At 49.5% G+C, this 61,161-nt stretch overlaps 1 protein-coding gene and 1 non-coding gene across 2 annotated transcripts; one reads left to right on the forward strand and one right to left on the reverse strand.

Annotated features, from left to right (window-relative positions):
- Positions 1-14,992: 14,992 nt before the first annotated feature.
- Positions 14,993-48,036, reverse strand: CD9 (CD9 molecule). The gene is made up of 8 exons (XM_063102471.1): positions 47,844-48,036; positions 26,240-26,345; positions 20,018-20,115; positions 19,257-19,331; positions 17,428-17,526; positions 17,190-17,279; positions 16,456-16,539; positions 14,993-15,476 (listed from the first exon to the last, which is right to left on the reverse strand). Exons 1-8 carry the CDS (start codon positions 47,907-47,909, stop codon positions 15,411-15,413), a joined length of 684 nt encoding a protein of 227 aa, XP_062958541.1. The 5' UTR covers positions 47,910-48,036; the 3' UTR covers positions 14,993-15,410.
- Positions 48,037-48,907: 871 nt separating this feature from the next.
- LOC134365456 (U6 spliceosomal RNA) lies at positions 48,908-49,015 on the forward strand. The gene has a single exon (XR_010022103.1). It is a non-coding gene; the product is annotated as a U6 spliceosomal RNA (small nuclear RNA).
- Positions 49,016-61,161: the final 12,146 nt, after the last annotated feature.

Raw genomic sequence — 61,161 nt, forward strand, 5'->3', positions numbered from 1 at the left:
CATCTGTAAAAATGAACTAGAATAGAACAGACAATAGCAGGGCACATTGCATATAGCAAGGATAAGTACCATGTCGTAAAATGTTCATTTCGTTTATGCATATGGTGTGTGTGTGTACATGTATGATTGGGTCATGAACAATCAAGTCTGAAGGCCACCGGCCATGAGACTGGGGTGAGGAGGTCAAAGGACAGAGAGGCCATGTTATTGGAAGGATTTAATTGGGAATCCTGAAATCACCAAGACTTTACAGGGGTAGTGCTGGAGAGAAAGATATTTTACCAGGGTCAAGAATCTTCAAGAAATGTCCCAGGAATCTGTAGATGATTATAATGATGTGGCCTTTACACCTTTTTCCAGGACTTCTAATTCTTACCCTTTATTGCCCTTCCCCAGACCTGAGCCTGCTGCTGGCTCTCTCCTTACCAGCACATCCCAACCTGCCTCAGTAGCCCTTACAACCTGTCTCCAACCCACTGGGAATGGCCCTGGGGCCACGTTCCCTCATTTACACCTCTCCTTCTCTGCAAGGGTACTTATCAGTGATAGCAGTAGCATACTAACAAGGTCTGCCATCATGCTGAGCCCTTCTTCATGCCCTGTTAGGTTGCACCCTGCAAGGTAGGAATGACCCTTCATTTTATAGAAGGAGGTGGGAGTTCAGAGGGTAAGTGACTTGCCCAACATCATGCAGTAAGTGGTAGAGTCAGGATTTGAACTCAGGTCTGTCTCACTCCCCAGTGAGACCTTTACAATGCACCCCATAGCCTCCCTCCCCAGTGAACTGACTTGTGCTTACAGACCATCCTCACAGCTTGAAGCTCAGATTTCATGCTTCAATTCAGCATTCATGGATGTTGGGCTCTCTCACAGAGTTGAGGTGTGTTAAAGTTCTTGAATGGCTACTGTCCCCACTGAATGTCAACCCTGCACCCGGAGCTGTGGTGGGGATATAGAGAAAAATTGGAGGCCAGCTCCTGGTTTCAGGAGATTACCACCACAGGACTTGAGGTCTTAGAGATTAGACCTGTTACCCATATCTAATAAACAACAAAACTGAGTCGCAATGCACAAAAGATTAGAAGTCTCGGAGCAAGGAGGAGGATTACCTCTTTGTAATCATTTACAGACCCCTAGGCCACTCCCTGTCATTTCTTGAAGTTTTTAGTGCCCAGTAAAATCTCTCTCTCTTCATCACTTCCTCTATGGAATCTTGGTGACTTTAGAATATAGGCCTCCTGCCCAGGACTTTATACCTTCACAGGTAGAGAGGATAAAAGAACAGTATGTGACATATATGAATCTGGCTTGTAGTGTGAGAGCATATACAATCACCATGTCCTCCCCATGCCAATTGTCCAGGTGTCACGTTCCTCGGATGCTGGAGCCCTGGGCCTGGGGGAATGAGTCCTGCTCAGTCTGACCCAGATGTGGTAATTCCACTCCACTTGCCTTGGTTTAAGAGTGGACAAGTTCTCTCTCTGCTCCACCATATTTGCCATGTGATACCCTGAGTTGCTGTAGCCACTGCCAGGATAAGAACCTCACCAGATGTGTTGCCTGGGCTTTGGACTTCCCAGCCTCTGAAACTTTTTGGGCAACCCCCACTGCCCAGAAGCAGGCAAGGAGTATGCCCAGGGTCCAAGGTAGGAGCTGAGGGCACCACTTCCTACCCAGAAGTAGGCAAGGAGCACTCCTAAAACACCATTTCTGCCCAGGTGGCCCACCACAGCCATTGCCACAGCCATGGCTGCTGCAGAAGTAGCTCACTGTCACAGCAGTAGCCACACCCACTATGCAGGTGGTCCACTCAACTGCATTGACACAAGGAGAGTCACCAGAGGAGACCGGAAAAAGAAGAGAAAGTCTCTCTCCTCAAAGCCCACTCTAGAGTAATAGAAGAAGCAACTACCCTACAAGATGACCAGACATCAAGGTAGAGATATTAGAAATACAAAAATCTAAGATAATATGACACCACCAAAAGAGTACAGTAATTCTCAAATACCAGACCCTATAGAGCAGGAAACCCTTGAAATGACTGAAAAAGAATTCTGAGAGACAATCTTAGGGAAACTCACCAAGATATGAGAAGACTCAGTTAGACAACATAATGAAATGAGAAAAAAAAATCCAGAATATGAAGAAGGAAATTTACAAAGAGATTAATACCTTAAAAAGAATGTAGCAGAAGTTATGAAACTGAAAGATTCACTCAATGAAATAAAAAACACAACTGACAGCTAAAGCAGTAGGCTAAAACAAGCAGAATTTCTGATCTTGAAGATAGTCTTTTCAAAATACCCTGGCAGAAGAAAAAAAAAGGAAAAAAAAAAAAGTAAAAAATGAAGAAAATCTAAGCGAGATAGCAGACAACCTTAAGCACACAAACTTTTGAATCATGGGTGTTCCTGATGGGGAGGAAAAAGGAAAAGGCATGGAAAACCTATGCAACAAAATAATAGTGGAAAACTTCCCAGGTATAGGGAGAGACATGGACCTTCAGATCCAAGAGGCTCAAAGATTCCCAAACAGATTCAACCCAAAAACATCCTTTCCAAGACACACTATAGTCAAACTGGCAAAGCTCAAACACAAAGAGAGAATCTTAAAAGAAGCAAGAGAAAAGCGTCAGGTCACCTATAAGGGAGCCCCTATCACACTAACAAACAGACTTCTCAACAAAAACTCTACAGTCTAGAAGAAAATGGGATCACATACTTAAAATACTAAAAGAAAAAAAATTGCCAGTCAAGAATACTATACCCAGCAAGGCTATCCATCAGGAATGAGGGAGAAATAGTGTGTTTTCCAGACAGACAAAACCTGCAGGAGTTCACCACCACACAACGAGCCCTGCAGGAAATCCTCAAGGGAGTCCTGCATCTGGAATCTGAAAAATGATAATCACTACCACGAATACACAAGAAAGAACAAAACCCACTGGTAGAACAAAAATGCAAGCAAGAAAGAGAAAGAAACTAAATCTTACCACCACAAAAAACCCATAATGACAATGAAACAAAAGCAGAGAAATTCTCAGTCTCTTTGGAAGATGACAGGGAAACAATTCATTATTCTAAAACTAGTAAAGAGAAGAATCAAGCATTTATCCTGTCTTTCCTATGTGAATTGTTCCTCAGAGTGACCATAAATAGCCGAGGAGGAAACACTTCTGTCTATCGAAGTATCCCAGCTAGTAAATAAAGAGGGAATAAAATAAGTAGAATATGGTATTTTGCAAACCCCTATTGAAATAACGGATCTAGCAAATGATCATCAATGGCTGCTAACGTCACAGAGAGACGATCAGACATAGTGGGCCTCCTGCAGTAAGAACACACACCTCTGAAGCCAAATCTGACCTGAGTGAGGCCAAGCCTTACAATCCAGCAACCAATCATCAGGAAATACAGGGGACGGTGGCACATGTTAAATGACTCTACTGGGAGGGAGGCAGCAAATCCAGACCTCAGGAAACGTTATGGGGTAAAGGAGGAAAATTAGATGAAGGGGGAAACCTACAGATTAAAAGAAACTTAAGACACAGCTGATATAGCAACCACTGCAACAAGCAGAACTTGTTCGGATCCTGATGTAAACAAATCACCTGTGAGAAAGAGAGAGGGGGAGAGAATTGGAGAATTTTAAACATGTTTAATGTTTGTTTATATTAAGGAATTATTACTGATTTTTAAAAATACTGCCGTTGTGTCTTTTATAAATGAGTTCTTATCTTTTAGAGACACATACTGAAATACATACAGATGAATGCTATGATACTGGGTTTACTCAAAATAATCCAGGGGGAAGGCAGAAAGTGGGTGGGTGGGGGGGTAACAATAAATAAGATAAGATTGGCCGTGAGTTGCTGATTGCTGTAGCCAGACTTATAGTATATGTATTACATTTTTCATAGTAAAAAGTTGAAAAAAAAAAAAAAAGAGTGGGCGTGTGATCAATTCTGGCCAATGAGACGTGAGGGATGTCTTCAGAGCAAATTCTGGAGATGATTTTCATATTCTTAAAAAAGAGACACGAGGAAGGAACTCTTTCTCTTCGGGCCTTTATTTATTTTTGTATTGGCTGGCAGGCACAGGGGTCTGAACCCATGACCTTGGTGTTACAAGGCTGTGCTCTAACCAACTGAGCTACCAGCCAGCCCTCTTCTGGCCTTTAAACATAGACATTGCAGGATGAGATGAAGCTTTGAGTTGCTGCAGCTGCCTTGTGACCATTAAAGGGACAGACTCAGGGCAAAAGCCAATGGCTGTTGCTTTGCATTGCTTCGCCCCCCACGGATTTGTCACCCCACTTCCCCTGGGTGACGTAGATGAAAGGATTACTCAAAGCCCATCTCTTCTGAGCAGTGAGAAACCTGGTTAAATTTCCTTCCTCGGGAAATTAACGCCGAATTGGGGCTCTCTTCCTGCATTTATTTTCCAGACCAGGAAGTTACAGGAAGAGAACATAGGTGGGGTTATAGTTTAACAGTATAGGCTGGTAATTTTCAGTGAAACAAGCCAGATGACGTTCCAGTAAGGCAATTAAGTGGTCCTATCAACAACAGTTTGATCTTAGCAAACATTCCTTCCTATAGCAATTCTCAGTATCTTTACATAACAATCAGTAACTAGTCTGTCTTTGAGCCAGCAGCATGCTGTGCCACAATCCTTTCTCTTACAATAGAGACTTACAGCCTGAGGTAATTTCCTGTCCTTGCAAGGTAAATATTTGAAACTGCAAAACTTTGGAAAACCAGGTCCTGTGAAGTACATATGCTTTATAGTACATTCCTCAAATGGCCAGCCTCGGAACTCCCCTACCTCTGTACTTCGTGTGTAATATAAGTTCCTGATTGCTTAAAAATTTTTGACTTTGGCTTCTAATGCTTGTAGCCCAAAGTGTCCTAACCAAGTAAGGCAAAGTGCAGCATCAGATGTCCCTGTTGGTAAGTGCTGTAGAGGGTCAAGCAAAGCAGCCATGTGTGGCAGCTGGAGCTGTGACGCTAGTTGCTATAACAGATACTCCCAGAAATCTCAGTGTTCGATACAATACAAAATATTTCTCACTGCATCCCCACTACTGCATGGTCAGTCCTGCCAAGGTGGCTTTGTGTGTGGTCATTCAGGGACCCAAGATCCTTTCTTCCTTCCTCTAGGTCCTTGGGTTCCCTCCATCAAGCTGGTGGATGGGGAAGTCACGCCTGCTTCTTAAGCCCTCCGCACTGGAAGTTACACTCATCACATCTACTTCTATTCCACTGGCAAGAAGTGGTCACATATCCTTCGCAGATGTGAGGAGACTGGTGGGGCAGCCACTGCAAGCACCCAGTGCCTCCTCCACAAAGGGGGCAGGGACCAATATAAATTTGGATAGAAAGAGACCAGAATATAGAGGGCTTTGAATGTCTGTGTCAATCTACCTTCATTTTGTGTTAATTTGGAACTCTTGCTCAAGAGGGGTTCTATCTGGGTCATCACTTGTTAACTCCCAGGGTTCAGGATGAATCCCACAATGTCCGGTGGCATGGGTAGAGGAATATGCTTTATTTATTTGGGGGGGAACGATGCAGGGAAGGAAAATTTACAAGCCCAGGATCAGGAAGTCCAAGTTGGTACGTTCCAGGGAAGGGACTCTGGCCCTTTTCATAGGACAAACATGAAAGTGACTTTATTAATGAAAGGACACACAGACTGCTTGGGGCCAGGCTGCCTGGATGTATGTGGGTGCTAACTGTTGACAGCTGTTGGGTAAAGCCCAGCACCTGGAGACCTGGGGCCCAGGGGATGCTGCAGATCCTTGCCAAGCCACTCGCTGTGGGAAGCTGCGCTTGGGGCAGCCCCTCCCACGGGGAGAAGGGGCAATCCTGGATGCCAGAGCACTGTTTGTTCATGCAACCCAGGGAGAGCTCCCAGGTTCACTTTCAGACAGCCCTGCTACTGGAACAACTGGAACCCAAGGATTTTGTAATCTTTCAGCAAGGTGACCCTCCATATTTGTGGGTTCTGCATCTGCAGATTCGACTAACGATTCAACCGTGGATTGAAAATATTACAGAAACAACAATGATAAAAACAATACAAATTTATTTATTTATTTATTTATTTATTTTAAAAAACAATACAAATTTAAAAAATACAGTGTAACAACTATTTACCTACCATTTGCACTGTATTAGGTATTACAGGTAATCTAGAGATGATTTAAAGTTTATGGGAGGATGTGTAGGTTATAGATCAGACCCCTGCCTGTACGGAGGGACGGACTTGTACAGTGTTGTGGGAAGGGTGAGAACCCTGGGGTTCAATAACAATGCCATTTATTGTGTGTCTGCCGTGTGCCAGGCACTTTATATGTGACCCAGTAGGCCGAACAAGCAGGGCCCGTGGGCTGCAATCTGCAAGCCTCTTTCTTTTGTCTCATGCGATTCCTGAACCGTGGCCCATTCTTCCCTCCCCAGGGATACATATGTGGCAGTCCCAGCCTTTCCTGATCACTTTGAGGGTGAAAACCTACAGTGACTTCCAGTTGCAAAACACAGTCTAAATCCCAGAATTACAATGTTCAGTTGCAGGTAATTGCCAGAGCTTCTAATTATATTTGTTATGACTGCTTTCCCTCTGCTGGGAGGGGCTGCCTCTGGGCAGGCGTGTGGCCAGCCTTCCCTTTCTTGCTTGTTAACCTCTGCTTGCCTAACTGCTTTTATGAGCCCTCGGTAGGGGAAGGGTTTGGAATCCAAGGATTCAGAGGCTTAGAATCCGGCACTCAGAATCAGCCTCTCCACGGCCCCAGAGGTACCAGCAATGTCTGGGACATGCCCCCTCCTTAAGGTCTGAGACCCGGCTCTGCAGGGCCCCTCCTGGAGCTTCTAGGAATCTGGTAACCCCAACTCTCCCCTCTGTTCCCCCAGCCTCAGGGCTGGCAGCTGTGTCCTCTGGTTGTTTTTTCCGCATTATCTCTTTCTTTTAGTCATTTTCAATCCTCCATTTTTTAAATGAATTTTCTATATTAAATTCTCTCTGATTAATTACCTCTTTTGGATTCTGTTTTCTTGGCTGGACCCTGAGTATACACTGGCTATTTAACAACTTCCAACTTACCACAATTGAAAAGAGATGTAGATTATACTAAATACAATACCCAACAGTTTATGGAGAAAATGACAAAACATTTGCTCATGTCAGCGGGGGTCTGATAAAATACTACTCTCCCTGGGAGAGAGAGTTTTGTGTTTAACTGAAGAGCTGCTACCTTCCTTCTCTGCCTTTGAAGGTAAACCCAGGTGGCCAATGTGTCATTCATGGACCATCGTACTAATATACCTTCCAATGCTTTGTCCCCATCAGGAGGGCCTGGGGCATGGGAGGTGATGGGGGACTCCATGCTGGTCTAGAAGGAAATGAGGGAGTAGCCTGATAAAAAGGCGGGTGGCTACTGAGTTTGGGTCTATCTGGGGCAGGGGGTGTGGTGGAAGAGAGAGAAGAAGCCCCCAAGTCTCTTTGGACATCTTGGGATTGTGTTTGCTTCCAAGAGATTCAGAGGACTCCTGACTTTGACTTGCTGATTCCCATCTTTGCTTTTCATCTCTGTTCTCCTGTTCATTTTCTTGCTCACTGATAACTTCTTCACAGATGTAGAAAAGTGGATCAGACAGAGTTTATGCCTCTTTATCTCCAAACCAAGACAATGGCAGCCAGGTACATGCAGCTGCCTTCTGCCTGAGCCACAGCCATCGATTGTCCCCTGTTGCCTCTGCTCTCCATGGTTCCAGTGGCATCGTGTGTCCCTCTCCTCATCCTGCTCTTCTTTCTCTAATGCCTCTTAACAGACGTTCTTTCATGTGTTCCGCAGTTTTGATCAGAAGCTTCGGAAACTTCACTATTCTTAGTGCACTCTTAAAGCTGCGACTTTACCATAAGCCCTCATCAACGCCGTATGTCAGAATCGTGACTCTGGCCTGCATCCCACCAAGCAACCCGGCTCCCGTGGGGGTGCACGGCAGCTGCAGCCACCCAGCCGTGCCGTGGCCAGAAGTCCGGAGAGCTGGCAGCCTTGTCTTCAGAAGAACCCGGGCAGTCCACTCTGAGGTGTTATATCTACTGTATCCTCACATCTAAGTTAAAACTTCCGTGTTGCCATCCTGTTACAGACACACATAGTTTTCATACACATATATGTTATATGCTTGTATATGATTTTTAATAAACACTTCTATTTTTAAAATTACCATGTGAGATAGGTTTTATTAGCTCCAACTCCCACAAGGCAACTGAGGACCAAGACCACGCCCGCTGGATGTCAGACGTGAGTTGGATGAGGATCTGTTTCTAGAGTTTCTTTTTTTTTTTTTTTTTTTTCGTCTAGAGTTTCTTTCTGTCATTGTGGTGCCTCTTCTTCAGGCTTGCTTGAGCTCTGGGGTCCTGGGCAAGTCAGTGACTCCTTTCCTTTGGCCCTCGGTTTCTTCATGTGTTAAGAATAGGGAATAATCCAGGTGTCTCCCCACCTCCCAGGGTGGTTCTGAGGGTTAGCTGGACAGCCCAGCTCTGCTGAGATCTGTGCCCACTGGGGCCTGTCCTTGCTGGGTGTGTTAGAACAGCCCCACCAGGTTACTTGCTGCCTTGCTTGGCCAGAAGGTCAGCTCTGGCCCTTGGATCCCTGCAGAGGAGTGGAGACTCTACACGGGGATAAGATCTGACCCTGCCTGCATTTCCACAGGGGAAGCAGATGGTTTGGCAAAATCCAATTTAAAAGGAAAGAAATTGAATTAGCTCTCCAGCGGTCTGACAATTACATCAGATGCTCAGGCCATGTCAAGCCAGCATGAAGACAGAGGGTGGAGTGGGATGGAAGCTACCCTGGGGTCTCTTATCCCTGGGTGGGTTCAAATCATGGCTGATGGGCAGGGGAGAGAACTCAGTGAGGTGGAATAAAGTCCTCAGACTCTGATGATCCCTGGCCTGGGCCCCATGAACCTACAGCTGACTCTGCCACTCGACTTTCTGTAGTTTACAGACTCTCTCTGTAACTTCTCTTTCTCCGAGACCCACATGCATGATCTTACCTCTTTTGGAGTGCGGTCACATTAAGGAGAACACTTAAGAAGGATGCCCTTCAACAGGTGCTGCGTTTGACAAAAATGTCAGCTATATTTACTCCAAGAATTTCATTGCAGATCCCCTTGGGGTGTGAAACCTATGCTGTGGGCTCATCTACGGTGGCTGTCTACGTGGTCCTCGGGCCAGTCAGCTTCTATCAGAAGGTGCCCCAGGGCGTTCTTTCTGCCTACGTTTCTGTGCTCGGAAGGCCACGGGGCATCCTGAACATCAGCACTGCTCTCTTGGACACTGTGACTAGACCAGCGATTGGTGTCCCATCGAGGGTGCCAGCAAGGATGCTTGTTATTGCATGGTATGTTTAAATCCTGTCTGCTAAGGGAGCTTAAATGGGAGATGCAGAGAGAGCAGAGACCCTGAGGGCAGATGCTACATGCTGAGCTGGGATGAGCCACCCTCTCAGGTCTCTGTTAGATCTGGTGCAGAATCCAGGCTAGACCGTGCAGACACTCGGAAGCGGTGGAATGGCTGCTGACATGCTGCACGCCCTCCCTATAGGCCTGTTAGGGAAGGGTGTGGGTGTCCTCCTCCCTGCATCTTAAAGGCCCAACGATGGTACTGAGTATGAAAAATAGGCATCAATTTTAGAGACAAGACACTATTCTTAAATATTTTGGGGTTGCTTATAAAAATATCCACTATTCCTATTACTTAGCCTTTATTAGAGGTCCTTCCCTCACCTCCTCCAGAGAGAGGGATAGCACTAGTTTCCTGAGTATTTGTGCAGAGCCCCCCCCATTGTTACATGCTCTTAGGGATGGAAGGCATGTGGGAATTCCTCAAGTCCCCGTCACCGCAGGAATCAGCAGCATCTGCCTCCTCCTGGAGCCCACTTTGTGTTCTGGGGCCCGCTGCAGCTGGGGAGCCTCTGCTCTGTTGGACAGCCTTGTTTAAAGGCATTTTCTTTGTGTTAAGCCAAAATCTGTTCCCTGTGAGCTCTGCCCATCAGCTCTCATTCTGGCCTCTGGGGCAACATACACCCCTGGTCCACCTAATAGCCCTTTAGATACCAGTCATGCATCATTTAATGATGTTAGGTGATTTTGTTGTGCGAAAGTGTATTATCAAAGTGTACAGCAATGCATTTTCCTCTCGTCCACACTGGCCACTAGTGCATGAGCGAGGGCCCTCTCACTATGCTACGAAGTCTCTCTCTTCCTCGATTTCCTCATCTGTTGAATGGGGATTAGAATAATACCACTCCCACAAAGTCATGAGAATTAAATTTCAGGCAGGGATTGTGGCTGGCACTTAGCAAGCACTCGGTGAGTGTTAGCTAGCTATTACTAACTATTATTTTACTATGGGGATGGGTGGGAATCATTTGAAAAGGCAAGAATTCTAAAGTAAACAGCAACCATTTCACTTGGAATCAGACCTAATGTGTCAAGTGCTTGGGTTTCTGTCTTAAAGGTTGGGTTACCTTTGAAAGGGTCACCCCGTGGGCAAGCTATCACTCCTCCTTGATGTATTTTGCAGTAGGTTTGTTTAGACCGGCATGGCCACAATCACATGAGTAACGTGTTGTGTTACATTGTGACAGCTACAGTGTCACTAAGCAATAGGAATTTTTCAGTTGCATTATAATCTTACGGGACCACTGTCGTATATGTGGTCCGCCATTGACTGAAACATCTTTACGTGCACGAGTGCATTTGAAAACACAGATTGTTGTGTTGTTAGATCTCCCCCTCCCCGAGTTTAGAATCCCCTGGTCCTTCACTCTCCTCTTGGATGACGTGGTTTTTAGGCCCCTTCCCCAAAAAGTCTGCCCCCTCCAGGCCTCTGTAGTTGGTCACCTTCCTTCTTGAGGGGTGGCCCCAGAATGGAGCGTCACACTCCCTCGGGCCTGACTGTCGCGTCCGTCCGTGGCCCTGTTGTGCCCCCCATGTGGACGCCCTCCTCTCTGCATGCAGCCCAAGATAGGCTCGCTTCACAGTTTTGGCTTCCAGTAAGTTTGTGGTGCACTAGATTTCTACGTCTTTTTTTAAACGAAATCGTTTCTCCACCCTGCATTTATGTAATGTGTTCTTCCAATCAAAAGCTATTCCAGTATGTTCCTGTAAAATTTCCTGCCATGACATTAATCCTGGAAGGCAGCACTGTGTCAAAAGATTTGGAAAAAGATAGACCTGGATTCAAGTCTGTATCCAGTGTATTTACTATATGATCTTGGAGCAAATATTTAACTTTTCTGAACCTTAAGTTCTTAAAATGTGAAATGGATAAAACACCCATGACTCACTTGTCCCTTTCCAGCATTCACTATAGGCTGAAAAAATGAAATACTTATAGCTTTGAGCAGCTACATGACAGATTTCTGGCTCATGACGCATGAACGGCAGCTGAGTTCCAGGGAGCTGGGGAAGCATGTGCATTCTAGATGACAGGGTCGTTGTGGCCGGCATCTGTCCTTTTTCCCTACTTCTTGCTGTGAATGTAGAGATGGTGGGAGCTGCAGCAGCTACCTGATGACTATGGGGGTGCCGTGGATTGAACCGTGTCCCCCAAAGCCCATGTACAAGAAAATTAACCCCCACTGTGACAGCATTAGGGGGGTAGGAAGTCTTATTATGGTCACTGAAAGGTGGGGTCTTGAAGAGGTGGTTAGATGGTAGGACTATGCCCTACTGAAGGGATTAGTAACCTGATGGTTTAATGGTGGTCGTGGGCATGGTTCTGAGGCCTTCAGACTTAGACTGAGCCACACGGCTGGCATCCAGTTTGCGGATGGCCTATCGTGGGACTTCTCTTCACAAACGCATGAGCCAATTCCCCTAATGAATCCCCTCTCGTATATTTGTAAACATATCCTACTCGTTCTGTCTCTCTGGAGAACCCTGGCTAATACAAGGGATGAGCCAAGAGAATCCGAGATGCCATCTTTGATAGAGCAGAGCTGCCAAACCAACACCTCTGGTTGCCTCTGGACTTAACAGGTGGGGAAAAACCCTAATCCTAGTATTTAACCAGACAAATATGAGGGTATTTAAAAAAGTTTGTGGAAAAATAGAATTGAAAGATGATACGGATTCTTCCATGAAGTTTGGAAGTACCCTCGTAACTTACGCAGCTAACTTGACCTGTGGTAAGGATCAGACTGTGCTGAACACGTTACATGGATTGCTTGATATCTTGTACTATTATTTATTCCCATGGAAATACATCCTTAGGCTGTCATAGTCCATTATTCCAATCTCTGAGATCTCTGAACTATGATTGTGTTACCCAAATTACTAGATATTCCACAGAGCTTTGTGAAATATATAGTATTTAATAATATTCCAAGTTATTATTTAAAACATTGACCAGGATAGGGCAAAGCAGGGCCTCAAAGCCCACTGGTAGAGACCTCTCCCCTCGTACGGTCGTGTTCACCCAGCTGCGACCGCACAAGCCGTGCTGTAATTCCACACACACTTCTCCATCTGTGCCCAAGAAGCTCATGAGACCCCCTCGCCCAATTTGCAGTGAAACAAAAGTTCACTGTCCTTCTGAGGTGTCCTAGGGAAGGGACAGCATCAGGGCATGAGCTCTGGGGTATCTAGGGCCCCACCCCTGGTCCACTCAACTCCATCCAGAGGATTCGACCAGGGAGTTTATGGATTTTGAAGCACTTTTAAGTCCTTGAAAGATGTTGGGTGCAGTTACAACCTCTCATCCTTTTGCCCCTGGGCTGCTTTTCACAGGTGAGCTGAGAGGCCACCACATCCTCCTGCTTATTCCTCTTATGCTCAAGCAGATTCTTTCTGGACCCAAAGGTGCTGTTGCTGTTGGCAGAGTCTTTTGCCTTTTTGTGACCTTAACCTTCCCAAGGCCTTTGCTCCTGAAGCCCTTCAGGTCCTGAGAGCTGCAGGGCACACTGGTATTCCCTTAACTGCAGAGCCACACCTGGGCCTGTCTGCCAAGACTTGGGGAATCTCCTTTCAGCCAGACTGAGGGAGTGTGGACCAGCTAACTCCTTTTGGGGGTGTCTGCCAGCTCTCCAGGGTCCCTCCTCTCCAGTGCTGGGCCTAGTCTACAGGCCACAGATGGTGGCTGAGTCTTTACTCCATGCACCCCTCCTGCCCACCTGCTGGCGACTGGATGGGGTAGGTATTTGACTGAAACTGGGCCAAATTTTCCTCTCCTGAAACTTCAAGTAGAGCTAATGGAGGTTGTCTCTCTGTGTAAGCTTGGGAGTTGAGGGGCGGCCCTTGCCCCAAGAAAGCTGGTCTCTATGGAGAGCAAAAGCCAGCACATAGAAATGGAGAGCTGTAGGAGTTCCTAGTTCATGGTTCCAGAATCTTCCTAAGACTCAACTGTGTTTCCGTTCTTGGGTTCCACAAGACAAAATCTGTGTTCTTAATAAATTGCTCACTTTTGCTAAAGTTAGCCCATTTGTCTGTTATTTGCAACACACAGGAAGACAGGGCACGACCTGAGGTGTACCTGGACGGCAGCAGCAGCAATCTCTTCTACACTAACCCTACCTGCTCTTTAGCAAAGATGGAGAGTGGAGAGTGTGTGTATGGACCTGCTTCTCCTGGAGGGAGCAGGGAGTTTCAAGCAGGGCTATTAGAGTTTGTCAGGGATGAAGATGCTGCGAGTTCAGAGTCTTAATTCACTCTTAAATAAAAAGAGCAGCCAGCCTGTTATTTCCACAACTGGGACAGTAGGGTTAGCCCTCAGATGCTCGAATTTATATGGGACCTGGGGCCACAGGGCAGCAATGACTAGAAGATTTTTTTTTTTGGTGTGGTAAAATATACATAACATACAACTTACCATGTTAGCTATTTTGAAGTGTACAGTGCACTGGCACTAACTACACTCACAGGTTGTGCAACCAGCACCGCCATCCATCTCCAGACTGACTTCACTATCCCACACAGAAGCCCTGTACTCATTAAACAGCCATTCTCCCCTCCCCTTACCTCTGTTACCTCTACTCTACTTTCTGTCTTTATGAATTTACCTATTCTAGGTACCTCATATAACTGGAATTAAAAAAATGACTTTTTTTGTGTCTGGCTTCTTTCACTTAGCGTAATGCCTTCAAGGTTCACCCACGTTGTGGCATACTTCAGAATGGCATTTCTTTTTAAGGTGGAATAATATTCCACTCTATGGATACACCACATTTTGTTTATCTACTCATCAGATGATGGACATTTCAGTTGTTTCCACTTTTTGGCTATTGTGAATAATGCTGCTGTGACCATTGGTGCTCTAGTTTTTGAATTAATGGCATTTGGGGACATTTTGATTCTTTCTCTCTCTCTCTCTCTCTTTTAATGTTAGGAAAGAACCCACACTAAATCTAGGACTGGAAGACAGACACAGGTTTCCCATCACTCTGCACTTCCCTCTCATGGTGTTTATCTCACACAGTGGTAATTGCCTGCGTAACTCTCTGAACTACCCACTAGATTGCAGACCCTGGGCAGGATCTATGTCTCCCACGTTGTGGTGGCTTTGAGAACTGTCAACCTGGTTAAGCTAAACTACACTTCCCAGAGTTCCCCTTCCTATGTTTGCAGTTAGAGTGGAGGAAAAGGATATCCTTGTGGGTGGTTTGGAGGAAGGAAATAAAAAAGTCCTTGTCATCACGGAGCTCACGTCCACTGTGTATCCCAAGATAAAACACACTGCCAAATGCAAAGTCTGGGGACTAGGTTCTAGTGCTGACTCTTCTATTAACAATGTGTGACCTCGGATCAAAAGCCCTTATCTCCCCACATCTCAGTTTCTTCATTAGTAAAGTGGGGAGACCAACCTTCCAACCTGCTTCTTGTATAAATGCAATTAGAGTAAATAGCACTTGAAAGACATCTGAAAACTAAACAGCTCAAAAAACAAAAACAAAAAACAAAAACCCCAAATCCAGTCCAGGATATTGTCATAATCTTTTATTATGTATCAAATTGTCTTCAATATAAGTTACAATCTGATTAAATTTGATAGACATTTTTATCTATTTAAAGACAAAAAACAAACAAACCCCCAAACAAACTCTCTTTATGTACAATATCTTTTGTCTAGAGTCTAGCAGACATAGTACCTTTCATTGCAGGATTTCTGCTTAACATAACAAGCAAAAAGAACTAAAAAAATATAAATCAAAGCAAACCAAACTAATCCCTCAACTGCAAATATGAATATTGAATAAAGGATTAAAAAAATACAAACACAGAGTAACTTTTTAAATTTAGAAATGCAGGATATTGAAGTTAGTGGCAAAAAAACCAACCAAACAAAAGCCCCCAACAATCCTCACAGGGAAACTTTCCTGCTCAGGGATGTAAGCTGACTCTAGACCATCTCGCGGCTCCTGCGGATAGCACAGCACAAGATCATACTGAAGATCATGCCAAATATCTGGAAGACAGGAAGGAACGTGAGGATCAGGGTGGTTTTGTCAGAAGGAAGGCCGAGAGAAAGGGAAAGATAAGAGTCATTCCGTCCAAGGAAAAGTACAAGAGAATGACTGGCGCCCAAGAGGCCAAATGAGCTGTGGGGCAGTGCAGCCGGAGAGGCAGGGGCTAGACAACGGGAGGGACGACCGGACCTGCGGGAGCCTGATAGCTGGCGCCTTCCCTGCAGAACTTTCAGGGTGAGACAAATGAGCTCAGAGCTAAATTTAATGGTCAAATTCCAGATATTTCAAGATCCCACAGAGGTTAGCACTTTTGCTTCTGTCTTTGTGCATGTGTGTTTTAACATATATTGTGTCTTTTACTGAAAGCTGCTTCAGCCTTTCTAGGCCAGGCCATCCCAGTGAGAGCTGGGTCCCCTATGGGGTTCACGCCACTTCCTCATGGGGAGATAGAGGGTGACCCCAAGGAACCTAGTTGGCCCTTGATGCTTTCTAGGGGCCGATTGGCAAGAGAGTGGATCATTTGAAGCTTTCAGTCTTCTTCCTCGTGTCCACCTTCGCATGGCCTCAGACAACAGGAGGACATGAAACAGTTCACAGCCATGTAGCTGCTAGTGAACTACTTTGTTGAGGAAAAGAAAAGCAGGTGCATGATGAGACATGTCCTGAGGACCAGTGGCGCTAGCATCACCTTACATTTGCCCCTACACCTTGACAGTGAAGAGAGTGGATTCTGGAGACACCTCGGACACTACACTCATGAGCCGAGAGGGTCTGATCAACTTACTCCTCTGTTTCTCCATTTCCTAGTAGTAATATGGAAATACTACTGCACTGCAGTACCTACCTTGCAGGTGTGGCGAGGATGAGATTAGTTGATAAACGTACAACATGGAAAACAGTGCCCGGCCAGGGCGTGAGTTTAATAAATGTTAACCACTAAGAAGACCCCTCCTCCCCGACGGCCCAGCTGCCACTCACCATCACCACGGCAATGCCGATGCCCACTGAGCCGATGATGTGGAATTTGTGGTCGAAGATCTCTTGGATGGCGTCAGGGCAGGACTTAGGGAGGCAAACCAAGAACTGGGTCACACACAGTCCCCACTCTAGGGCACCTTTTCCCTCCCAAGCACCTGTCTCACCCCAGGAGTGCCTGGTCAGAGAATGGGCTAAGGATAGGAGTATTCAGGGATAAGAGATGTGCTGGCTGGGGGGTGGGAAGGGGAACCAGGAGAGAGATATGGGAGCAGGTCGCTAATATCTGGGCAGCACATCAGGGAAGAAAGAGGGACACACCCTGCTTTGGGGTCTATTTCTGATATGGTTGTAAGGCCACTTTTTATTATTCTGGAGTCTGGACATTAGCTTACAATCATGATCCATTTATAAAGTCTAAAAAGCAGGAGTCCAAGACTCAGAAGCATGCCCGTCCTTGATAACTTGAGGGCTGGGGCGGCAGTTACAGGGAGCTAGGACCCTTTGTTATTTCCTTGGTCTGGCTTTGTTTTATCACCCTTGGGGAAACAGAGGGCCCTGGGTAGGGGAGAAATGATATGGTCGCCCTGGCGCCCTTTCAAAGTGGAAGGGGTATTTATGACGCTCTTAGATTCCCGTCTCCCCGCACCCCCAACAAGTTGGTCTACTTCACTCCTCCCCTTGCAGGATTTGCCCAGGGCAACATGGAAGGGGCACCAGTCTTGCTTTAAGTTTACCTTCACTGTGAGGCTGTCCTGCAAGTTCTTCTTGGGGCAGATGTCTGAGATAAATTGTTCCACAACCCCGCCCATACCACAGCAGTTCAGCTGCAGAGAGAAGGCAGGGACGGGGACGAGAGAAATGAGTGAAAAAGGTGATTAGAATAGGGACGCACGGGCGTGCGTGATGAGCACCCTGTGTGATGCACTCTGAGGAAAGGGTGGAGGGGCCGGGCTCTGTGTCAAGACGACCTACCACGTGGTGGATGACTTTCAGCGTGTCCCGCTGCAGCTCGTCCTTGCCTTTCAGTTTCTCGTAGGTGTCCTTGTAAAACGCCTGGATGTCCTTAATCACCTGCGGAGGACAGGCAGGGGAGTAGCAGAGAGGCTTTTCCATGTACTCCTCCATGAATAAACACGACCTGTTCTCTCTCGCTCACTCTAAGTTCTCAGCCAACAAATTCCTGTGCCCGGAAAATGTCACAAGCAGACGAAGCCACTGGCACCGCCCCTCTCAGGGCCTCTGTGGACCTCCCATCCCCTGCCACAGCCTCCAGCCACTTGTCCTTCTCTCCTGCACCTCTGGTCAGTCCCCTTAGCCCCACTTAGCCCTTCTCTTCTCCCTGTGAACTCAATTGAATTTCCTCAATCTAAAAAAAAAAAAAATCCTACTCCTGACTTGGCTATTTCCTCCGGCTTCCATCTTCTTTTTTTCTTCACTTAGGTGTGGCTTTTAGCAAGTTACTAAATTTCTCTGTACATCAGTTGCTCCGTATTTAGGACAGGAGATTATAATAATCCCTACGTGTCATAGGTTATTGTGAGGATTTAAATGAGCTATTGCTTGTTGAGTCTTTAGCCTTATGTCTGGTACAGAGTAAATTTGGAAAAAGTGTTAGCTATTATATTGTAATACAGGGGATATATTATGATCCTGTGGTACCTGGGTGTGTCCCAATTTATTTATTTACTTATTTATTTTGGCGGCTGACCTGTATGGGGATCTGATTCCTGGAAACATTGGTGTTACGGCACCACGTTCTAACCCACTGAGCTAACCAGCCAGCCCATCCCAATTTAATGCACGTCTGTCTCCTTGACCTTCACCCACTCAAGTTAACAGACCCCCATCACATTCGGCATTCTTTCTTCAGCCTTTTTCTGACATCTTTCATAATTATCCCTTCCTATTTCTATGGCTATAGATTTTACTGCTAGGATAATTAAATAGTATTTTTTTAAAAAACAGGGTTCCTGTCTCCAATACATTTCTTTCCCCTTTCTGCTGAACACGAAAAGATAATCCTTCCTAAAACACTGTTCTCACGTGGCCCATCCTGGCCAGAAACTCTTCAGGGCTCCCCACGGAAGGCCAGGCTCAGCCGAGAGCCGACCCTGTCTTTGCCTGGAAGTCCCCCCACCTACTCCAAGCTTCCCCCTGATATCCTATCTCTCATTCAAGGCTGAGGTCAGTGCTCCCTTTTCCAAGGAGCCAGAAGAGATTCCCCTTCCCTACTCCACCTTTTCAAATCCCGTGGTGCTTTTCGATATAAATCACTTCTGTGACACTGGTCAAATGCATGTCTTTCTATCACACTAGAGAGCAAAGTGTGGGGACCACAGCTCATGCATCTATGGACCCTGCATAGGGTTTGACATAGCACTTGGCTCACGGTGGCACTTGAACACACATCAACATGTTAGAGGAGGAAGTGAGGGTGGTCAGCCCACAGAAGCCATGTTTTCCTGAGCAATCTTTCCAGGAGTTGGGGGAGGGGCTGCTAAGACAGTCAGACAGACAGACAGACACAGACCCAACGAGTAGTTCTTGAACATCTACTATGTGCCAGCACCGTGGTTGGTATAATTACCCACACAGGTGTTAAGATGCTCACAGTCCCTGCCCTCAAAGAGTGCATGTTCTGATGGCACATGGGAACATCGTGACACCAGAGGCACGTTCGATGGTTGAAAGCCGACCAAAAGTGACCAGCCAGGATCCCCTTCCACCTTCACCATCCCCCATCTCCCACTGTCAAACTCAGATCACTGCAGGACCCAAGAGATCTCATGGGGAAAACCTACCTCATCTTTGTGGGTATATCCCCAGATGGCTGCAGCTATTTCAATGGCAAATATCAGCAAGAGGAAGCCAAAGAACTGGAAGACAAAGAGACACGAGGTGAGAAGCAACACCAGCCAACCAGCCAGAAAATCAAAGGGTACTGTGGTACAAGAAAGGATGACAACTCCGGGGAACAGGCATCTGGGGCACAAGTGGACAGCCCAGGAGGGGCAGGGAAGAGGCTCACAGAGTAGGAAGAGTTAAGCCAGGCTCAGGCTCAATGTTGTGTTCAGGGAGAGGGGCTGGGCACAGCCGAGCCTGGAGCCAGGATTTATGATACTTCTGAGGTGTTAATTTAGTCAATGAGCAATAAAATACCATTGTCACTCACAAAACCCATAGAGATATGGGGAAATAAAGGAAGGGAATATGCTTTGTGGAGTTTGGGGAAGACCGTAACACATTTTGAAACAAGGAGAGGAGACAAAGGTACATGTGGATTCAGGGGAAAAAAGCAAACGTGGTCCTCAAAAGAGGGAAAAACAAAGTCCTGGCATTTAGTTGCCTCTGGGGAGTGATAAGACAGGCTGCAGGTAGAAGAGGAGGATGCCCACTGCAGGGGAGGGCGGGCTGCCTGGGCAGGGCCGGAGGGCGGGCGCCGGCGAGGCTGAGGATGCGCGTGGCGTGCCCGTGGCCGCCCTCCCCACCCCATCCCACCCCACTCCACCCACTCCATGGATCTGGGCCGCTGGGATTTGGGGAGCACAAAAGGGCTACTCACCAGCCCCAGCATCCATTGGGACTCCTGCACAGCACCGCAGCAGCCGAGGAAGCCCACCAGCATCATGAGGGCCCCAGCTCCAATCAGAATGTAGACTCCTGGGAAGGACACACACATGCAGCTGCTTTTTCTCCTGTGTGACATCATACCTCTGCCATCTCAGAGAAGAAGGTCCCCCTCCTCTGCCTCTGCTCCTAAGCATCCTTCCTACCAGTCTCCCTTCCAGGCCCCTGCTTCATCAAGCCTGCGCTCCTGTCTTACCCTCAGCCCTCCTGGAAGGTGCCGTAGTCTAGGATAAAGCACATCTATGGCAGCCGTGAGATTCTACTCAGGACATAAACTGGTCCAATCTGTCAGCTGTTTCCAGCAAGAGGAATCCACTCAAGCTAGTTAACACTGACCTCCAAACTCAGGCTAACTTCCTGGGACTCTGATGAGCCCCCCACTGGCCTCTGCCTCATAGAGGCCATCAGAGCAAGCTTCCAGCAGGAGGGGGCTGTGCACACCCAGAAATCCATGCTCTGGAGGGGCCAGCTCTGCCTGATTCCCAGAAGGGAAGGCTCCTTGCTCTGCTGCTGGGTCACAATTAGACATGCACCGTTAGTGACACCCAAGGGCACATGCTGGCAAAGGTATAAGTACCTTGCTCTAGTGCAAAGGACACAGATCTGGTGTCAGAAGACCCTTGTTTTTGTCCCAACACTGCTACTAACTGCTGTGTGACCTTGGGTAAAACACTTTCTCTCTCTGGGCCTCAATTTCCTCAGGCTAAAATTAAAGAGGTTGGTTGCTAGAAAATGTCAAAAGATCCCTGTAGAACACTAAAGAGATCTTACAGTTGCAACTCAGTTACCTCAGGCTACAGGTGGAAAGGATCCTCCTTGCTAAGGGGAGGGTGAGTGACAACATTGCTAAGCCTTCAATGTGACTGGAGGGGAGGGGTGGGAGAAGGGCAGTGACAGCTCTTGTCTATGCCCCAAACACTGCAAATTCCTGGGACGGGAGGATACAGTGGAGCAGCCTTGCCCCATTCATTCCACAATCTGCCAAGGGAGTGCCCAGAGGGACCCATGCTACAGTTATGTTCTTCAGAAGCCACAGCTGTCCTGCAGGGACTGCCCCTCCTTCCATACACAGTTCCTCCCAACTCCCAACCCCATGCAGACCCCATGAAAAAGCACCAGAGAAATCCCAGAGCCCCCCTGCGTGCAGGCGTGTTCTACTCAACCCTGGGAGGGCTGTTGGCACTTGTTGAAAGCGCTGCCCTGAAGCCAGAATGCCTGGGTTTGAAGGCCAGGTCTGTGACTCTGGGGAAACCACTCGATCTCTCTGTGCACAAGTTTTCTATCTGCAAAATGGAGATGGTACCAATGCCCGCCTCAAGGATTGTTGTGAGGCTTAAGTGATGTCATTGCACGCAACAATGTACAACAACTGCTAGCTGCCGTGAGTCTCAATAATACAAAGGACAGGTAACAATGTTAATAACCATAGTGTCCTCCCTACTGTCCTGCAACCAGGACCAGAGACTTCCTGGAAGTAGAGGCTGAATATGGGCAAGAGAGAGAGTCTCTGCTTCTGCCCGACACACAGCAGGGTCTGTGATGAGAACTCTTGCAGGTGACACAGTGACCTCACTGTCCCACACGTGCACTCTCGGCAGGGCCGAGGCTGTGCGGGCAGCAGTCTGTGCAGTCTGCTGCAGCTGAGGCTCACGGGCAGCACGGAGCAGTATGCACACAGCGGCACTTGCGCTTCCCCCTTCTCCCACATCTGTCGTGATGTCAAGTCATGTGGAGTTACTGGCGCGCCCATGTTGTATGAATACGGGCATTGTTCCCGTGCATGCTGGCCCAGACCGGGCAAGGGGACAAATGCAGCCTGTCTTTCAGGCAAGTCCCATCCTCCCAGGCGGTCAAAGACTGTGGGGCCACAGGCTGAACTTGGGGAGCCAGTGCAGCTCCATGCATGGGGCACTGGGCAAGGGGGCCACCTCCCTTGGTTCTCAGGTCTAACACAGGGACACCAGTGAGCCGAGGCAGTAGAACGGCTCCTGTTTCTGCCCATCTCATTGGGGCAACACAACGAAGGATGAGGTCACTCCTTTGAGCTCCATAGCGGGGGCTGAATAAATGGGGGGTATTAAGAAATCAAAAGGATTTACAAGCACATAAAATACAGTTGGGTGGGAACGAACAGACAGATAGAAATGTTTTCTGTAAGTCCAGATCCCAGTTCATGAGCCCGGTGACCCTGGCAGAAGCCAGCGGAGCTGGATCAGCCACAAGTGAACTACTAAAGGGAAAAATACTTCTCATGCAGAAAGAGAACATTCTCTTAATGGGCCTCTCAGTTAATATTAAATATTCATTTTGGTGCTTGGCAGAGGAAGAGTTTAAGATACAGGGTCATGTTGGCTTTAAAGCTTGCTGGGGCAGCTGCAGATGCGGAGAGCCTCGCCCTCGCCCTCTCCAGCCGGGAGAGACAAGCCAGCCCGGCAGCTGTCTGTGGGTAGCAGCAGCAGGCAGGCTGCAGGGCGGCTCCTCTGGGACCAGTCGTGGAACCACTGCGGGGCTGGGGTTGCTTCCCTTTGGAAAGGCGACTCATGACCTACACCCCAAGCTTGTTAGCAAAGGCTGGCGATGGTAGATGACAAAGTGTTCCTCTTTATAAAACAAGTGAATGTTAGCTTTCTGTCTGACTCATGGAAAGAGTTATTCACCGCAGAGCCTTCTTGCTGTTTACTGGGCTTTTTTCAGGCTGACATTATAGGCCTAGTGAAAAAAAAAAAAAAGGGAAAAAAAGACTGGTGTAGCAGCAGCGTATACCAGGGCGTCCTTCACACAAGACGTGGAGCGTCCTTTTCCACCTGTTCATCAGGCCTCTTGGCTTAGGCCAAGCAGAGGACACACCAGCCTCCTCTCGCCATCCCATTCACCTGGCAAACAGCACTCGCTACACCTGTTTGCGTGGAGGAGAATAAAATCTGGTACAGCCTCCAGTCTCCTCTTGCTTGAAATAGTTTATTGTCTCCAAATGCCTCAAATCAGGGGCTTGAAGGGACCCTAACTCTGCTCCCAATGGCTCTCTCCTGGTTCCTCTCCCTCCCATGGGCTGTTTGCATTAATAAGCACCATGGTGGGATTCCTTCTGCCAAGTACGGGAATTCTCAGCCTCAGAGAGGTGGCGTGGGTAAGCTGTGCCAGTTGCAGGACGCAGAAAGGAGGCTGGGGCAACAAAGCAAGCCACCTTGGGCACAGGCCAGCCAGGGAAGTCAGGTCACTGAGGGTGATGTGCGTGTGCTGAGAATCATGCAACACCTGGTCGTAGTGGGGGCAGGGTCCTAGGGAGGGGGGGTACTCACAGCCTCTGGCTGGAGCCCCCTGGACACCCTCATTCAGTGCCATGACCTGGAAGGACACCAAGGAGTTAAGAAGGGCTGCTGGCCTGGGACCAAGAAAATGAAGTTCCCCAACATGTTTGCAGCCTGGGATTACAGATACTGCTGACAGGCTGAGTCTCCCAGGGCCTGAATTGGACAGAAGGCCCATATAAGGCTGTCAGCTGTTCTGGATTCACTGTAAACTGTTCTCAATGTTGGAAAGTTCTTTTTCCACTCACTTCTCTGCCTGGTTGTGCACTCTTTCTCTACTCTAAGAACTTTGACCCCACTGGAGAAAAGACACCCCTGGGCTGTTCAGGTTTCCTGAAGAGTCAGCTGCAGGATTCAGGCTGGCCTGTGGGTTGCCCCAGTGCAAGGGACGGTCACCCCATGATGTCAGCGACAGCGGCCAGGGCGTAGCTGGCACTCCAAGCTCATCTGCTGGGAGAAGGGTTATGGGTCAATACAAAAGGCTGGTCTCACAGCCTAATGGGGAAGGGGGCACAGACAGTGAAGCCTCCTTGGCCCTTTGCCCGAGGATGACAATGATCCAGTTTCCCCAAGCCTTCAGTGGTGTGCAGTGCTCAGTGGACCCACACAGCCGCTCAGCTTGCTGAAGCCCTAGTGTCGTTTGCATCGTCCCTGTTCCCTGCCCTGGGCTTCCACAGACAGAGTGAGCTCTCTCCCAGAAGAGAGTCCCACAGCCCCTAGCCCCCAACTAGAGATTGCTGTGTCTCTTTGGCAATGCGCCTTCCAATTACCCTCCTGGTCACTTCAGGCAGGACCACTGACCACCGGGGACTCTGCATGGATCTGAATCCTGTGAGGTTCTCAGAGTGGGTCCTGGCTCTGCTAATCATGTGCTCATCACTCTCCTGCCACCTTGCCTGGCCTTCCCACTGTTATCCACTGGCTAGGGCCACCATGCACCTCCCTTGACTACAACTTGGGTGAAGTCAAAAGGCCAAGAGATCGGCTCTATCCTGCCCCGCCAATAGGGAGCACTGAGTCAGTGCAACCCTTTTCTACCCCTACACAGGCAGTGCCCACCCCCCCATCTGCCCTCCAACCCCAACATGGCACAGACAATCCAAGAAGCAGCTTTCATGGGCCTGTGTTCAAATCCTAGCTCTGCCTCTTGAGGGGTATGAGCCTGGACTAGTTGTTTAGACCTCGGTTTCTTCATCTATGACATGGGAATCATCCCAGGCTCCGTGCAGAGTTATGGGGATCAGATGATGTAACAATATGTGTAAGGCATTGAGTGACAAGCGAGGAAGGGGCTCACAAACGTCAGTCATCCTCCCAATTCCACCCACTTACCAATGAGATTCTCACCTCCCATAGCTAAAAATATATGGAATTAGCCAAAGAATCCTGGACAACAAAAAGAAAAACTGGGTTGTTAGGAGTGGCCAGAGCAACGGGAGGACTGAGTACCTCTTCTGGAGACACACGGGCGGCCGTGGGGCTGTTAGGAAAGCGCCTGAGACATTGGTTCCTGTGGCGGCTCTGCGCGGCCCGGAGCTCACGGCTCCCTCCAGGAACACCGTGTGTGTGTCAAGGGTCTCCCCTCAGCACCCCCTTCCCACTGCAGGGGGTAGCATTCCAAGCCTGCCCGGACTCACAAAAATGCCCTGTTGCTAAAACAAGTCAGGATACTATGGAAACCTGCTCTCTAAACATGTCCTGAGTGTGTATGCGTGTTTTTTGCTTTTTAAAAAACGAACAAAAACATCGCACTTTTCTTTCCATCGCTTTCTTTCTGACAGTAGGGTACACACTAAAAAACCCCAACTAACAACAACAAAGGGCAGTGAAACCAGCAGAGCTATCCCCAGGGCTCAGGCACTGTGTAACCAAACAGGCTGTTTTTAAAGCTCCTTCCAATGTGGCCTCCGGGAGGCAGGAAGGAGGTCAGGGAGGCCGTCTCCTGAAGGCCTGGGAGATAACCCTCGGCAGGCTGCTTTCTCCTCTTCTGTAAAAATAACTTCTTGGGTGGGTGGGAAGGAAGTGGCCAAACTTACACTCTGAGCCTGATGACATGACAGCATCGTCCTAAAAATAGAGGACTTCTTTTATTTCTCTCAAATGAAACGTCTCTACCTCCAGACTGGGCAGTCTATGAATTTGCTCAGAAACTGGGAAATGGCCCTTGACAGATCTCCCACTCCTTTTAGAGAAGCTTTTCATGGAGCTATAGCAGCAGAGGGACAGAATAATTCTAGAAAAAATGCCAAAGAGCCTGCTTGTAGAAAGAGACCTGCTGAATCCATTCATGTTCAGAGGATCCCAGGCATGTTTCCAGTGGAATCCTTTCCCCTAAAGCAAAAGCAGTTTAGAAAATGAACGCCTAAAACTAAACACTGTGGCATTACCCCAGCACTAAGGGTCCAAAGGACGGGAGAGTCTCCTCTAGTCTCTCCTGCTGTTTTTGCCTGTGTTTTCTGGAGGCTGGTCTTCTGGGTCTCAGAGTCCCGATCTGAGCAGTGGGAAAGAACCATGCAGCCTCTTCCTGGCACTGCACATCCCCAGGACAAAGATTTTTGAATTAAGGAAATGATGGAGCCTAAGATGACATGCAATTAAGAGAGAACATCAGGGATGAGAACAGAGGCTCTTAAGCCCTCAAGAGCGGCAGCAACTTTGGCAGGGCCAACTTCACAGCAGAGAAGGGCCGAAGTGCCCGGCTTAGCCAGCAGGAGAGAAACCACATCAGTCACGAGTACAACTACACAAAAACTTGAAAGGAACATGACTGGCCTTTCAGAAGTTTTTCTCAAGCCCAAGTCCCTGGGTCAGCAAGGAGTCTCCAAAGTAGGAGGAATCACCAACGTCACCTGTATAGAAGCTGGCATTATTGTGAGATTCTTGCTCGAAGATGCTCTTGGTCTGCGAGTCGAATCGGAGCCATAGTCCAATGGAAAGGACTGCAATCCCGGCAAGCTGCAAGACATACAAGACAGCGGCATCAGTTCTGGCTGCCAGGAGCAGCACAGTCCCTGAGTGCTGAAGGGAGAGACTTGAAACTTGCAAAGGACTTTGGGAACTCCCTTAGTTTCTGCCCCTCACACACAGCTGGTAGCCAGTGGGTACGTTTGATCGATCCATGTGCTGGGAATAAACAATCACCCACCAGCGGTCCAGCAGTAGAATGGGCACTTTACAGGCGATCAAACACTATACGGCAGTGAAAACAAATAACTATGGCCACATGCAGGACTACGAGCGCATCCCATGGTGCTAAACAAAAGAAGCAAGAGCCCCAGAACACTTACTTATGATTCCATGTGGTTAAACATTACTACACTGCTTAGGGATGCACATGTATGTATACACTTATATGTGTATATATGAATGACAAAGGAAAGAAAAACTGTGTGATGACCATAAAGTGAGTGGTTACCTCTGGGTAGAGGGAGGGATTTGTGCTCATGAGGAGCATGTGGTGGGGGTAGGTGTCTAGGGTGCTGGCAATTTCTGACATTTGACTTAGGTGATGATTGCATGGATCTGGACACATACATGCACCGGTGAGGGCAGTGGTGACATCCTCATAGACCACACTGCTCAGTCAGTGACAGATCAGAGCCTCCCTGCACTCATCCATGCTGGTCCTTTCCCTGTCCATGAGGCCAACTCCTGGTCTGGCAGTGTTGTCTTAGCTACCGTGGAGGAGGCCTCTGCCAAGTCCCCCCAGTGCCAGCTGAGCTCCCTTGTCGTTGCTGGTAGCAGGGCTTGCGGGGGACTGACTCACAGATCTCCAGTGCAGCGGCTGGCTGGACGCATGAGTGGGTGGGCCCCAGGTTCTGCTGGTCCACCCTCCTCAGCAGAGGCACCTTATGTCAGAGACCTGCTCTTTGGGGATCTTGGTTCTCTGCCTGGGAGCTGCTGAGAGCCCACGGTGTGGACAGGCCTCTCTTTCCTCCCGTCTTTTTTCCTCTTCTTTTCCCCACAACATGGCAGTGGGTTTGGACATGTTGGGTGGAGAGTGGAGATGGGACGACAGGAAGGGCCACCCAAGACCCCAGGCTGCAGCAGTCACGGCCTTGCCTACACTCCGGTGCTGTAAGCTAATTTGGTCCTATCACAGAGGTGTGTTTCCACAGTGAGGGTCTAGAGTTCTATCACATCAGCTCTCCCATCTGTAATACAGGAATGGTAAGACGTGGCCCTTCCTTGCCTTTTAAGTATGGCTAGAGCATAAGGGAGATGGGCTGGATAGAGTGTGGTGCTGATAACACTGAGGGCCAGGGTTCCATCCCTGTACCAGCCAGCTGCAAAAATAAAGAATAAAGAAGAACAAAGGAGATTATAGTACAAAAACTACTTCTGAAGGAGGAGGTACTGAACGGGCTTTGGGAGAACAACCCGAGTTCATGAGCACGAAGGGCAGCCAGCACCGCACTCGTGGCCCTGTGGACAGCCCCCGCCTCAGCTCAGGCAACACCAAACATCAGTAAGAATGACACGATGCCAAGTGCCCCAGGGCTGGACATTGTCAAAAAGAAAAACTCACAGATGCCGGGCTTCATGGCCTAGGAATTTCAGAGTTAAAATGAACTTGAGTTTGGGGTTCAAACATGGGTCAGGCTTTCCTTCTTATTAATGAAATACACGCAGGCGAGTGAGGGTCTTCGGGATAAATCCAAAGATAGCAGAGCATTGCTTTATGGGGAGAGGTCTCTCCCCGCTGGGCCCAGCCTGGATCCTCTTGTTTGGACCGTGGATTCTGCTGGCCTCTGGGGGCACCACCGTTAAAGTGGGGGCGGGAGACCCAGCAGGGAGCATCTGGGCTAGACAGAGTATGCGGCTCTAACCCACGTGTCATGGTGCTGGACAGCACACTTAGTGGGTCTTGACTCCAGTGTCCTGCAGATTTAAAAGAGGGGAGGTGACACTTTCCCTCCCTCCACCCGACACACAGAGAGTCAGACCCTGGGACTGGAAGACCAGGCTGCGGCCTCCTTTGGGAGGTGGACATTACCCTGAAAACTGGAGGCTAGAGCTTGCAAGGCACTGGCGGCGCTCGGGTGGTTCTCAGTTTGGGTTAGCGCTTAGCTGCAGCCCCTTCCTCAGCCTGGTCCTCTCTCCCGCTCTGTTGTGGTAAAGCCACTCTGCGAGCACCTGGACTTGTAAGGCGTGTTCTCTACTGTCCTTTCTGCTCTAGACTTGTGCTTATCAAGGAATTACCCCCAACTCATCTTATACCCCCGCAGAGTAAAGTCACTCCCCTAGCACTTATCTGCCAGGAAAAATCCTAAGCAATGAAAAATGAAAACAATCCCACGTAAAGGAACTAAGATATAAAAGATCATGTAAAGCTACCCTCTGACCCATGCTTGGATAATAACAGGGCACCCAAGCACAACCTGCAGGGGTAAGGCCCCTTTCACTTTATAGGAAGCCTTCAAACGTGTAAAAGTCCAGTTGTTTATCTGGTCTGTGTGTTCAGGCGGTAAGAAGGACGTTGGGCTGGAGAATTGGAACCAGAAGGGAAGAGGAAGCATTTCAGGTCTCACCTCGTCAAGGACAAGGCCAGATACAGGAGTTGGGGTCCCACGGGTTTGGACCCCACCCCAAACCTAACGTCACGCTGCTTGGTTGTCAAAGCTACAACCAAAAAGGAAAAGCAACTGGCTCTGGAGAAATGGGCAAAGCTATAATAGAGCTCAGTCTTTCATGCTTAAAAAGTCACCATGAAAGAGAAGGAAGCTTCCAGAAACCCAGAGGGAAGGGAGGGCCAGGGGCAGGACGGGGAGCACCTGGTTCACTAAAACCACAGAGGAGTGAGCCCTGCTGCCTTTTCTGACTGAATTACTGAGTTAATGGCCTGAGGGGACACTGTGGAAACCACTGGCTGCCCCATTTTCTGAAATGCTGTTGGAGAAATTGCTTCAGTTGGCTGAGTCACGATGGCTTGGGGTTGCAGGGCTGTGGACCGTGTACAACTGGTGCCACCTAATCATGGCTTCCACGGCTGTTCAGGCAGCACTATCTAAGGAGCTCCAAAGTACTTTCTAGGACTCACTTTTGGCTGTGGCGCACAGGAGCTCCCTGCCCCCACCTGGCGCTCATCCCCAGCTGCTTTAATACTATAAGAAACAGAACGGGAGGGACCAGCAGCAAGAACCAAAGAGAGCTTTAACTTACAAAAAGGGCACCAAGTCAATTCTCAATAAGAATATAGGGGTCTGGGAGGCCAAGAAGTTGGTGGTTTCCTCCCAGGTTAATTGACTGACACGTGGCAGCTACGTGGCCACACGATGTCACGCTTGCTGACTTGCTCTCGCTCTCATCAGAGGGTCTGAGCAGGACTGATGTGTGTGCTCAATTATACCTGCCCGAGGAGGACAGCAAGCTGCATAGTCACCAGCTGGTCTGGGGGGACGGAAGGAGAAAGTCCACAGCCTCTACTCCCAGCCTGAGGCTCTGCTCAGACTGCCCGGTTCCCTCTCTCATTTCCAACAAAAGCCAAATGGAAACATTCCGGTTTTGCTGGGAAAAGCTCCTTGGCCATCTGGCCAAAAATGGTTTCATCCATGTGATAGTGCGGAAAGAAAAAGGATCCTTTTCCCCATTGTTTAATTGGAAATGTCTTCATTTCTTCACTCATGCTAATTTTTTTCTTAGAAGAAGGTGGGCCACGAGAAAAACATGAGACAAACCTAAATTGAGGACAGTTTACAAAATACTTGACCTGGACATCCCAAAATGGTCAAGGTCATGAAAAACAAGGAGAGACAGAAACTGCTACAGGTCAGAGGAGATTAAGGAGACCTGGCAGCTGTCATGTGACATCCCGGACATTCGTGGAAAAACTACTGAAATCCGAGTAAACCTGGAGTTTAGTTAATGGTGGCGTACCAGCGTTGGTTTCTCAGTTGTGACAGATGTAACATGGTGCGACAGCGGAGACTGGCCAGGAGTATAAGAGAACTCTCTACACTATCACTGCAACTTTTCTGTAGGTCTAAAACTATTCAGTTTATATATAAAAAAATGAAGCTGGAGCCTCTCTCTTTCAAAGCTCCCTGTCTCCTTCAAGACCCTGCCCCATCAGTTAACGTCCTTCCTGTTTCTGCAATTCTGTCCGTGCTGCTTTTTCCCCTTTGCCAGCAACACATGGGCAGGCCTCTCTATTCTAAAAAACCAACAGAACAAAGGCAGAAACAGAATCCTCCCTTCCTTCAACCTTACTGCCCTTTCCTGGAGCTCTGCGCTTTCCCTGAGCCCTGGAGCTTGTAGCTGAACCATCTCCAAGTCGGTCCTCACTAACTAGTCACTGCTCAGCTCTCCCAAGACTTCTCGGAGCCTGCCTCAGTGAGTTGCCAAGTTCTAATTGAGGCTTTTTCTCAGTCCTCACGTTTTTTGACTTTCAGGAGCTCACACCATTGAAGCCTGCTCCTCCTTGTCTGCTCCTTAGATGGAATCTCTCACAGTTTCCCAAATTAGCCTGGTACATTCTGCCTCTGCTCATGCAAGTCCCTCCTCCTGGGATGCTGTCCTGGCCACCCAGACCTGCTGCTTCCCCACGGAGCTCCCAGTCTCCTCCCAAAGCCTCAAGCTCTGCCCTTCCTCTCATCTGGTGCTAGCCTCAGGTCTCTCTAGAGCACAAGCCCCTCGAGGTCAGTGTGACTTCTCAGCCATTTTTTATCTCCCCTGCCACATCCATATTTTGAACAGAACAGTCATTAGCAAATAATTATCCAATAAATAAACAATTACTTCAATGAAAGAGAAGCTCTGAAGTGCACCCGGATTTCCTCGGCTGGGCCTTCTCCCTTTGGAGAAGGTTCTCTTCTTACTTGGCTCTTCATCTGGATCCATCTTTTACTATCTCACAAGAGCCAGAAACTACAAGAACAATTATTTGCCCTGGGAGAACACCGAGAAGGACCCACAAGGGCTGGCTGGGGAGCATTTGATGGATGACATTTTTCTTTTTGTATGTGCCAAATGTCACAATGAGATTTAGGGGTAAATCCTTATAAAGTCTTTTGAAAAACAAAGTTTGAGAAGCCCATGGGTTGCTGTCCTCATTCTCTGTCCGCAATTCTACCAGACCTTCACCCCTCAAAAAGAAGTCCAGTTAGACACTCTAATTTCTGAAGAACATATGGGTGACCTGGTCACCTGGGGCTTACGTCAGCTTTGGGAGACATGAAAACCCAGCACTGCCCCAAACTCAGGCCCACAATGAACAGTTTCCTGGTCATCTTCCCTCTTTCCACATTCACCACTGAGAGCACAACTCCCTAAAGGCACCCAAGCAAAGATTAGGATTGCTGTGAGTCAGGGACAGGTCCAGAAATCTTACACCGAAACACACACCTGGAGTTAAAGGAAACATTTCCAATTCCAAAGGAGGATTAAAAAAAGAATCAAAGTGTAGTGGAGCTTAGGGGCACTTGGCTGCCAGTCTTGCAAAACTGGATCCAGTTAGAACCTGGGGAGGTGTGGATGTACAGGTGGGTGTCTATTGACGGAGACTCCTGAAGTAGGCGTGAGGAAAGATGAGGGACAGGAAGGAAAAGAGACCGGCTGAATGCAGGAGGAGGTTTCAGTGTGGGGGCTGCATCCCATGCCTCAGGTGGGAAGAGCCACGTTTGCCCATGGGACAAATCTCACTTCAAAGAAAAATCCTTTCATGGAAAACAATCCGGGTGGTCTTGGCTAGGGCCCTTCTTCCTCCAGATCCCCTGTTCTGTAAGATGACCTGACTGGCCATACATTTTTTTCAAAGGACAAAATACTCGTTACATTTTCTCTATCCAGCTGTGTTAGAGAGCTCAGGAAGTGGACAGCAGATCATTTTCCACACTGGTTTCTCTTTGAGGTCTGCCTTAGACCTGAGATGGCCACATCTGCCAGTTTGGGAGGGGTTGGAGGTGGTGGATGGGGTCCGGGAAGAAGGGAGAGCTATCTTCCCTACTTCCATTGACCTTCTGGAAAAACAGCAGCTATTTGGTTACTCTGGTGAGCCTGTGGCCAAAGGGATGCTGCACGTTTTTCAGTAAGAGACAGGTGGAGTAATAGAAAGAGTAGCAAGCGAGGAGCAGGAGGCCCTGGCACTGCCACTTGTCACCTGCACGGCTGTGCACCAGGACCTGGTTCTGCACAGGGTGGGTGTTGGAACTGCCTGGGGAATTCTGGACACGTGTACACCTCAGCTCCCCCAGGGGCTTCTGCTGACGGTGACGGCACCGGTGGACAGGTGCAGACTCGGGGCTGGGATCCTGGTACTGCCGACTAGCAGCTCTGTGACGCTCAGCACTTTCCTTAGCTTCCCTGAAACTCAGAGCCCTCATTTGTAAAAAAAAAAAATATAGTACGATACCGGTCCTGCCTTCAACCTAGGTTAAAAGTAAAGATTAAATGAGGTGACACATGTAAAGCACTCTAAAAACCGTGAAGTGCCATAGCCAGCCAGATTCTGTGGGGACAGAATGATTATGACAGCCCCAACAACAATAGTGAACCTTGAGAAAAACGGGGTGACAGAGGGCATTCTGTGGACATCCCTGTGTGTCCTCCTATGATCTGAGAAGGTGGCTGGCTGGGAGCAGGGTGATTTAGGACACTGGGGTTCTGTTTTCCGGTCTCTGTGAGAGTCTGTGTGCGTGTTGGCTGGTGCAGGAAGATGGATAAATTTCCCTTCTTCACACCCACACACTGCCTCCCAGAGTTCCTCTTGGGTCAGACGGGAATGGCCAGAGAGAGGTGGGGAAGGGAGGTTAAAGGGAGACTTGCTCAGACTTCAGACTTCATCCTTCCTCAGAGCCTGCTTCCCTGGGTGAACTGCCGCTGCCCAGAGGAGTTATTACAGCAGCAGATGACAGGGAGGGAGGGGACTTTGCTGGGTTGGGCAGGAGAGGAAATCTTGATTTCTTTACCCTGCTCTTTCAGTGAGATGTTTGTCAGCCCTGGTTTTGATTTTTGTTATTTCAATGCACTGGACTTGTGAGACCACTTGGCATGGCCGCCCATTGCACTCAGGAATTCAGTAACAGACCAAATACCGAGGATGTGACGTTCCCCTACCAGCCTTTTCTGGGACGCAAAACATCAGGCCCGCTTTAAGAAAAGCCACAGAAGCAGAGATAAGGCCCTCTATGTTCACAGGCCTCAGCATTTAAAAACAAGTCAGGCCACCCAGACCTGTGGGCTCTGGGCCTCACCCCATCTCCATGGCAACCTCGCTCCCCACGGCATGCCAAGCCTCGGATGGGCTGATTCACCAGTCAGGAGGCTGGGCCAGCAGAGCCAGCAAGAACGAACAGGATCCCAGACCCCATGGCCTCCTCTAACCTGCTGCCTGCGTCCTCCTCCCCCAACGTCAAATTAAGACAGGAGCTTTTGTCTTTGGAAGGGCAAAGCCACTTGGGTAAGACCACAGGTCTTGGAGTTCTTAGCCAGTCCCACCACACAGTGGAACAACAGCAAGAAACCCAAACTCCACTCCAATCAGCAAAAAAACTTGCCACGACTTGCTTTATGTACCGATCGCAAGTAAACTATTACTTCCCAGCAGCACGTAAAGCTATCAGCAAGGGCGTATTACTAACTTTAGTTGTATTTAAGATGAGTTGAAAAGCCCTAGGGTTCACAGCCCTGTGGAACTTAAGTCCCCTTTGTGACTATGATCATCCTGGTGCCTGGATGGGCAGGCACAGCCCAGGGCCATCTCTCCTGTCTATCCAACTTCTGCGTTTGAGATGTCTACCGAGCTACCGTCTTAAGGCAATGTTCAAATCTCCAGAAATCTTGTATCCTCAAAGGCAGCCCAGGAGACTGCTCTCTAGGCCAGCAGTTCTCAAAGTGTGAACCCCAGACCAGCAGCAGCAATCCCATCCCAGGCTTACTCAGTGGGAACTCTGGGTGGGGGGCCCAGCAATCTGGGTTTTCACACATCTCGGCCGGTGATTCTGATGCATGCTCATGTTTGGGAACCACTCCTCTGGGCCTTCTTTAAACATGGAACCATCAGGAATGACAGGGAAAAGATCTTTCTGGGAGTTCTAAACCCAGAGAACAGCTTTCTAAATGCCAGTGTTGAAAACATGAAGCCGTGCATGGGAGGTGGGAGCTTTCTGTGAGCTCAATGTTCCTTGTTTGTGTAAGGGACAGCTCACAGCGTCAGCCCAACATGGGGACAGAATCTGACCGTTCCACTGTACACTAAGATCTGGAGAGTGGGGTCGCAAATGCCTGAGCAGCACAACAAAGCCACAGGGAGAACGTCTGGGGACCACCTTGGAACTGCTGCATGGTGACAGTTAAGGGTGAGGATACAGATAGAAGAAAGCAGGAAGGAGGCAAGAGGGGAGAAACTGACGAGACAGGGCTGGCTGGTTAGATAGTGCTGTTATAACACCAAGGTCAAGGATTCAGATCCCCATACTGACCAGCCGCCAAAAAAAAAAAAAAAAAAAAAAAAAAGATCGTGAATGGCCAACTCTGTATAGAAGCCACTGAGCCAGGAAATCATAGTAGATGGTTCAGGTTGGAACCTGCATTTGGCTTGCAATGTGCATTCGCTGCCCAAGCCCCGCCCTGGCCCAGTAGGCAAGCCAGCGGCTCCCACGGCCTCTGCCGCAGGGGCTCTTGGAAAAAACTGCCCCCTGACTTCTGCGGCCTGCTGTGCTCCCTGGGCTAGGTATGAGTGGACTCCCCAAACTCTAGAAAAAATACTTTTTTGAAAGAATACACACAGAGGCTGGTGGTCAAGTTGTCACTTATCTAGCTTTAATGTTGATTTGACCTCTAGCACGCTTTTCTGTGCGTTCACAACTCCTTCAGAGGCTGGGGAGGGGAAAATTGATAACAGCTGTGCAGGAGATTGAATTATGTCCCTCTAAAACTCACTGAAACCTGAATTGTGTCCCCCAAGTTTTACATATTAGAAACTTGGCCCCCCCTGTGGGTGGAGAGTCTTTTCATGGTGATTGAGGGGTGGAGCCTTGAGGAGGTGATTGGATCGTGGGACCCTGCTGTAGTGAATGGATTGAAGACAGTGGTCGGGGGCGTGGCTCTGAGGGCTTTAAGAGAAGAGGAGAGTCTGTCTCTCTCTCTGTCTCTGCTCCCTCTGCTTCCATCGTCTTGCAATGTGAGACCCCTGGGTCACTGTCACCACCACCAGATGGACTTTGTACTTCCCAGCCTCAGAAACTGTAAGCAATAAATTCCATTTTCTTTATGAAATACCCAGTTCTGTGTATTTTGTTATAAGCAACTGACTAATACAAGCTGCAAGAGTTATTTGATAATAGTCGTGGTTACTATCTACAAGGACTTGCGTGCCATGCACTACGGGAGGTGGTTTCTGCACAGTCTCACTGAATCCTCTCATCCCCTTACTTTATGGATGCATCAAGCTCAGAGAGGTTATACAACATGCTCAAAAAGACACAGCCAGTAAGAGCAGAGAGGACGGAAACAGGCTGTGTGGACAACTCAGAGCTCTGTCCTCCCCGATGCACACGTGTGCTTCCTCACTGCCCACGCAGTGCAGGGGAGCCCCCAGGAACCCTTCCCGGGGGACAGGAGGGTGGCTTGGACGTGCTGAGTTTGGCAAGATGTTCTGACCTAACATTAACCTGGTGTCAAGGATTCCCCTGCGTGCTGGCTTGATGATTGACGATTTGGATTTAGGCAGTCAACCCCAGCCTAGGTGAGAGCCAAGAGGAAGGGAGGTCTCTGACCATTAACTTCTCCCTCGGGCTTGATTTTCTCTTTCTCTCTGTGGAGGCTGGGGAGGTGGTGGTGGTCTTGGGGAAAAGGCATTCTTTAGGACCAGCTCTAGCTTTCTCTCATTTTCTACCCACAGTGTCCACACAGAAGCAACGGTGACCTTGGCTCTGCCCCTGTCTGAACCTGGTTTCTGGGTGTGGTAGGTGTCAGGAAAGTTCTGGATAAGAGGAATCAATTCCATCTGGGGAGGCACAGGGAGTGAACTGAAAGAGGGGTGCTGAGGCCCCCTTTCTTAGTTTGGATGCAAAGTAGATTTTTTCTTTCAATGTCTTCTGTAACTTAAATTCCAAGTTAAGCTACACAAGGTGAGCCTCTGCCACTGGGCAGCTTAAGGGGCCATTTCCAGCAAAGGTGCAAAACTGGCACCTCTCCTTGCCAGCCTGCCCCAAAGCGGGGAAATCTCGGAAATGAGCGTTTTGTAGACAGATGGCAAGATAAGTTCTCCAACTCCTGTTCTGAAAGGAAGACTGGAGGTGAAATTCCTGATAAGTTCTCCAACTCCTGTTCTGAAAGGAAGACTGGAGATGAAATTCCTGCTGTGTTTCACCGAGCTCAAACAGTAAGATATGGTTGCATGTAAGTGTTTAGGACAACCTCGATACAAAAATTTTTCAGGAGAGTAACACACACACACACACACACACACACACACACACACACACACACACACACACACAACCTCGATACAAAAATTTTTCAGGAGAGTAACACACACACACACACACACACACACACACACACACACACACACACACACACACACACACACACACACACGGAGAGAGAGAGGTTTTCATCCACGGTTCCTGGCTCATAACTCTCACAGTCCTTGTTCTTTTGTTATAGTGTTGGGGTGCTTTAGGCCTCAGAAAACAAAGTCTTTCTCTCTGGCCTCCTGCCCTCCTTTACCTGCTCCTATTTCTCCCCAAGGCAAGCCATAGAAACTGGAGTCCCTCTTCTTCAAGGCAGGTCATAGAAACCAGAACCCTTTTCCCCAAAGCCAGTCCAAAAGACTAAGAATATACTCTAATCTTTCCCCTGCCTTTCTGTCTTGGAGCTGGCCACAAAGAAATCCTCTGGCCTGCCTTGTCTAATTGTAGGTCTAAGACCCCTGTTTCAGGAGGGTCCTGCCCCACACTTGGGAGGAAAGGACGTTGCACAGAGGCAAGAATAATCTGCACAGACAGGCCTCGCTGGGTTTCCCCCTCATTAGATTACTCCTTTTGTCCAGTCATGTTTCTACACAGTTGCCCATGCTTCAGTCACACCTATACAACGAAGTCTCATCAAAAGACCCAAGAGGACGGGGTACAGAGAGCTGGGCAGCTAAATTCATCCATGTGCTAGGAGGACTGCACACCCCAACTCCATGGGAATGGAAGCTCCTGCCCTCCAGACCCTTCGGACTGTATTTCTTCATCTGGCTGTTTATTTGTATCCTTTCAAATATCCTTATAATAAACCAGTAAACGTAAGTGTTTCTCTGAGTTCTGTGAGCCTAAAGAGGGGGGTCATGGGAACCCCAACTTGAAGCTGCTTGGCTTGTGACTGGTGCCTGAAGTGGGGGCAGTCTTGGGGGACTGAGCCCTCAACCTGTGTGATCTGATGTCATCTCCATGTAGATAATGTTGGAGTTGAACTGGAGAGCACCCGCTGGTATACACTGCAGAACTGCTGGCTTGCTTGCTGGTGGGGAGAAATCTCCACATACATGCTGCCAGAGACATATTATGAGATACAGTGGGGGAAACTGAGTGTATTTTATCCTCTCAGAGAGGTGGTGGTAATCGTAACTACAGTACACGAGCTGGAGAAGCTAACACATGTGCTCTTACTATGAGGCAGGCCCATGATAATATCTTATGTTAAACATTCCATTATTCCTGCAGCAACCCTGAGAGGCTGGTTGAATTAGTACCTTCATTAGTTACCTTCACTATGCAGATAAGGTAAGTGAGGCTTAGGGAGAGTCACTAATTTGCTCCATCCCCACAGAAACCTGCATTTCTGACAAGCCCCCTTCCTGCCCCCAACAATTCCCCTGAGTCATTAATGGCCACCTGCTATGCTGCTCTTTGGAAGCATCAGGGGCAGGCTGGGGGGTCCACAGCAACAAAGAAACTCTACCACCCAGGAGAAGAAGCCAGGTCCCTGGGGAGGCAGACTTCTGCCTCTTGTGGCCATTTAGTGCCTTAAACTCTGAGAACCCCACCACCCATACAATTCAACAGGAAAAAAAAAAAAAAATCAAAATTATAAAATAAATATAAAAAAATTCAAAAAAGTGCTTACTTTTCCTGATTCCTTGGGCTTATCTGCATTGTTGCTGTTCTCAGCAAATACTTAGCCTGCTCACTGACTTGATCTGTTGGCCTCCCTTCCTGAGGATTCTAGTGCACTTGGGTCCTGGATGGAGGGTGAAGGTAGCACAAGATGGCTACAGCCTGTGGGTGCCATCACCTTGCTATGCCTGGCTCTTTTGGGCAATTGCATTTAAATGTTTGTGCCTGGCCTCAGACTGGTGCAGGGCCCTACCTTATAGGGGAACGTTCCCTGCGAGAGTAACAGTAATACAATGCACGAGAGGTCCCAGGAAGAAAAGGATTATTGGGGGCCAGCCCCGTGGCTCACTCGGGAGAGTGCGGCGCTGGTAGCGGCGAGGCCACGGGTTCGGATCCTATATAGGGATGGCCGGTGCGCTCACTGGCTGAGTGCGGTGTGGACCACACCGTGCCGAGGGTTGCGATCCCCTTACCGGTAAAAAAAAAAAAAAAAAAAAAAGAAAAGGATTATTGGGAGACCAGAGTTATACTGTAAGGCCCTGCTGCCCCTTTTGATTTTTAGGGGGCCGGGCTGCCTTATACTCTGCGAAGTAGTTAGGATCATCTCAGTTAGAGCTGAGGGAACAAAACAGGCTCAGAGAAGTAAAGTGACTTGCTTATGGTCACACAGCAGGAAGGAGTGACTCGGCTGTTGGCTCTCTCCCTCTGTCACATGCACAGCACATACCAGGCACAGATCAGTTACTAGACTGCCTGTCTCATCCCTGGTAGAAGGGAGATAGCTTGGTTCTCTCTCCAGGGTGTGGCAGAGGATGAAGGGCCACGTAAGCTTTTTTTACCAGCACCCTTTTAGGCAATTAGGCAGCTACCAGCTTGGAACAAATTCAAGAGTTGAGAAATCCTCCCTTCCAAGGAAAAAGTCAGCATGATTTGAAAATCAGAGCCCTTTAGAGAGGAGAAGATCTTTGGCTAACAAGGCGTCCTGGTGTAGGTGATTGGGGTGACTGGGAGGAAGGGCGTCGCCCAAGGTAACCTCTTTCTAAACAAGAAATCTCATTCCGAGTTTCCACTGCCTGCTTGCCAGACGCACAGCATACACCGGCCAGCCCATAAATCCCTTTTCTGCTGAAAGCAGGCATTCTGATCTTAACCAAAATCATCTGATGTGGGGGATTGTTTTGGGGATGTTTTGCTTTGAATTCCAGGATACCACACATTTGTTTTCCCTTGTATATGCCTCACTAAGATGTCTGGCGATTACACACGCACACTCTTGCTTACACACTCTAGCCACATGGACCAGCTACTGTCATTCCATCTGAGGAACCGCTACCACGTGCTAGCGTGGCCCTGAACGGTGGGGGATGCCCTTCTTTTACGGCTTTCTAGCAATGCCATGTGGTGTGCAGATGCACAGTGTTGGCAAACGGTGCTTCCAGCACCACTCAGCTTCACGGCCTTCCTCTCCCATCCTGGGACGTTCTGAGCCCCAAGCCAGCAAGGGGGGCAATGGGTAAGGTTCCCACACGCCTGTGTCTAACCTGTCAGCTGCTCTGTCCATCTGCCACGATCCCTGCCTTCCTTTTAGGTGGACAGAGTCTGAAGAAAGAGCTGGTGCCTCCTCTCACTGGCCTCTGGCCTGACAGTGCCGTCCCCGCCCTATTCCACTGGCCAGAGAGCCAGGGTGGACACGAGCAGTGCTCTAACAAGCAGACTCTCCAGGGCCACTTGGCATGTTTTCTTCTCATCCTGGCTTCACTACTGCTGCAGCTGCCCATGGGCCACTGCACCCACAGACAGGACCATGGCCATTAAATGGCCATTGTTTCCTATAGGAATGGCCTCGAAGTGGGACCCAGAGTCTCCGCCCTTCCCCCACAGCAGCACCCTGCCGGCGAAGGCGAAGGGAACAAGATGAACCACAGGCTTCCATGCCACAGCCCTGGGCACAAGCTCTTCATGAACCCCAGCCTGCCATGACAGAGGACTGAGGGTCCCTCTCCAGCCCCGGAAGAGAATCCAATTTCTATTTGAAATGGATTTTCTGGGTCTCTGAATGGTTGTCTACCAAGCGAGTCCAGCCTACAAACGTGATTAAAGTGGAGAAAAGTAGAGCATGCAAAGATTTTCCCAGACTTGTAGACAGGGGGCTTGAAAACATTTGAGCGCGATGGGATAGACTTAAATCCATGGCCCCACATCATGAGAGAGAAGGGGTTTGCATTGCACCCGGGAGAGCGGGAGGAGTCCGGCCTAGTGGGAAGGGCCTCCAGTCTCTGGGGTGCACATTCCTCTCTAGGAGTGTGGCCCTGGTGGAGGGGCAGAGCTGGGGCGTGGATCTGAGGTGTGTGTGCAAACTGGCACGCTGCGGTTGCTCACCTAGAACAAAAGAGGTGATTTGATTCAAATACCAAACTTCTCTTGACTTGAAGAGCAATGATGAGTTCGCAAGTATGATTTCGTTGATCTTTTCATGTGCAGTTTTAATAAGTCAATATCATTTATCATGCCGTAGACTCAATCAATGTAGGTTTAAAAGAAATTAAAACTAAAATGCTACAGATATCTGTTCTGAATTTAATAAAACTGTCTGATTTACTCGATGGTATTTTTACCCCCAGTCAAGGATTTTCTCCTATGGTCCGTGCATTGCGTTGTTTCTGCATTTGGACATTAACACGCATCTCCGACTGGGAGTGTAAGCAAGGGACTGCCTCCTGCAGCTGAGATGCTCAGCATTGAGGTGGGGGCTTGGTAGGAGTCATCTGACACCGGCCTGCCCAGGTCTGAGGTGTTCCCTGGAACCGAGCTTTTTAAGAGTTACTTTCCTAAGAACCAGCAAGAGCCACCATTTCTGCTCCCCTGTACAACACTTGGCAAGTGCATTGATCAGGAAGGACCCTTAAGATCCAGGTTTCTGATTTTTCTCCAAGTCAATAGTCTCCAACCCTCCATACCCAGGGACCTTCTCTGGAATCAAATACATCTGGACCCTTTTCCAAGTCAGGCTGCTTCGTCTTTCTCTGTTACTTAACCAGGCTGCTTATCATCTCAGGAGTCCAAATTCCCATAGATCCCCATGAGACATTTCTCCTTTCCCAAAGTCCTCATGCAAGACCAGAGAAGGTTGGGCAGAGCCTTCCAGTCTCCATCTGGTGGAAAGGAGAAGAGAAAGACAGAACTCTGCTCTTCCTGAACAAAACCAAATCACCCAAGTTATGGGAAAACCTAACTCAAGAGGCAGAACTTGGCTGGAAGCTCATAAAGTTGGATTCTTTGTGTGGACTAGAAATATAAACACTCATTAAATTAATGGAGAGTCAAAGCCACTCCTTGGGCAATGACTAAGCTGATGGTCAGAGTGCAGGTGGGTGAGGGGCCGGCTCTCCAGTATGGGCTGCACTTCATCATAGGTACTTAGGGTTTCTAATGCCTTTCACAAAGTCTACCTCCTTCCCCCCACCATGCAACCCCTGGGGAGAGGTGAGGCGACCTGCTTCTCATGGCAGAAACATGGGATTCAGGACAGAGCAGGGGTTGCCTGGAAACGAGGGAGAAAAACCAGTGTAGGGCGCTCATGACCTGAAGTCCATAGGCTTCCAGGAAAAAAGCAAAAAAAAAAAAAAAAAAAACCCAGGCATAACATTTTTCTGGAGGCAAGTTCTATTGATTTCATAGGATTTCCTAAAAAGGTTAAAATCCTCTAGCCTAGGTAATGGTTACTGGAGGCTTGGAAAGGAAGGGGGTGCAGAAGAGGTGGATTAATGGATACAAAATCACAGGTAGGTAGAAAGAATAAATTCTGGTGTTCTAGGTGGACCTTAATCACCACAAAGAAAAGACAGCTGTTTAGGTGACGGATATGCTATCTACCCCAGAGAGTCATCGCACAATACATGCATTTATGAAACAACACACTGTACCCCACAAATACGTACAACTGAAAATTTAAAAATTAAAAAAAATCTACTAGTCTGGGATGACGGCCTACATAATTTAAAAACTATCCACAAATAAGTTCTTTTTTTTTTTTTTCTGGAGGGAGAAGGAAATTGCCTGATGGACGTAATTATTATAAAATTATCTCATCTGGGGACAGGATGTTGCTTTCTCCAGCTGCATGCCATCACTTGATGGAAAATGAAAATGTCCCTGGACCAGCATGACTTTTTCCATGGAATGAAACAGGCAAGTAATCTGTAGTCAGACCTCAAAAACATAATTCTAAAAATGCATTAAAATTTCCCCTTTTTGGCTCCTGAATTTCCTCAGTTGGATTTGTCCTGGTAGTTGGGGACATGGGCCTGACAGGCTTTCACCCCGATTCTCAAACCCTGAAACAATGAAGCCATTGCTCTTCTGCATGTAAGAGGTAAAGCCTGTTTCTGCAAGGCTTTGGCTGAAAAGACCCGTGGTGAGTCCAGATAAAGTCCCATTGACCCCAACCTGGGGGCTGGGGCACAGACCATAAATATGCAGCTTCCTCAACTTCTGCACTCTTTTTCCCCAACTTGACACAGGTCTAGCTAGAACACACTACCAGCAAGGCAGCAACAGGACTGCAGAAGCCGTGGTAACTGGGGGCTTCAGGCCCCTTGTCTGTACAGCCAGACCCATCCAGGCAAGCACCAGTACAGTTTGTGTTCTCTGGAAGAAAAGGAGCTTTTGTAAGTCCAAGGTATTATTAAGTTCCTAACTGTGCGACCAATTCCAAAAGCCACACCTCCTTATAAAATTGAACTGAACGGGAAAACAAACTGACAAAACAAACCCGGACACATAGCTCTGTGTGTAGGAGGGAAGAGTCACATCCAGCACTCCTCCTAAGGGAAGGTGTGACATTGCTGACGTGTGAGGCCAGAAGCCACAGAAGACCCATTTAGAAGCATAAGTGCTCTAGAGAGGGGCTCCAGATAGCGCTGCTTATCAGAGCAGCTCCAAACTTGGGTCTTAACCAGTAACCGCTTCCTTTGAGCACAGAAGAGCAGAATCTGGGGTGGTGCTGTTGGCCACTTTGAACAGAAAGGGGTAGAGGGGTGAATGTGTGTGACTGCATGCGTGTGAGTGTGTGGTGTAAAGGAACCCCCCTCACCATCACCTAAAGAGCAGGAGTCCAGATCTTTGCCATTGGCAAGCATTGCAGGGGTTGGGGAGAAACCATAAAGATTCTGGGCAGGGGAGAAGTCCTATTTTCCTTAGCAGGGCAGACATCTGCCTCAACTCACCTCTCCCCAAACCTGCCAGCTTCAGCACAACACAGCCAGCCTCGCCCCCAGCTCAGGCTGTGGGTGCCAGGGGGAACGGCCACTCCATGCAACAGCCCGGCTACTTACTGAGCCCCGGCATCCAAGTCAAACAGCTTCTGGGGAGAAGCAAGCCCAGACCCAGAGTCTGCCATCTGAGGGTTTCTCTGCCTCCCACAGGCAAACGGAGCAACGCATGAAATGGAGTCCGTGTTTGGTGCACAGAAGGAGGTTGGCGCGGAGACGGGAGGTGGAAGTGCAGGGAGGCGTGTGTGCGGACTGGGAGTGCGCTCCCCGCCACTGCCTCTGCAGCCTCAACCTCCACACTCCCTAGGGAACCACTCCCACCCTCCACAGAGCCTCAACTTACTTTCGATTGGTGAGTAACAATAGCTGACCCGGAGGTTGACTGTATCTAGTGCCGCAATCCATCCTCTCATTTAACCCTCACTGCAACCCCAGGGGTGGTCACCAGCTCCACCTGGTGATGGGGACATTGAATCTAGGGCCGGTGCTTTGACCACTAGCTGGTCAATGAAAACAATGAACCTCCAAACAGAGAGACTCCACCCAGGGTGAATAGAGCGAACTGGGAGGTTACAGGAAAGACACACAGGAACCAGATTCCTGCTCCAGAGGTAAAGGTCAAGAGAAGCCAAATTCTGAGGACCAGCCTTGGTGTCCACCACATATTTCCTGACCTCTAGTTTGGGTTGTGTGGGAGGCCTATTGCTGTAGGTAGTGGCGTGGGGTTGGTTTTGTAGACTGAGCTCGAAGGTACCTTTTGAGACCATTTGCTCCAAACCCATGGGTTTTACACATGAGGAAACTGAGATCTGGAGCACACAAGTGACCTGCCTGAGGTTTCAAAGTGAGCTGGGGACAGAGCTGGCTTCATACCCAGGTCTGTGAACTCCTAGTCCAGGTGTCTGCATGTTTCCAAGAAACCTCCGTTAGGTCAGGTGACACCATTTCTCGGGAAAGAGAAACCCTCTGCTATTTCCTTCAGTGAGGGAGGGTTTGGGGTGAAAGACAGTGAGAAAAAGGGGCCGAGTGAGGTGGGGGTAGGGACTGGGTTCTCTCTCTTCTGCCCTAAGGAGCTCTTTGCCCTTGTCTGACCATGAAGGGGGCAGAAAGCCCTCTATAAGCAGGCTCAGCATTTTGGGGACAGAATAGGAAAGACAGAGGGGCTGGCCCAGTTAGCTCAGTTGGTTAGACTGAGTCAGTGTTGTAACACCAAGGTCAAGGGTGTATCCTCTGTACCAGCCAGCTGCAAACAACAACAAAGAATAGGAAAGACATTCCTTGCTGGATCGTAGCCATGGTTCCCCACTTTACAGCCTGAAATACTTGCATTGTCTACTTCCACTCTGACATCAGTGAGATGTTGTCCCTCTCAACATCTTTTTTGGGGGGTGGGTGGGCGGGCAGGGAGGTCGGAAGGAAATGCAGAAACAACTGCAATAGAGCTGGTGGTTTGGTTTCGGGCGTAGGGAGAACAGACTGATTGCTGGTTTGGCTGTGGGCATCAGATGCCCGACTCGGGGAGGGCAGAATGTGCAGGCCCAGCTGTCGCAAGTGTCCCACAGGGATGAGGGGAGATGGGGAAGAGGCACAGCCCCTCTGGGCCCCCCACAATTGTCTCACTGCCACTGAGGCTGGCTTCTCTCTGGATCCTTAGCAGATATCCCCTCTCAGCATCCTTTTTATCCTGGCCTCACATCTCCTGCTTTTCAAGGCCATTGGGTTCCAAATGCCAAATTCATAAATTCTTCGTCTGAAGAAAGTGAAATGGCAACATCACAGTAATCGAAGCAGTTTCCTTAGATCATAGCTTCCCTTAAAAGGTATTTCTTGGGAGAAGAAAGGGATTGACAAAAAAAAAGATACTTTTTGGTAGCTTTGTCCCACCCATTCTTCCTCTCCTACTCAGGAGCCAAACCTAGCTGGATAAGGTAATATACTTCTGATAGTATCCTGCCACATGACCCTGGATAAGTTCCTCTCTGGGGACTAGATTCCTGATTATCAGTAAAATGGGGATAATGCTTCCTGCTTGGCCTTATATCATGGGACATGGAGAAGAAAGGACTTTGTGGACTGTAAAACACTGCACGAGTGGATCACAGTATTCCTTTATTCTGTCATCTCCTAGGGGATGAGAGACCCATCTCTATAGGGACAACTGAACAATAAATAGTTCAGAAAAATGTAGCTACTGCTCACCTCCCTTCCCGTGATGAAGACAGAGAGGACGGAATGAAAGTAAGGGGGAGTATTTGCCCTGTATCTGTGATCCTAGGCAAATCACCCCCCTCTCTGGTTCTCTGCTTCCACACTGTGAATAAAGGGCTGGACTGCATGATCTCTAAAGTTATTCCCAACGTTAAACATTTCCAGAGTGAGTCATTTCTGTTTCAGACCATGCATCTAGCCAGCAGCACCTAGCCTGGGCAGGGGAGCTCTGAGTCTGAGTGGGGTGACAGGCTAGAGGCAGTATGGGCAGACTGCAGGCCAGGAGGCAGGAGACTGAGTAGACATCGGTGGCCTGGGAGTCTCCCATCAGCCTCCCCGTATGCAGTGGAGCAGATGGGAGTATGGAGGCACACTGTGGCAGTCTGTGGTCCCCTGAGCCCCAAACCTTGATGCAGCATAGGCAGACAGCTGAGCACTAACCAACAGACTGCCAGGGAAGAGACTGTGCTAGGGAGGAGAGAGGAAAATTCCCCAAAGGACAAGGGTGGGGTGCGGCAGGGTGGGGCCAGCCTGCCTTCTGACATTCTTTTCTGGTGCCAGGGGTTGGTGGGAGGAGGAAGCCAAGCTTGGTAGCTGGCTGGCTGCTGGAGCTAGAACACCAGGAGGAGGGGGTGTCCCCACTGCAGGCAGGTTGTGCATAAAGCAGGTCACATCTTTGTGCTGTCCTCACCAGGGTGTGTACTGGGCGTGGTGACTCCCGCAAGGGCAGGTCAGTCTCTGCAGGTTGGAGAACTGTTCCACCAACCCTTCAGCTCTGGGGAGGCGAGTAACTCTCAGAAGACTTGCCTTGAGGTTCGGGGGAGCCCTAGTCACCAGCTCCAGGGCAATAAGTGCATTTCTTGTTATTAGCCTCTGGCAGCACGCACCCGTCTCTACTGCCATCTCTCTGAGAGTGGCACAGGAACTGCCTTTCCAAACCCCTTCCTGCCTGAAGAGGGGCAAATACTGTCCATCTGTATTCAGGGGATATGGCCCTCAGACCGAGGACAAAAAAGTTCCTTATTTCCTGCTTCTGTCCCTGGGTGGTTCCTTAACACTCCAAAGGAAGGAGTCTGTTGCCTGTCAGGCTTCCCGTTTGCAGAGGGGCCGGGTGTGGCCAGCAGTGGGTGTCCTCTCCATGTCCACTCCGTGTGGCCCTGCCTTGCTTGTTGGGTGGGCTGGCCGGGAGGGGCCCCTCCTGAGAAACGCAGGCCTCATCCCACTGGAGGGCCGATAGGCATCTGCGTCTCCTCTCCCGAACTCTCCCAGAGTTCTCTCCAGTTAAGATACTTATCGCCCTTGAAAAAAAAATCAAGCCAAGCTAGTCTTTCAGGTGGCTTCAGGGAGCTCTTTCTCAGGCGGGCGGCTCAGAATCAAAGTCTGCGAGACTGGGGGCCCCGCGAGGTTCCCTCTCGAGGGTGGGGTCCCCGACTCCCACTCCGGGACCGAGTCCCGGCGCCGCCGGCCAGCGCGCCCCTTCCCCTCCGGTGGCAAAGAGCGAACAGCTCCCCGCGGAGGTCTCCCTGCCCACCGAGGCCTTCCGACGGCCGCGTCCTCCCCTCGTCGCGCCCCTGCCACTGGGGAGACCCCGCCCTGGTCACTAACTGCCCTGCCCGCCACGGTCCTTCTTGGCCAGGGCCTTCCCCTCCGGCATTCGGAGGAGTTCGGATGGGAGAAATCCTGGGAGAGGGAGCCCACTGGGCGCCCCGCTTCCGCCGCCCGCTCGGCTCCGGATGAGCCCCCCAGGACGTGCCCGTCCCCCCCGGCTTCGGCCCGGCCGAGGAGCCAGCTGGCAGCGGCAGCGCGTTTCTCCTCCCGCCCGGAGTCTGCCCGGCGCGGGCAGTGCCAGCTGCCGGTGCCCCCGCCGCGCCAGGGTCCGGAGCCGGGAACAGGTGGTCCCAGGAGGAGCGCGGCCAGTCGCGCGCACTCACCCAGAAGATGAAGTTAAATCCGAAGAGCAGGTACTTGATCCACTTGGTGCCTCCTTTGACCGGCATGGTGCGGGCTGGACTGGCCGGGGCCCGACGGCTGCGGGACGCGGGCGCGCGCGGCGAGGACGGGCGGACCCGGCTCGGGACAGAGGTGCTGGCGGCTGCGCGCGGCGGGGGATGCGCTCCGAAGGGCCGCTCCTTAGGCGCCCGGCCCGCCGCGGAGCGCCTTTGTAGCCGAACGACGCCCCCCAGGCCACGCCTCCCGCCCCGCCCAGGTGCCCCGCCGCCCCGCCCACGTGCCGCCCGCGTCCCGCCCAGGTGCCCCGCAGCCCCGCCCAGGTGCCGCCCGCGCCCCGCCCAGGTGCCCCGCCGCCCCGCCCACGTGCCGCCCGCGTCCCGCCCAGGTGCCCCGCAGCCCCTCCCGCCGCCCCGCCCGCGCCCCCTTCTCCCTCCGGCTCAGCCCTCTCCCCGCCTTCCTCCTTCCGCCCCTTTCCTTCCCGTCGTCCTGGGGTCTTTCCCGGCCGCCACCCACGGAGTTCTGTGGAGGCCTAGCCCTTCCGGTTCTCCCTTGTTGATTCTGGGCGTCCCGCCCGATCCTTTACTTTTACTTACTGCCCGGGCGTCTGGGCTGAAGGCCCTTACCCAAGGCCGGCTGCCAGAATGGGGCTCCTGTGCTGTGGCCTGGCTTTATTTGCCCCCTGGGCGTCTCCTCTCGGACCTTCACTCGCTGAACATCCTCTCATCGGGCACATCATGTGGGCAGGAGGAATTAGGAGCTCGCAGTCCAGGTGGGAGGACAGATAGGCGGCTCAAGGGCGTTCATGGTCTTATATCGACCTCCGAGTACCGTGGCACAGGGCTGGGCAGTCCAGATGCTTCCTGCACTTGCCGGGTTAGACGCTGCAGAGGGGAACAGAGGGCTTGCAGTCGGGCTCCTGTTCTCCACCCGCCTCACCCTCCGTCCTGCGCGAGCCCTGGCACCTGCTCGCGGCTGCCTCCCGTGCTCTGGACGCTGAGCGTTGAGCGCTCTGAGCGTTTTCTCCTTGGCTCAGAAACTTTCTGTAGAGCTCGCTTGGGCAGCACGTACAGGAACACTTGGAACAATGCAGAGAAGAGTGGCATGGCTCCTGCGCAAGGATGACACGCAAATTCGTGACGCCTTCCATATTTTAAAATAACATATTTTAAAGCTGTAAAATAACAACGACAATAAAACTTTCTGTCGCTCCCCGCATTCAGTGACCTAAGTCGAAATTCCTCATCTTGCATGCAAGGCCCTGTGCAGAACACTCATGTGACTTTCTGCCAGACGTGGGGCCCCACCCCTACTCTGCGTTCACATAGCCCAGCTCTATACTCGGTCTGTGCCCCTGGCTGGCTGGCCAGCTCTCCCCACTTCACTGGTGGAAATTCTCTGGCTCCTTAAACACTCTTTTCCTGATTTTCAGGACTGGATGAGATTCCCCTTCTTTTGGAGCCCCCAAACCCCTTTATATTTTTTTCAAAATGAAGTTTCCTTTAGTGTTCTTTATTATTATGAAAGCAAAACATACTCATTACAGAAACTTCAGAAATACTGAGAAGCAAAAAGAACTTAACTCAAAATTTCATTCACCAGAAACAGCCACTGTTAGCACATCAAAGCTGTTTATTATCATTAGACTTCTTGATTGATTCATTGGCTTATTCATTCAAAAACATTTTTTCAGTATCTACTTTATGAGGGTACTTGTATTTCATTAGGGGCAGGAGCTGGAAAAAAATGGATTAGATCCTGTTTCTGTCCTCCAGAAGTCCAGCGTCCAGTGGGGAGAGGGACAGGCAGTCACACGATGGGATGAGCGTGATATGTGGAGTTGTAGAGGTGGTCTTGGGGGACAAGGGAGCTCAGAGGAGGGGCCTCTGACCCAGACTGGGAAGCAATACTGAGAACCACAGGGCAAGATGCCATCAAGTCAGAATGCTGGGGTTGCCTGGGGTCTGGGTTGGAGCTCACCATCCCGGGAGGTGAAGGTGGACAGGGAGGCGAGAAAGAGCCTTGTGGTCCTGGGCTTTGCACTCTGAGCGTGAGGGGCCACCACAGCGTTCAAGCAGGAGGATGGTTCGATCAGCTGTGTGTTATGGGTGGATTCCTGCCTATATGTTAGGAAGCTGGGTAGGGAAGGGCAGGAGGGGCAGGCAGTAAGCTCCTTGAGGATAAGAACCATAGTTTGTATCCCCAGTCCTTGGCTCAGAGCTTTGGGGAGCTGGAGGGAAAAGTGAGATGTTTTGTATTCAGGGAGGTTGAGCTGGGTAATGCAAGGGGAGCACTGGGAGATGAAAGGTGAGCTGAGGACCAGGTGGAGATCTGTTAGGAGGCAGCAGTCGAATATTTCAGGTGAGAGACAAAGAGAAGCGAATGAAGGTAGGGCAATGGGATGGAGGCTGGAGAGGGCAGGGCAAAACCTGATGAGGGGGCACAGGAGAAGAGGAAAGGGGAGATCAGAGTCAGCCTCAGAAGACAGGTTTTGGAGGGCTTCATTCATTTGTTCTTCTAATGTTTCTTGAGAGCTTACTATGTGTCAACAAACTGTGCCAAGTGCTGAAGGTACTGACACGAAACTACCTTTATCCCTGGATAGAAGCATGGAGGAATCTCAGTGTAGGGCAGAGGACCCATTAGGAGACAAGTACAAGTATATGGAATCTTCGCTTGGGGGAGACACAGTTTAGGAACAAGTAGGGGTGCAGGGCATGTCATGTCCCCAGTTGGCCCAAATTGGGGGCGGCTTCTCAGAGCAGGGGATCCTGCAGCAGCTGAGTCTAGAAGATGGGTTCAGTGGACAGGGCAGAGGAGGGATTCCAGGCAGAGAGAGCTGTATGCACGAAGGCCGAGAAGCATGAAACCACAGGCAGGTGGCTGTGCTGGAGAAGCCACCAACAGCGGGAGATGGGGAGGGAGGAGGAGCAGAGCCTAGAGTGAGCCTAATGCCAAGAGGGGCCTAGCAGAGGAATTTGGTAATGCTTAATCCAGTGTCCACTGAGGGTGGTTCCCACACAGCCGGGTGTGAAGCTCGGGGGTGGGTGGGGTGGGGTGTGTGTGCAGAAAAACAAAGTGTCCCATTAAGCTGTTCTCAACCAGAGTCCACCTATCTTGGGAGAACAGGTCTAAGGGAAAAAAGATTTTTATCTCTTTGTACCACCCCCACCCTGAGTTAACAAGCACTGGTGGGAGGAGTTCTGTGACTATTTAAGCTTATAGCAGAAACAACTTTGTAAGAGTTGCAGAGGCCAAGGGACAACTTTCTCTTTACCTCTGAGGGTTCACTTAAAAAAATCAACTGGCAGGATTCAATCAATATGAAGAAAATGCACAACAAATTGTATTATAACGTGCTGGTGAGGGGCAATGCACAGAGCATCGCAGGAGAGTAATTTTCCAGTGATCCGTGGGGTACAGAAGCTTATGCACCAGTCTTCATAGGGAGTGAGGGGAGGTGGGGGAGGTGCTGGCCCAATAACAGTGGCCTGGGGCCAGTTTCTCCAAGCCCTGGGGAAGGTGGCAGCACAGGTGAAAGAAGGAAGGCAGAAGTTAGGCAGGAAATAACTCAGGTAGCCTTGAAGCTGTCCACAGAAAGGGTAGGTGGTGGAGGAAGGACGGGCTTCAGAGGTAGCACTTGGGGTGGGGGTGGGGTGGGGGGGCGGGAGAGGTAGAAAAACATTTTTCTCTGTAGATATAAATTTCTTTCCACGAAAAACAGTCTTCTAGCTAATCCCGTTTTTCCAGTCTCCCCGAATTAGCCATCTCAAAATACGTGAAAGAAATATATTTTGGGCTGAAATATTTTGCTTTCCCACAGGGTGACTGTGAGATGATGCCCCTGGAGGCCTTAGCCCAGCACCTGCCGCAGAAGTGTGCAGGAAAACGTGCCTGTTGTTACTACTGCTGTTGTGTCTACACTCAAGAAACAATTAGGGCAGCCTGTAGACAAGTGCCAAAGCACGGATAAGCAGGGGGTTCTTATCTTAGCGACTTGGGATCTGGAGTGAGATCTGAGTTCCATTCTTGGTCCTAATCCTTTGGTTTATTTTGGATGTCACTTTCTCTCTCTGGGTCTCAGCCTCCTTCTGTACAGTGGGCATTTTGGATTAGGAGATGTCAGAAGTCCCTGCAGTGCAATAAGCTTCTGGCCAAAATGCGTTTGTTACAGGCAGTTAGTGCTGCAGGCAACCAGGAAAGGGAGGGATGGAAAATACATGGTTTGCTTTAACGGGAAGAGGAAAATCTGGGTAAGCCCTTGAGTCACAGACCACTGGAGGCAGCCAGGCCTTCCAGGCTTTGTGGCACTGGAGTGGGAAAACTTTTCCTCCCTTCCCTCAGAGCATCCTGTTCTGGAAAAACTCTCTGACTTGGGCTCAGGGTCCACTTTGACTCTTGTGCCTCCCCTGGTGGTAAGATTGGAACACACAGGGGCCAGGTGAGCTAATGATCAGCTACACCCACCTCCCTAGGACTGAGCATCCCTCTGGCCGTGGGCAATGGCTTTATGAGACAGCAGCAGGACTCACACTCTCACAGGCCACTGAGGCCCTCTCAGCCACCATACCAGGGACCATCTTGATTCACCTCCTTCACTTCTAAAAGCTTCTTTGCTGTTCCTCTTACTAAGCTCAAATGCTACCACCTCCTGAAGCCTTCCTTGAGCACTCCAGTCCTGTTCTCCATGGATTACCTTCTTTGAATCTCTCTCATGTGTGAGTCATTAACTAACATCATCTTCCCTTAGGTGCACACATTTGCACACATTTTGGTGGTGAGCTCTTGCAAAGTACACTTGCATTTGATTGATTTCTGTGTTCTCCATAGCTCCTAGTTCCTTGCTGGCTCACAGTAGGCCCTCTGTAAACCTCTGTGGAATAACCACAAGGGAGTGGGTCTTCCTCAGACCTCTGCTTTCTTCTCTCAGCCCTCTCACTGAGCACGCATCCCTTCTGTGCCTCCCACCGTGTTCTGTTCAGCTCACCTCTCCACAAATTCAAGTCATGACATCCGAGAGCCTGCTGGGCATTTCCACTTTAAGGGCCTTTCAGACATTCCCACATCCCAATCCCTGAAACCATAAATGTATTACTTTACGTGGCATAAGGGATTTTGCAGATGTGAGTAAATTAAAGGATCTTGAGATGGGGAGGTTATCCTGGACTATCCTGGTGGGCCCAGTATAATCAGAAGGATTCTTAGAAGACAGGTGGGAGGATCAGAGCCAGAGAAGACGTGACAACAGAAGCAGAAGTTGGTGTGATGCCTGGCCATGTGACAAGGAACACGGGCAGCCTCTAGAAGCTAGAAAAGGTGAAGAATCAATTCTCCCCTGTAGCTGCAGATGAAACAAACATAGCTCCACTGACTCATTTAAGACTTCTGACCTCTAGAATTGTAAAATAGAAAGTACATGTAATTTTAAGCCACTGAATTTGTGGTAATTTTTTACAGAAGCAATCGGAAATGAATATAGTTATCTCAAAATAAACATCAAGGTCAGAATTCATAGTCTCAGGGCTTCCCCACCCAAAGCTGACTCCCTTCTCGTCAGCACCAAAGCCTCACATCACCTGGGTCTCCACCCTCTTCTCCCAGGCTCACACCTGCTTAGTGAACGTGCTTCTGGTTTGCTAGCATCTCTTGCCTCATTGCTGGGAGGTATTCCAGATGCTGTCCGGTTTAGAGATGAAGAACCAAGCCTCAGGTAAGATGTAGCGATTTAGTGGCAGAGTAAAGATCAGACCTCAGATCTTCTGATTTGAGCCCAGCGTTGGTTCCTCATCTTTCATTCTTCCTGCTACCACCCATAATGGGGGACATGTCCTTAAAACTCATCTTCAGCCCAAACAACTGTCCTGCCTTCCCTCCTGGCTCCCTCTGTTCACCCGTCCAGTCTGCATACATCATTGGACTGATTGTCTTGCCATGTCATTGGGGGTGGGCTGCCTTGGACTGTGCTCCTCCCACCCACAGCTTCTTTTCACTGCATGAAACATACACTCTACATAGAAACTGCCTATGCATAGTGTGGATTTTAGGAAGATTTTGTGGATAAGTGGATGAGGGGTTACATCTCACATGCCAGAGAACACCATTTAAAAAACCCTTTTTGAATGTCTCTTTCCTCAAACTTCCATTCTGTGGCAGCCACCCCTTGCCTCCTGCCCCCCAGCCCAGCTCTGCCAGCTTCCTGGCCCTCACTCCCCGGAGCCCCTGCCCCTGCCCCGTGGGTGTCCTCTGCACATGTCCCTGTGGAGCAATTTAGTTCTAGCTTGGCATTTCCAGTTACTATCCCCCACTTCCTCCTACCCCTGCTCAGCAAAACAAAGTATATTTCCCAGGATCTTCCTCCTTAGAAGGTTGGGGAGGGGGCAGGGAGGAGTTGTAATTAACTAATATTTAATATCATCCTTTCGTTATACTCCTGAAACTTTGCTTTACTCTTTCCTACTCATTTTACCTGCTCAAAGACCTCCCAACTCCCCTTACCCAGTTTTTAAATGATTTTCCATAGCACCTACCACCTTCTCATGGAGTGGAGAGTTTTCTTAGTTCGTGTACTGTGATTTATCTGCCTCCTCCAGATAGAACTCCACAAGAGCAGGGATGTCACATTGTTTTGTTTTCTAATGTATCCCAAGAGCTTTGAACAGTGTCGGACACACAGTAGGTGCACGATAAATATTTATTGAGGGTATGAAAAGCTAATGTCCTGATTCTAAGATCATTGTAAAGACTGTGCTTTCTTGTCATCTTAACCTCTGTTTACGATTCTGTTCAGTCTTTTGGGACACCACATGCATTCCCTCAGCTATGCCTGGGTCCCCACCTCCTCTTCCCTCAGCCCCACCTGTTGGCCCTTCCTTGTACCCCCGCCGCATGCAGCCCACCCCTCTCTGAAGCCAGCTCAGTCCCCGGCTTCCCCAGCATTCTGTCATCCCAGTCTGCTCTGATCCCTCTCTCAGCATGCCCCTTTAGCAATTTCTTTCTGATCTGAACCATCCTCTAGACTCTTATAAGATTTGTACTGGGTGCTAATTTCATGTTTCACACATCTTTTTTTTTTGTATTTAAATCTCCCCAGCTCCTGTTGTACCCACAGTAGGTAATTTCCAAGCACTTAATGAAAAACTAAGTACAAAGAACAAACATTTGGATGAGCACATATTGTGGGTCTGATGATGTTCTAACTGCTACATATAGACTCCATTAATCTACACACAACCCTATGAGATTGATAGTCTTATCTCCATCTTACGAATGGGGAAACAATGAGTCACAAGGTGGTTAATTAAGTAAGAAGCAGCAGAGCCAGGATTTAAACCTAGTGGTCTGGCTCCAGAGCCCAGGGGCTAAACTGCTTCTTCATTGGGTAAATGGGTGTGTTCCTCTGGCGCTACTCTGCTGTTTTTGCCCTTTGATTGTAGAGGTGGGTGAAGGGGCTGCAGGTGACCCCCCAGGGTTTGTGCCATCTTGGAAGTTCCTCCCAGCAAACTGACTCTGTGAGTCTTCAGGGCTCACAACAGGTGGTGAGTTTGCGTTTTGGTCCTGTCTCTGCTAGTGCCTGTCTGTGCCTTCTGCAGCTCCCTTTCCACAGCTGCGGAATGAGGGGGATTATTGCTCTTTCTCCACCATGCAGGGTGGGGACGGGCAGGGTCTGTACCCTGGCGGGCCTGTCCTTTGCTCAGTGGTAGGTGATGCCAGCCCATGGGGAGCAGCTTCAGCTTCTCTCCACTGTATGGCTGCTGACTTCTGTTCTGGATTCAGAGGGAGGATCAGGGGCTCTGGGGTGTGTGTGTGTGTGTGTGTGTGTGTGTGTGTGTGTGCGTGCGTGCGCGTGCGCGTGGTGTTACCTGCATGGGAGGGCAGAGAAGCTGTAGGAAAACAGCATGGGGTTTGAAATTTGAAGTCACACGTCCAAACCCCAGTGCATACTCACCTGGGAGTAGTGACAACCTGGGCAAGTCTCTGCTTTTATGAGACTCCATTTCCTTATTAAATGGGCTTAATAAAAACTCGTACCTCATTGTTGTGAGAGAGTCAAATGCGATTCTGGATGTGGAAGTGCTTGGTAAACTGTGAGGGTGCTTATAAACTTGATTTTTAATTTTTATCTCAGAGGATGGGGGCAGTGGACTGATTTGCTATAAAATGCTAAATGGCTCCAAGCCTTGGAGTCCTGGGGAGTTTTGGCAAGATAAGCTTTTTTTCCTGCTTTTCGAAGAGCAAGTTCTTTGTCTCCTGAGTTTCTTTACCCGGCATGTTGTGTCTCGTTCACTGCACATTTACTGAACAGCTGCTAAGTGCCAGGCCCTGTGGGGCTACCCTGATGAGCCAGACCCTTGTGAGAAGCTCTTCTCCTAACCGGGTATGTATGGTGTGGTGGACACGGCACCGGAAGGCACAAGAGTGAGGGAAGAATTAGAGCCAAGAGCTGCTGGGTTCCAGAGACCGGCCGCAGACCCGAGGGATGGGGCAGTGCTGGGAAGGGAGTGTGGGGGCTTGGGCTCAGCCCTTTACCTGCTTCCCACCTCCACAAAGCCTACCCTGGGCTGGCCCTGAGAAGGGCCTACCGAAGGGCCTGTAGAGTAGCTAAATTGATCTTGCTCACAAGCTCTTTGTGCCTCACAAGACATCTGGCCCATAAACCCAGGGCCATAAGCTCCTTGAGGAGGGGTCTCAGTCCCCCGGTCCCCTGCCCCATGTCAGGGTGGGCTGCCCGCAGGTTCCTCCTGGGTGGCAGTGTGTGTGTACGTGTGTCTGCATGTGTGCATGTGTGCATGAGAGCTGGGACCTTAGCATGCAGGTTCAGGCAGACATGGGCAGATGAAATATAGTCAAGATGCACTTGAAGGTAAGAAGTTGTCATTAATGTACACCTGTGGCTTGTGGGATGGGTTCAAAGAGAGGGACAGTTACTGCTGGGGAGTCACTGCCTGGAGACACATGGAATCTGAACACCATCCTGTGGCACCGAAACCTCCTTAATCTAGCCTCAGCTGATGTCCCTCACCTGGTTCCCCACTTCTGGCACCTGATAAGATAACTCCAGCCACTTGGCTCGATTTTTCTTCTCTTGCTCTCTCTCTCTGTTAGTAAACTCTTTCTTTCGGAATAGTGCTAGGTTTACAGAGAAATTGCAAAGACAGTACAGCTCCGCCTAACCTTAGCATCTCACACAACCATGGCGTTTGTGCCAATACTGAAAGATAACACTGGCACCATACCATTAACTAGACTGCAGACCTTATTCAAATTTCACCAGCTTTTCCACTATTGTCCTTTTTTCTGTTCCAGAATCCAATCCAAGTTCCCACGTTGCACTTATTATTTAGCATTCATTTGATTCTCTGAACTCGCTGGGGTGGTTTCCTGTCTCTCAGTCTTCAATCCTGTCATTCTCTTTGAGTGCAATATCGTTCCTGTTCCCAGCAAGCTCCAATTCATCCTGTGGCAGGCTTCTCTGAGATTAGGGATAGTGCTGGGTGCATGGTAGGACTGGGGTGGTGGGACCTGGCTGCTAGCAATCTTGAACCTCCGCCTTCCATGCCCAGGATCTCATTTGACTCTCATTTGGTTTTTATGCACCTTCTTTATGCAAATACAAGCAAATGCTAATATACATTATTACTCACTCCCCTCTCTCCCAGCCATGGTTACTCAAGGGAGTGTGTTTACAGGTGATTTTCACAGGACGTTGCAGGAGGCTGGTGGCCGAGTGACTTCCAGTGTGTCTGCTCTCTTGTCCTCATGTGTTACCCTTCTCCAGTTTCCTCTGTTGTCCAGTCTGGGTGTGCTTTGGTTGAACACCTGGGTCTAGGAATGTTACTTGGCTCACTTTGGCAGGTGCTGGGTTTCTCACGGGTCCTCCCCACCCTGCACATTTAGAACAATTACAGCATCCTTGGCTTTGGGGACTTTCCTCAGGCCACTCTGGGCCAGACTGTATGGCAGGCATCTACAGGCATTCCCACCCTCTTCTGCAGAACAGGCCAGGAAGCCAGAATGACAAACCCTGGCCTCCCTGACCCCACCCACCACCTGGGGCTTTGGTGGGGTCTCCCTGCCCCCATCTTCTCTACCTCAGTTTCCACTGCTCGAGGCCTGCACTCACCCACTGCCCTTCAGGGCCTTTGGGAAGACCAGATCTCTATGAAGCATTAGATGTGTGTATTTGCTTCGAAATTTAATTTTTAAATAGATCATTCATTTATATGATAGTAAAATAAAGATAGGGAAAAGTGTCCCTCTTAGACACTGTTAATCTATAAGAGACATTTAGGAGTCACATCAACCAAGTGCAGTGTATGGGTCTTATTTGAATCCTGATTCAGACAGACCAAATACTTATGAAAAGTTTTGCAGGCAACTAGGGAAATTTAAACATGGACTGCATATTACATGATATTAAGGAAATATTGTTAACTCTATGACGTGTGATGATGGTATTGTGGTTATGTTATTGAGAAAAACCCTGTGTCTTAGAGATACACATTGAAGTTTTTATGGGCAGAATGACGTAATGTCTTGGACTTGTTTAACGTTTTCAGCACCTTCTCAAAAAGTGGGAAGATAAAATGAAATAAAAACAGCAAAATTACTGATGCTGGGTGATGGGTGTATGGGATTCATTATACTATTCTCCCTACTTCTGTGTATGTTTGAACAATTCCTTAACAAAACAAATCTCCATCCAACCCCATCAGTCTGCCCTCTCCCAGAAACCAATACTAGTTTTTATGTTCCTTCTTTATGCAAATACAGGCAAAAACTAATACATATTATTACTTTACTCCCACCCTCCCCACACCCTTTTTTGTTTTTTACACTAGAAGATGCACCTTGCTTTTTCCCTCTTTCTTATATGTGGTAGGCAGAATTATGCCCCCACCCCCACCCCCACCCTAAGATGTGCACAGCCTGCTCCCTGGAACCTGTGAATATGTGACCTTACACGGCAAAAGGGTCTTTGCAGATGTGATTAAGGTTAAGGACCTTGAGATGGGGAGATTATCCTGAATTTTCCAAGGGGGCCAAATCTAATCCCATGCATGGGTCCTTAAAACTGGAGGCTTTTTCCAGGCTATGGTCAGAGGGAGATGTGACAAAGGGTCAGAGAGACATGACTTTGGAGGTGGAGGAAGAGACCACAGACCAAGGAATGCAGCAGCTTCTAGAAGCTGGAGAAGGCAAGGGAATGGACTCCACCCTACAGCCTCCAAGAAAGAACATGGCCCTGCTACCACCTTGATTTTAGTCCAGTGAAACCCAGGTGTCAGACTGCTGACCTACAGAGGTATAACGTAATAAATATGTGTGTTAAATTTGTGATAATTTGTTATAGCAACAATAGAAAATGGCTACGTGATATGTTGGAGATACTTCCATATCGGTACAGAGACTGCAGAAGCACTGGTTCCTCATGGTCACACACGGGGTCTGGAGTCTGACAGTTGTGGGCTTGCACCCACGTCTTGACTAGTTGTACAATTCTGGGCAAGTTACATTACCTTTCTGAGCCTGTCTCCTCATCTGTAGAAAGGAAATAATAAAAGCACCTGCTTCCTGGGGTTGCTCCGATTGTTAAATCATGTAATGCATACAGAACAGCTAACACATTGCCTGGCGCATAGAGGATGCTCACAACAGGACAGCTGCTAACAATATTATTGAAAAGATTATAACTATTATAATAAGGAGCTTTCCTTGAGTTCTGGCCACACGATCCTGGGAGGCGGCACATAAATTAGCCCTGGTTCTGCAGCAAACACCTCTCTTGTCTTGTGTGCTGGGTTCCCTTTGTGTACGGCCGTCTGTCCCTAGGCAGTGTTTAGCAGTGTGGGCAGGCCTCAGTTGCAGGTGTCCTGGTGCTGGCATTTGGGTGCACACCGCCTGCGTGACGGTTCTACTGATGGGCAGCTTTGGTGCATGGCTGGCTGCAACCACTCTCTTGTTCTTCCCAGAACTGCGGCTCCCTCCCTCTTACTTTAAGGGCACTTCAGGGGCATAAGTGGACCCTGACAGGCTCCTGCACTGCTCCCATGTGGCATAGACTCTCAGAGTGGTGGTGACCTCCAGGGTCCGTCCACATGTCCCAAACAGCCAGCTTCTGTGTGAGCCCACCCCCTCCCGAGGCAGACCACTCCACCCCTGGTTCTGGTTATTTGGAAGTTTCCCCCTCTCTGCAGCCCCTGTCCATGTCCTGCCCTGAGGCCACATGGCTGAGTCTGCTGCCCCTCCCCATGGCAGTGCTTCAGCACTTCAGACAAGTGGGGGGTGGCAGGGGAGCACAGAGGTGGCAGGCAGAGACACAGGGGCCTGTCCCGGCTCTGCCACTTTCTTGGTGGGAAGCTCTGAGGTGAGTCTTTTTTGAACCCTGTTTTATAATCTGAAAAAGGAAAGGAAAACACCAACCTATCCAGATCGTTATGGGACCCTGTGGAAAGCATCCTACCCATAGGGAGCTCCTGTGAATGCTGCTTCCTTCCGGTTCCGGATCGCCCTCTGGGTTCCTTACCTGCTCCTTGGGGAGGCGGCTTGGAGGTGGCCTGAGCCCTCTCTGCTGCTTCAGAAGTGTAGGACATGGCCCTCCCACGGTGGGCCGGCCATAACTGCCTGGAAACTTTTCTTCTGCTGTGGGCAGCCTCGCCTCCGGTCCTTCCCGCCCAACCTCAGGCCTTCCACCACGGCCTGGCCTCCCCACCTCCCCGGCCTCTCTGCCTCCTCTCCCATCATAGAACCCCACAGGTGCTGATGCTCTTGCTGGGTGCAAGGTACCACCTTATTTTTAGCTCTGGCCCCAGTCTTTTACACTGAGACCCTGTCTGCATGAGCTCGTTCAGAACTGCAGGTGTTTTTCGAAATCCTTAGGGCTGCAGGGATGGGCTTAGTTCACAACATCTGCATGAGCTCTGCCCACGTTTCCCTCCCCCAGACACCCCTTTGCCTCTGTGACTCACATGACCAGCTTGTGCACAACTGCTTCTGCCACAGACGCTCTCCTAAGTGTCTCCACAACTCCTTCCCCAACTCACCCCCGTCCCTTCCTCAACAGAGAGGAGCTGCCCCAGGAAAACCATGCTGGAGGGGTCAAGGGAAGATGGCGAGAGGGAGACATCATCTGCTTCTTGGCCTGCGAGGGCCACTGGGGGAGGTGCTTGCACCCCCATGTGCATGCGTGCACACCTGGGCCTGTCCTGCCTTCCACAGCAGGGCTTAGCCATGGCAGGGTCAGCCTGAGGCAAAATGGTAACCTAGAGATTATGCACTTTCCCTCTCAATCTTAACTAAAGATGA

Source organism: Cynocephalus volans, chromosome 1 (genome assembly GCF_027409185.1).
Source record: "Cynocephalus volans isolate mCynVol1 chromosome 1, mCynVol1.pri, whole genome shotgun sequence".
In the NCBI taxonomy this organism is placed as follows: domain Eukaryota; kingdom Metazoa; phylum Chordata; class Mammalia; order Dermoptera; family Cynocephalidae; genus Cynocephalus; species Cynocephalus volans.

What these genes read in the sequence shown, in the direction of transcription:
- CD9 (XM_063102471.1), bottom strand. Translation starts at nt 47,909, where the DNA reads ATGCCGGTCAAAGGAGGCACCAAGTGGATCAAGTACCTGCTCTTCGGA. An exon ending in AGGACAGCCTCACAGTGAAG is followed by an intron (nt 16,540 to 17,189) that starts GTAAACTTAAAG and finishes TGCCTCCCTAAG; the next exon opens with TCCTGCCCTGACGCCATCCA. An exon ending in TCGGCATTGCCGTGGTGATG is followed by an intron (nt 15,477 to 16,455) that starts GTGAGTGGCAGC and finishes CCTGTCTTCCAG; the next exon opens with ATATTTGGCATGATCTTCAG.